This window comes from Lactuca saligna, chromosome 7, assembly GCF_052625555.1.
Source record: "Lactuca saligna cultivar CGN05327 chromosome 7, ASM5262555v1, whole genome shotgun sequence".
Taxonomy (NCBI): domain Eukaryota; kingdom Viridiplantae; phylum Streptophyta; class Magnoliopsida; order Asterales; family Asteraceae; genus Lactuca; species Lactuca saligna.
This window is the reverse complement of record NC_136423.1, coordinates 60,150,361-60,222,449: the sequence shown is the minus strand read 5'-3', so window position 1 is coordinate 60,222,449 and position 72,089 is coordinate 60,150,361. Positions and strand designations below refer to the sequence as shown.

General features: G+C 38.7%; 1 protein-coding gene and 1 pseudogene across 2 annotated transcripts; both read right to left on the bottom strand.

Annotated features, from left to right (window-relative positions):
* Window positions 1-25,157: 25,157 nt before the first annotated feature.
* LOC145004436 (diacylglycerol kinase 4-like) lies at window positions 25,158-31,061 on the bottom strand. 2 transcript variants are annotated; one of them, XM_078963351.1, is made up of 13 exons: window positions 31,021-31,061; window positions 30,319-30,697; window positions 29,557-29,679; window positions 28,585-28,722; window positions 28,405-28,490; window positions 28,016-28,103; window positions 27,841-27,916; window positions 27,671-27,753; window positions 27,504-27,574; window positions 27,306-27,383; window positions 27,121-27,208; window positions 26,861-26,977; window positions 25,158-25,535 (listed from the first exon to the last, which is right to left on the bottom strand). In XM_078963351.1, the coding sequence occupies exons 1-13, from the start codon at window positions 31,053-31,055 to the stop codon at window positions 25,377-25,379; spliced, it is 1,521 nt and encodes a 506-aa protein (XP_078819477.1). In that variant the 5' UTR covers window positions 31,056-31,061; the 3' UTR covers window positions 25,158-25,376. The 2 variants fall into 2 exon arrangements, with proteins under 2 accessions (XP_078819477.1, XP_078819478.1); XM_078963352.1 differs by having other exon boundaries at window positions 30,319-30,754; window positions 31,021-31,060.
* Window positions 31,062-37,683: 6,622 nt separating this feature from the next.
* LOC145007640 (5S ribosomal RNA) lies at window positions 37,684-37,802 on the bottom strand (annotated as a pseudogene).
* Window positions 37,803-72,089: the final 34,287 nt, after the last annotated feature.

Sequence of the window (72,089 nt, the reverse complement as noted above, 5' to 3'; positions counted from 1 at the left end):
ATTGGAGTTGCCTTCGTTCGCAACTCTACGTCAAACCATAAGCGACGACAACTCGGCCTTTACTGCCTCCATTGATGCTCGCCTCGCCAAGCTACAAGAAGATCTGGCAACCGAGCGTTCGTTAATGGACGATCTGGCAATCAAAACAACTGCACTTGAGGTCAAGACCACTCAACTCTCTCAATCCCAACAACAACTGGAAGATCTTCGATCTGAACGGGAGGTGGTCAAGACGTGTGTTTCGGATGTCCACGCTGTTATCTCCAACATTCTGGAAGCACACGATCCAATCTTAAACTTTTCGGTGAGGCGTTCCCTTGCTGAAAAGCTCTCTCCAGCCATCGATCTTCTTAACAAAGTCGAAGGCCTCCCAAGTTTTGTGTCCATTCCGAAACAAGGGGGAGATGAGAAGACCGAATCAAAACCACCTCCTTCCTCCAAAGCTACTCACACGACCGAACCATCTCCAACTGATCAAACTTTAGGTTCGGGTGTGAAGAACAAAGGCAAAAACATAGCTGAGGACGAAGATGAAGAAGGCGACAAGGAGACCATTGCTGACATTTTAAAACGAAAGAACAGTCGCAAGGTTGGTGAAGATGCCAGTCGTGTGGCGCGTGAGGCTGCCGAAGCCGAACGCAAACAAAAAGAAGCCCACGATCTCCTTGAGAGCCGAAAGACTCTCTTCCCTGCCTGGACCAGGGAACGCTTAATCAAAGAGGCCATTGAAACTCCCAGCATCTTATGGCTCGAGCCGGTTATATCGTTCGACTGCAGCAACACTGTCGATTCGCAGTTCGATATGCCGCTGACTCGAAAGGCGTTCATCTTCCACGTCTTCTCTAACATCTTTGAAGTCCCTCACCCGAACGCTGAGCTTGACAGGGAGCTCATTGACTTCTATCTGGCGGCTGCTCGTCCACAATTCCTTACATGGAGCGCCCAGAAGATTGTAAACGTTCGGGTGCTAAAACCTTATACTGAGGGATGTTTTATAAACGTTCGGTTCAAATTGATTCGGGGATCTGCAAAAACTGCTCATCTTATCTCCCTGGCAGATCTACCGAATCTAAATCCTCATGATTGGATCGTCCTGTATAATATCCTTTTGACTAATGAAGCTGAATATGGTCCCATTCTAGACCATGTCAAAAGGATGTTAATCTGCTACATCATGGAGGTTGCCCTAATGGATCAGGAGGTCGCCACAGTCTTCAAGAAGAAACCCAAAATTGCTCCTGTGGGATCGGCCAGTGATCTCAATCAAATGCTACTGGGCAGGATCGACCCAAGACGTAACACGGTTATGTTCACTCGAGCGGAAGGACAGAAATGTCTCTTCGCTTTAGCTGACAAGCATCTTTACACCACAACCTGTTTGGAGCATGTGCTGTTCATTGTCAAACGGTGTAAAGAGAACTCGGCCGATGATGTCAAGTATTTTGAAGATATGATTAACTGGTACATCCGGTTTAGACAGACCATTCTTTCAATCACCAAATGTCTGTTTAGTACCGTGAAGAAGGTACCGGTTTCAGCTGCTGGCCCAAGTAATTAGTGAAGGTCTCGCTCCAAATTGACGCAAAGGGGGAGATTGTTGGGCTTTGTAGATTGCGTCTTTTGGGCTCGACTGATTATTCTATTCTGTATTCCGGTTTGGGCCTGTCCAACCGTGAACCTTTTATGTTTTGTATATAAGTTTACGCTTGCATGCATATTAGGTTAAGGTTTCAGAGATCTGAGAATAGCGATACATCTAGACGACAACAGGTTTCTTTGATAGTTCTTGTAACCTTCCAATCCTCTACAGTTGATGTTCTTAATCGAGCTCTTCTGAGGATTTTGTTTAATCATTCGACACGTTTGATTCAATCTTGTCTCGTTCTTATTATTGTGTTTTATCGTCTTTGTTTACTTACTTGTTCAAGATCTAATCGATCTTCATAGATTAAAAGATTGTTAAATCTCATCACTATGTACCGGCCAGTCAGAACTAAATTGATGTCTTCAATTAAGTTCTTTGTCAAACAAATCGAAAATCGGGAAACAAACTGCTGGACAATAAGTACGACGTTGCTCCATGTATTTGTCCGGCTGATATCATGAGAACAGAGGATTATATGATCACTTATCTAAAATGGCGCTTCATAGTTCAACAGAGTTTTCGAGAGCTACGATTGCTGGTTGGTTCCTGAAGTAACATACGCAGATATAGTTATTAGACTTATCCAAGTGGGAGTCTATTGGATAAGGTATCTAAGTCCATAACTTATTTGGTACATACTTGACCCGACCCGGCATGGTCCATTTGGGTTGCATTTCATCCAAACGATTTATGGATAATTTTATGAGAATTGTATACTTACGATTTATTAATATATTATAAGTTATAATATATTAATATGAAGTCATCTTATTTAATTAGTTTTAGTCTTAAATTAATTATGAATTAATTTAGAGATTAAAAAGAAGACTGATTAAATTATGGGCTATTATATTTTATATAGTGTAGGCTAATACTCATTTGTTAATGGGCTAAGCTAATATGGAAATCCATGGATGATCCATGGAGCTTTTAACCAATGGATCCTTGGAAAAGAAAAGACATGGGTTATTAGGGTTTCACCCTAACCATGCTCACTATATAAAGAAGCATATGATGCAAGAAATATGGCCCTAGGTGTAGACTCTAGTTGTGTGAGACTTAGTGGTGGACGATTCCACAAGAAAGTATACTACTCTCTCAAAGTTTTCCAAACGTTTGTGGTGATTTGTGATTCCATTTGAGGCATTCACACTATTGGTGCTTGGCTCTCAAACTCCAAACAATCAAGCATCATCAAAAGGTATGTATTTCTACTAGTAGTTTTATGATTCATAATCCTTATGCTATGCTAGTTAGGAAGAAACCTTGGAAATTATTATTTGCATGTATTTTAGAAGAAAACATAGATCAAAGGTTTATTAGGGTTGCATGCACACTTAGGAAGTGTTAGATTACTCAAAACCCAACAGGAGGATGGAGTGAACATCAGCCACCGAACTCCGAACGACTTCCTTCTATGACTTTAGATCATTGAGCTCAGTAGTAGCAGTACGCAGCTTGAGGTTTTGCATTTTCAGCTGGGAGGTGCCCCTGTCAGGCTCATCCATGATGCTATTCTCTACAGCCAATTCGGCCTCAAGTTGAGTGAGACGATCATTGACATTAGCATGTAGAGAGGCATTTGTAGCTTCAATCTCTTGGCATGTAACTTCAAGTTTGGATATGTCAGACTGAAAGGACCGCTGAAGATTATCCACCGAAGCATTGACAGCTTGAGCATTCTTCTGAGCAGCAGCCTGTAAGGAATCTAAAAACAATTGAATTTTAGAAACTAGTTTATCGACTTTTGCGGTTGCTTCCTTGCACCCCTTAGTGGAAGCATCAACAACAAGTGAGGCTTGTTGACACTGTGAAGTAGAGGCTTCATGTAACGACGTAAATTTTAAAACAAAATTTTCATTTTTTACAAACATCAAAACATCGAGTAATAATTTAGATTCCAATGTAAACAATATTGTCACGACCGATTACATAACAAAGATCACAAAAATAGTTTTCCCCGAGTGTGTGTACGATCACGCCGGCGCCTTCCCACGGTCCTCGCTGGTACCTGAAACACATAACACAACAACTGTAAGCATAAATGCTTAGTGAGTTCCCCAAAATACTACCTACGCACATATGCCTTTCCAGGCCCTGACCTTCCGGTCCATGTGTCTCAGGGGACTTCCGTCCCGACTGGGTAAACCTTCCGGTACTACCCACGCCAACCTTGTGGTCTATTACAACACCTTCCGGCCCATAACATATTCACCTTCCGGCCCATAACGTAATGCCTTCCGGCCCATATCAAGCATATCAATAATGGAACATATAACGATTAACTTATCACACATAATGCATATATCTCATATCATATTCGACCTTCCGGTCACACAGTCAAACCCTTCCGGGTACAGTATAGTGAGAAGACTCACCTCGTATATCTCGATAACTTGCAAACCCTGTCACTCGTGCTCGAACCCCCGAGCTATAATACTCCTATAACATCATATATCTCTAATTAATACTTTTACCACTAAGGTTGACTATCCCTATCAAGTCAACACTGGTCAACTCTGGTCAACAGTCAATGGTCAATTTGACCGGACTCGGCGAGTGCACTAGAGCGACTCGGCGAGTCTAAGAGTTTTCACCAACTCGCAAGGATTTCCCTTTGACACGTCGAGTACTCCCCTGACTCGACGAGTTCCACCTGGTCATGAATCGCAGGGCCACCGCGACTCAACTCGCCGAGTCGCAAGGACAACTCGGTGAGTTCCAGCTCGACTCAGTCCACCTGTCAATCCCTCTCTAACTCCCAATGACTCACTGAGTCAACCATAACTCGGCAGGACCACTCACTAAGTGGTTAAGGACGATCTTCATGCTACTCGTCGAGTCTGTTCTTCAGACTCGGCGAGTCCATGCCATGCATCGACTCAAACTTGCTTCTGAGGTCAGATCCGCTCCATAAACTGATAGATCTGGCCCTCCTAAGCTCATTTATCATGTAAAGTCACAGTCTTGGCCGCCATGCAACACTTACAAGGTTCTTTTTGGAGAAATGACCACTAATATGGCAACCCTAGCCTCCAACCCAAAAGGAAGGACATAAAGCATAGCATTTGGGACTTTCTGGACTTGCTAAGGTCCAGATCTAGGTACCATATCTCCATGGGACCTCTCACACTTCAATTACAAAGCAAATAAGGCAAGAAGAAACCCTAGATTTAACCATATCAACATAAACACGGAAATAAGCTCTGAAAGATACCTCAAGAAGCTTCCCTTGGCGAAATGGAAGTAGATCCAAGCTCCCAACTCTTCTAGCTTGACTTTCCCCCTTCCTTTCTTGCAAAAACACACAAATTTGGTAAACAATAGCCTCTTATCTCACTCACAGGAACCCTTAGCTGCTTTGGTGCTCTCTAGGATCAAGGTGGCCACAATGAAGGGCCATAATGTCCTTTAAATAGAGCTTAGCACCGGAAAATTAGGGTTTCATCAAACAACGCGGACTCGCCGAGTCCAGGCACGAACCCGCATCCAGAACCGCGACCCTACTCGGCGAGTTCGAGCTCCAACTCGCCGAGTCCCCTAACAAAACACCAAAAAATATGCGAATAAAAGATACCTGAAAATTCGGGCTGTTACAATTCTCCCCCACTAGAACTAGACTTCGCCCTCGAAGTCTCGCTCTGCAAATAGCTCCGGATGCTGGTAACGCATCTCACGCTCCGGCTCCCAGGTCATCTCTGAACCCTTCCGATGTTGCCACTGAACCAACACCAGGGGTACCTCCTTGTTCCTCAAAACCTTGATCTTCCGATCTCTGATGGCTACTGGTCTCTCGGCATAGTTCAGGCTCGCATCTACCTGAATATCCTCTAATGGAACCACTGCCGATTCGTCGGCTATAAACTTCCTCAGCTGCGACACATGAAAAGTGTCATGAATCTGCCCCAACTCTGCTGGAAAATCCAAACGGTAGGCTACCCGGCCTACCCTCGCGATCACACGGAAAGGACCAATGTATCGGGGCCCCAACTTGCCCCTCTTCCTGAATCGAATCATTCCTTTCCAAGGAGAGACCTTCAGGAGTACAAGATCGCCGACCTGAAACTCAAACTCGGACCGGCCTCTGTCTGCATAACTCTTCTTTCGGCTCTGAGCGGTCAACAACCTCTGCCTGACCTGCTGAATCTGCTCGGTCGTCTGGAGTACGATCTTCGTGCTACCCATCACCCACTGCCCCACCTCACCCCAGCAGATGGGGGTGCGACACCTCCGCCTATACAACAGCTCAAAGGGTGGCATACCAATGCTCGAATGATGGCTATTGTTATATGAAAACTCTGCTAAAGGTAGATATGTGTCCCAACTCCCTCCGAAATCCAAAACGCATGCTCGGAGCATATCCTCAAGCGTCTGAATCGTCCGCTTACTCTGACCATCTGTCTGGGGATGATATGCGGTACTAAAATGCAGTCTAGTACCCAATTCCTCATGGAACTTCTTCCAGAACCTGGAAGTGAAACGCACATCACGATCAGAAACAATCGAGATCGGCACCCTATGCCGCGATACCACCTCCCTCACGTATAATTCCGCCAACTTCTCCGCAGAAGAGCTCTCGCTGATGGCCAGAAAATGAGCGCTCTTCGTCAATCTATCTATGATCACCCAAATCGCATCGACTCCCCTCGCAGTCCGTGGCAATTTGGTGATAAAATCCATGGCAATCTGTTCCCACTTCCATTCGGGAATATCTAGCGGCTGCAATTTACCGTGTGGTCGCTGGTGCTCGGCCTTGACCTACCGACAAGTCAAGCATCTCTCAACAAACCATGCAACATCCCTTTTCCTACAGGGCCACCAATACTCCTTCCTTAGGTCCAAATACATTTTCGTAGCCCTGGGATGAATCGAGAATTTCGATCGATGGGCTTCCTCCATCAAAATAGCACGCGCACCACCCACAAACGGTACCCAAATCCGACCCTGAAAAGTCATAAGCCCTCAGCCATTCGTGACGAATCCTGATACCTGACCTACAACCCACTCCCTCTTCTGGTTTTTTGGTTTCACAGCCTCAGCCTGAGCTCCTCGAATAGCATCCAAAATCGGGGTCATTACCATCAACCTCAAACAAATATCTCGGATCGAGGCGCTTTCCGTCCTACGGCTCAACGCGTCGGCTACCACATTAGCCTTGCCTGTGTGGTACAGGATCTTACAATCGTAATCCTTCACCACATCCAACCACCTCCTCTGTCGCATATTCAGATTTGGCTGATCCATCAAGTACTTCAGGCTCTTGTGGTCCGTGTAGATGGTACACCGAACCCCATAAAGATAATGCCGCCAGATCTTGAGGGCAAACACCACAGCCCCTAATTCCAGGTCGTGGGTGGGATATCTCGACTCATGAGGCTTCAACTGCCTCGAAGCATACGCTATCACATGACCCCTCTGCATAAGCACCGCCACCAATCCCGATATAGATGCATCACAGTACACCACAAAATCCTCCATCCCTTCCGGGAGTGCAAGCACCAGAGCCTCGCACAATTTCTGACGAAGCGTCTCGAATGATGACTGTTGCTCCGGTCCCCATGAAAACACAGAACCCTTCCGGGTCATCCTAGTAAGTGGCATAGCAATCTTGGAGAAATCCTTGATAAACCTGCGATAATATCCAACCAAACTTAGAAAACTCCTGATCTCAGTGGGCGATCTCGGCACCTCCCACCTCAATACCACCTCAATCTTGGCTGGGTCGACCAATATCCCTTTCTGGTTAACAAGATACCCAAGGAACTGGACCTCTCGTAACCAGAAATCACACTTGGAGAATTTGGCATACAGCCTCTCCGATCTCAATACCCCAAGGATCTCCCTCAAATGTTCCTCATGCTGATCCCTAGACCTTGAATACACCAAAATATCATCGATGAATACGATCACCGACCGATCCAGTATCGGCCGGCACACCCAGTTCAGAAGATCCATGAACACAGCCGGGGAATTGGTGAGCCCAAAAGGCATCACCACAAACTCATAATGTCCATAACGAGTTCTGAAAGCAGTCTTCTGGATATCTACCTCTCGAACCCTCATCTGATGATACCCCGACCTCAAGTCTATCTTGGAGAACCAAGATGCCCCCTGCAACTGATCGAACAGATCGTCGATCCTAGGTAACGGATACCAGTTCTTAACCGTCAACTTGTTCAACTCCCGATAATCGATACACATCCGGTGTGAACCATCCTTTTTCTTGACGAACAAAATCGGCGCTCCCCAAGGTGAGCTACTCGGTCGAATGAACCCCTTTCCCAACAGCTCCTGAAGCTACGAGGATAACTCCTGCATTTCCGGTGGAGCGAGACGATAAGGCGCCTTGGCGATGGGCGCCGCTCCCGGAATCAAATCGATACAAAACTCCACTTGCCTCTCCGGAGGCACGCCCGGTAACTCTTTGGGGAACACATCCGAAAACTCGCATACAATAGGAACGTCATCAATTGAATTGGGCCTCCCCGCGGCCACTCGAGTATCCATCACGTAGGCTATGAATCCATTGCAGCCCTGCTGCAAACTCTGCCTTGCCCTGGCAGCCGAACAAAACGTCGACCCACACCGGGTCCCTTCGCGATAAACCATAAGCACTCCCCCACTAGGGTCTCGAATCGGCGGACTTGGTCCGCTTGGCTGCCGGCTGAGACTGATCCGGCCGCCGATCCACCCGTTGAGACTCGGCCTCCTCCCTGGCCTGGGTCTCCAGCTCGATCTCACGCTTCCTGGCATTCGCCTGAAGCTCAGCAAAACTCTGATATGACGAGTTCGATACGAACTCCCGGATATCCCTCCTCAGCACTCCCAAATACCGACTCATCCAAGCCTGCTCCGTGGACACCTGCTCGGGGCAGAACATCACCCTCTCATGAAACTTCCGCGTGATCACCGTGACAGAATCATTACCCTACTTGAGGGTCAAGAACTCCTGAACCAACCGTTCCCTCTCCACCTTGGGAATGTACTCATCTCTGAACATAGCAGTAAACCTCTCCCAAGTCACAACTGAAACCTCTGCCAGAGTGAAGTTCGCCATCACGAACTTCCACCAATCCTTTGCTCCCAGGCGGAGCTGGTTCAAGGTGAATCGTACCCTCAGATGCTCCGGACATGAACAAGTGTAGAAGCATCCCTCGATATCAGCAACCCATCTCATCGCAGCAATCGGATCCTGCGTCCCATCAAACTCCGGTGGCTTCGTGTTGCTGAACTCCCGGAACAGCAACGAGTCACCTCCCTGTGGTCTGGCAGCGGCCACAGATGCGGTAGCTGCAGCGGCTGCAGCCTCAGTGAACGCGGCGTACCGCTCATCAAATGTCTCGATCAGCGTGGTCTTAATAGACCCAAACATCTCCGGAATCTCATCCCGGATGGCTGCAGCTACCTCCTCATGAATCATCTGACGAAGCTCTTCGTCAGTCACACTACTCGTACCAGGTCTGTGGCGTGGTCCAACCATGATGTCTCTGAAATACAACATAAAAATATCAGAGACTCCATCGAGCATAATCGCACTCGATAACGCAGTCCTACTCAGTCTCCGATACCCAGGGATTCTTACTTGGGTTGCCCTTTGACCCGGTGTCTTTAGTAGTACAGGCCCAATACTACCAACTACACCGCGTCAACATTCACCCCAAGTCCTCCTCCCCAAACCCCGGATCCTGAGTACTCTATTCTTGCCATGCACTAGCTACCCACTCGCTCTCAAAGCACCTCATAGAAGCAAGTTTCCCTAGACTAAGGCATCACAAATCAGGCCACTCTAGTCCTAATATGAATACCTAGTCTACTAGTATGCGTATCATATCATATCTGATACCAAAGCAGGTTTGAGTTCAGTTACGCCCGAAGGTGTACCCGAATCCCTCAAACCAAGGCTCTGATACCAACATCAAAACATCGAGTAATAATTTAGATTCCAATGTAAACAACATTGTCACGACCGATTACATAAAAAAGATCACAAAAATAGTTTTCCCCGAGTGTATGTACGATCACGCAGGCGCCTTCCCACGGTCCTCGCTAGTACCTGAAACACATAAGACAACAACTGTAAGCATAAATCCTTAGTGAGTTCCCCAAAATACAACCTACGCACATACGCCTTTCCAGGCCCTGACCTTCCGGTCCATGTGTCTCAGGGGACTTCCGTCCCGACTGGGTAAACCTTCCGGTACTACCCACGCCAACCTTGCGGTCCATATTACAACGCCTTCCAGCCCATAACATATTCGCCTTCTGGCCCATAACGTAATGCCTTCCGGCCCATATCAAGCATATCAATAATGGCACATATAACGATTAACTTATCACACATAATGCATATATCTCATATCATATTCGACCTTCCGGTCACACAGTCAAACCCTTCCGGGTACAGTATAGTGAGAAGACTCACCTCATATATCTCGATAACTCACGAACCCTGGATATCACTCGTGCTAGAACCCCCGAGCTATAATCCTCCTATAACATCATATATCTCTAATTAATACTTTTACCACTAAGTTTGACTATCCCTATCAAGTCAACACTGGTCAACTCTGGTCAATAGTCAATGGTCAATTTGACCGGACTCGGCGAGTGCACTAGAGCGACTCGGCGAGTCTAAGAGTTTTCACCAACTCGCAAGGATTTCCCCTTGACACGTCGAGTACTCCCCTGACTCGACGAGTTCCACCTGGTCATGAATCGCAGGGCCACCGCGACTCAACTCGCTGAGTCGCAAGGACAACTCGGCGAGTTCCAGCTCGACTCAGTCCACCTGTCAATCCCTCTCTAACTCCCCGTGACTCACTGAGTCAACCATAACTCGGTAGGACCACTCACTAAGTGGTTAAGGACGATCTTCATGCTACTCGCCGAGTCTGTTCTTCAGACTCGGCGAGTCCATGCCATGTATCGACTCAAACTTGCTTCTGAGGTTAGATCCGCTCCATAAACTCATAGATCTGGCCCTCCTAAGCTCATTTATCACATAAAGTCAGAGTCTTGGCCACCATGCAACACTTACAAGGTTCTTTTTGGAGAAATGACCACTAATATGGCAACCCTAGCCTCCAACCCAAAAGGAAGGACATAAAGCATAGCATTTGGGACTTTATGGATCTGCTAAGGTCCAGATCTAGGTACCATATCTCCATGAGACCTCTCACACTTCAATTACAAAGCAAATAAGGCAAGAAGAAACCCTAGATTTGACCATATCAACATAAACACGGAAATAAGCTCTGAAAGTTACCTCAAGAAGCTTCCCTTGGCGAAATGGAAGTAGATCCAAGCTCCCAACTCTTCTAGCTTGACTTTCCCCCTTTCTTTCTCGCAAAAACACACAAATTTGGTGAACAATAGCCTATTATCTCACTCACAGGAACCCTTAGTTGCTTTGGTGCTCTCAAGGATCAAGGTGGCCACAATGAAGGGCCATAAGGTCCTTTAAATAGAGCTTAGGACTGGAAAAATAGGGTTTCATCAAATAGCACGGACTCGCCGAGTCCATCCCTTGGACTCACCGAGTCCAAACGCGAACCCGCATCCAGAACCACGACCCTACTCGGCGAGTTCGAGCTCCAACTCGCCGAGTCCCCTCACAAAACACCAAAAAATATGCGAATAAAAGATACCTAAAAATCTGGGTTGTTACACTTCAATAGCTTTTGCTGCAGCAGAGAGTGAGGCACTATGTTCTTGGACAACAGAAGAGAACAAGGCCTTTAAAGATTTTTCAGAGTGAGCTCTAGAGGAAGAGGATGAGAGCAGTTGATCAAGCGTTTCATTTACTGCTTTGAGATGACGCTTTGTAACTGGCACATCATCATCATCATCACTATGTACATGGTAAGGACTGAAATATGTGGAATCAAATTCCAAGTCCTCACCGCCTAGAATAGGGGTGGTTTCTGTAGATGGAGTGGGAGATAAGGGTTTGGTTGTGGCTTGAGGTTCGGTAGTGACAGGTGGTTCGGTTGATATTGGTGGAGTAGTGGCGGTAGAATGAGCACCTGTTGTGGTAGTGGTGGTGTCTTTGAATATGGGAGTAGGGATGGGAATTGTAGTAAATGGTTGAATGGTTGGAATGGGAAAAATGAGAGGGATAGATACAGGGATGGTTACAGGTGGAGGTGAAGGAGGGTGAGAGCGAACTGGAATTTATGGGGTAGGGGAGCGAGGCGGAGTATCACCTCGGCCTGAAGCCTCATCATCAGAGCTTTCGCTCTCAGATTCTGAAGGGGAGGCAATCTTATGTTGGGGAGGAACATATTATGAATCTGTTTCTCTCGAAGATTGTAGTATGAGCCTCCTAGCAGGCTTCTTCAGCTTCTTCGGTTTAGGAGGTGAGGTAACAGCCCTATCAGACTTTCGCTTCTGAGGGGTTTTCCCTTTAGTGGGTTTGGAAACTTGAGCCTCTTTTTGGGTTTCCGGTTTCTTACCCCTTTTTGCAGGTTTGTCAGCCTCATCAATAGAGCGAACCATGGCTGGGGTAAGCTCCCTCGGACCTAAAGACGGACGCTTCCTTTATTGTTGGAGAACGTTACTCGAGGTAGAGATAGGAGCGAGCATGGCCTCTGGAATAGATCCAATAAATGAGTACTTGGTGGGATCGGTGACAATAATTTTTGTAGTATGAAAGGTAGCAATGGAGGAGAGAAGAGAATCTGCCATTATTGGAACGTGAAAGCGGTTCATTGCCCAGTTGGTGATGATTGTCCAAAATCTATCACACGAGATCTCAGAGTGCCTAGATGAAGAGACCAAGCTTTGTACCAACTGCTGCCAGATGATAGTACCAAAATCTAAGTTGATACCATGTTACAGCCCATATAGCATAGTGATTAAAGACTTTCTTGCACCATCTGAGCTAGCGCTTCACTCAGAGAGTCCTTTGAAAAGCAGCGTGAAAAGGCCATTCCATTGAGGAGGAAGGCAAGACTTCTTGAACTTTGTGATGGTGGTAAGTGTGTTGGTATATCCCATCTGATAAAACATAGAAAACAATTTACCAGTGGTGATGGATTCAGGATTTACCAGAGATTGATCTTGAGAAAGACCAATTAGGGCACAGAAGCGGTTCTTGGAGATAGAGGTCTTCTCATTGTGGATTTTGAAGTGAATGCTTTCATGAACCTTGTCGTAGTAGGCAGTAGAGTAGACAAGAGAACGGCACGATATTGGAACGACTTCTACCTTGGTGAGCGCTTCGAAGAGAGGTGAGTATTTGAGACACTCAATGACGTACAACATGTAAGGCTCATAAAGAAACGCAGTGAGATCGATGATTAGGTTTTGTTGGGGATTGATTGTGAGAAGTGGTTAACGAACGGAAGTATCATGAACTGACGAAGAATCTGCCATTGTAGTTGCTTGAAGAAGATGATGAACAGTAGGAGAGATCATCGTTGTTCATTTAGAGAATTTGGGAAGTGGTAAAGGTTAAAGAGTACCGTTCGAATCCCTTTTATACATACAAGTAGGAGAGAGAAAAATCCGGCTGAGATCATGAATTATTTCAAAAATAGCGCCTGACTTGACTGGTGAACAGTTGGCATACCGAGCATGACGCAGGAAAGAGAAAGGTTTTTTCCTTTTTGGCACGCCATTCCATAAATTGCGCTTTTTCAAATTACCAAACCGATTGGATAAAAAATGAGTCAGCTTCCACTTTATCCCAATCGTCGTTGCCTGTGATGCTTTATTGAACACCAGTAAAAGAACCAGAGTGTGGAAAATTAAAATTTTCGTGCATAGAGTGTGAAAGATGAAGAAATAAAGCAAACGTTTTGGGAGATTCTGTGATGCCTTAAATAGACATAAAAATAATGGATTCTGGGCATTAATCACTTCCTTCAAAGTCAAGAGATACATTGAAGTGATTGCTTGGTTTCCCATTAAATAATGATCAATAACTTGTTAAGAAGTATTGAAAAGCATCTTTTAAAGGTTATAAAGGGTGGCTTTCGCTTCAATTCATAATTTCGATACTCGACATGAGACCGAAACTGAATGAAGTACTTGTGAGATCATTGTGATCTGTTGAACAAGTAGGTAAGATATCTTTTATAGTGACAAAAGGAAGTTTAGAAATCTCAAAAAAAAAAAAAAAAGGTGGATCTTTAAAGGAAGAAAAGCCTTGGTTTCAGAGAAATTCATAAAAGATCACACAAAAATAAAAAGAGATTTCTTTAGGTAACAAGTAAGCTCTTGAATATGAGAATTCACCGTCAATTCATTTGAGGTGTTGAATTATGGGTTTCACTTAGTACATAGTGGCATGAGACTAAGATCATTAACATAGATATTGTATAACCATAAACCTCAGTGGTAAATGCTGAGAGTCTCAGGGGTTATATTGGTGACACGAAGTATAATGGAGAAAAATATTGGAGATGGTATAAGAAGCGAATATACCTCTGCTTTAAAGAAAAAGAGTGACCAAGCAGAAAACTCTGAACTCAATGTGAGTAGAGTAAGGTAGCTCATGATTACAGTGAATTTTATATATATCATGTTATTAAGGCTTCCCTCAAAATCTTTCGAGGCTTTAGTCAACATGCTTCTAGGGACACCTAACTAATGGGATAAAATAAAATAGATATACCTGCTTGAGTTTCACCATCGAGAATTACACTTATACAAAGAAAAGTATTAGATTAAAAATAAAAATAAAAATAAATAAAAAATATATATTTTTGTATTTTGTGAAAGGTATTTAATTGAACAAAAGAGAAAAATATTTTTGGTTTTATGAATAAAATAGAATTAAAAGGAGTGTACAGACGAATACAGCCAAAATGCCTTGGAAGCAAAAAGAAGCGAATAAGTTCAGAAGGACCGAACCTGAAATAGACCGAACGTTCTGTTCATTTCGGTTCTTGGTCAAGCCGAACCTGAAATAGACCGAACGTTCGGTTCTTGGTCAAGCCGAACCTGAAATAGACCGAACCCGAAATAGACCGAAAGTTCGGTTCATTTCGGTTCGCTCTATTTCGCTTCTAACCTTTATTGAAGTGAAGGCGATTTGGGCACTGATTTTGCTTCCATAATTCCTAGGCCTTGTAGAATCATGTTGAAGCTTGCTTCAGGTAAAGCCTTAGTGAATATATCAGCCAATTGATCAGTTGTTCTGACGAAATGGATTTCTACGTTGCCATCTTCGACGTGATCTTTGATAAAGGGAAACCTCAGTGCTATATGCTTGGTCTTCGAGTGTTGCATTGGGTTGTGACAAATCCTAATTGCACTTTTAGAGTCACAATATAGTGAGATCTTCTTCATATTTAGCTCGTAATCCCTAAGCTGACTTTGTATCCATACCACTTGAGATGTGTATGATGTTGCAGCAATGTATTCAGCTTCTGCAGTGGAGAGAGAAACACAGGTTTGTTTTTTCGATTGCCAACTAACCAATTTTCCATCTAGAAATTAACATCCTCAAGTGGTGCTCTTACGATCTAGACCACAGCCACCTAAGTCAGAATCTGAGAATGCTTGAACAAAGAATCCTGAGTTGGCTGGATACCACAAACTGAGAGAGGAGGTTCGCTTTAGATAGCGAAAGATGTTTTTCACGGCTTGTAGATGAGGTTCGTGTGGGTTGGCTTGAAATCTTGCATAATAACAGACTGAAAACATGATGTCAGGTCTACTAGTTGTAAGATACATCAAAGACCCAATCATTTGTCGATAGAGCGTCATATCTGTTGTTGGTTTCTCCAACGAGGGTGTAAGCTTACTCCCAAAGGCCATAGGCATCTTTACTTTAGAGTCTCCTATCATCCCAAATTTAGCTAATAGAGTCTTGGTGTATGCCTCCTAATTAATAAAGATGCCTTCGGGTCCCTATTTAATGTTCAATCCAAGAAAAAAGTTAATTGGACCCATTGAGCTCATCTCAAATTTAGTTTTCATCAACTTCCTGAATTCAACTATTAAGCTAGGATTCGTGGAGCCAAAGATGATGTCATCAACGTAAATTTGGACTATCATAAGTTGGTTACCTTCTCGCTTACGAAAGAAGGTTGGGTCAACCGAACCTTGTTTGAATTTAGACAATTTTAAGAAACGAGTGAGAGTTTCATACCATGCTCTGGGAGATTGTTTTAGGCCATATACAGCTTTTTCAAGGACATAACAATGATCTGGATACTTCTCGTTCACGAAGCATGGCGGTTGCTCAACATATACAGTTTCTTCAAGTTCACCGTTGAGGAAGGCACATTTGACATCCATCTGATAAACTTCAAAGTTCTTGTGAGCTGCATAAGCAAGAAAGATATGAACAGACTCTAATCTTGCAACTTGAGTGAAGGTCTCTTCATAATTGATTCCTTCTTCCTGACAGTATCCTTTGATCACTAGCCTTGCTTTGTTACGAATGACATTCCCCTCCTTGTCCATCTTGTTTCTGAATACTCATTTGGGACCAACAACTGAAGCATCCTTTGGAGTTGGAATAAGACGCCATACTTTGTTTCTTTCAAACTCATTTAATTCATCTTGCATGGCTTGAACCCAATTTGAATGATCAAGTGCTGAGTTAACAGTTTTCGGTTCAACTTTGGAAACAAAGGAGTTGAACATGCAAAACTCTACTTTAGAGAAGAATGCAACCTGTTTCGCTTTCATTTGAGAACGAGTTAATACTTTTTCTGAAGATTCCCCGCTAATTTGACTTTGTGGGTGATCTTTGGTCCATTTGATAAGTGGAGGGAAATTTGGATCATAAATGGGATCCAGATCAACATTTATTTCTTCTTCTAGCTCGGACAGAATGTCATCATCACCGATGTTGGTGTTCTCCCCCTCGAAGACTAATGCCTGTTCAGTATCTGGATTGGTGTTCCCATCTTTTAGTGGACTCTCAGAAGAGCTTGAAGAACGAGGCAATGATCTCTCCCCCTGGAACGATGAACCTTGATCATGAAAAAGAGATGGACCCTCCCTCTCAACACTAGGATGCTCACTTGCAGGTTCTCTTGCTTCTGGCCTTTCCGTTTCTTTAGATTGATCATCAACCATATTTTGAGCAATGTCGTCAATAATTTGTGTTAGATTATCAACTTTGTTGTCTTTTGCCATTGATTCAGAGTCATTTGCCTTTTGAGGCTCGTCAAACAGAATCAAGTATTACTCGAAAAGATTTGAAAGAGAGGCCGTAACTTGACCATTTTTTGGAAAGATCTCTTGCAACGCACCTTTTGTTGATTTTGTCTTCTTAACATAACTATCGTCAAAGGTGACATAGTATGTTTCTTCAATTTTCTTTGAGCATTTATTGAGAACTCGATACGCCTTGGAGTTCAGGGAGTAGCCTAAGAAAATTCCTTCATCAGCCTTAGCATCAAACTTGTTTCAATTCTCTCTAGAGTTGAACATGAAGCATCTTGAGCCGAACACATGAAAGAATTTCACATTCGGTTTATGATTGTTTAGGATCTCGTAGGGAGTGATAGAGAATCACTTGTTCAAATATGATATGTTTTGAGTATAACAAGCAATAGCAATTGCATCGGCCCAAAAATACAGCAGCCAGGAGGCGAAGCAAAGCATTGTACGAGCTGCTTCACATAGAGATCAGTTTCATCTTTCAACCATACCATTCTGTTGTGGAGTGTATGGAGCTGAAGTTGTGAGTCGTTCCCTTTTCAGCTAGAAAGTCTTCAAAGTCTTTGTTCTTGAATTCCAGACCATTGTCACTTCTGACGTTGCGAACAACTTTCCTTAGTTGAGTCTCAACCTGTTTTATGAAGAGCTTGAGCTTTGGAGTAGCTTTAGATTTTTGCTTTAGGAAGAAAACCCAAGTGAAACGAGAGAAATCGTCCACTATAACCAGACAATGCTTTCAATGGACGAGGGACCACACAAGTCAATATGTAACAACTCTAATGGTTCTATCACCTTATTATTAATAATAGAAGGATGACTTTGCCTACTCTGCTTTCCCATTTCACATGCTGCACAAAGATATTCTTTATCAAATTTTAGAACCGGAAGCCCTCGAACATGATCACCCAAAACCAACTTGTTGATGTCCTTGAAATTTAGATGAGAGAGTCTTCGATGCCATAACCAGCTTTCATCAGAGTGAGCTTTAGTGAGCAAGCAAACTGTTGGTTTGCCCCGAATGGGGTTTAGGTTCAAAGGGTACATTTCCCCCTTTCGCTTGGACTTCAGCAGAACATTATTAGATCTCTTCTCGACAATCTCTGAGCCTTCATCATCAAATGATACTTTCAATCCAGTGCCAACTACCAGCTGTAATACGTTGATAAGCTTGTGTTGGAGCCCTTCAACATAAGCCACTTTTCTTATAGAGAACTCGCCATTAGTGATCATTCCATAGCCTTTGATAGTACCAAATGAGTTGTTGTCGTATTTCACAATGCCACCATCCTTAAGAGACCGAAAATCCCTCAATTCTTCCTTCCTCCTTGTCATGTGACGAGAGCAGCCACTATCAATGTACCATTCTTCGTCAAACTGCTCGTCACTAATTACCTGCAAAAATTTTAAGCAAATTTAGGAACCCAAAGTTTCTTGGGTCCTCGTGATCCTTTTACAGAACAGGGTATAGTAAGAGAAATATCAACTAAGTAAGTACATTTAATTAAAGTTGTTTCATCTTTTCTTTTTATGGTGAAAACTTTAATCTTGGTTGGTTTAGATTCTCTAGGTTTGGAATTTTTGGTGTTGACGTCAGCATTCTTTTGGATCTCTTTTGGACGTTTGTTATCTTCTGGAAAGAGCTTTCCTTTTCCCTTTAAATCTTTTGACAAAGGAAAACTAGAATTGGAGGTGTTGGGTTTAGAAGTGTCATTGGATCTTCTGAGTGTCTGACTAAACTTGGAGGGATGAGGACCGAAACCGCTCTTTCGGTTGTTATTGGATGGGGGACCGAAACCACTCTTTCGGTTGCTGTTGGATGGAGGACCGAAACACTCCTTTCGGTTCCTGTTGATCATCGGACCGAAACTTTTCTTTCGGTTGCTGTTGGATGGAGGACCGAAACACTCCTTTCGGTTCCTGTTGATCATCGGACCGAAACTTTTCTTTCGGTTCCTGTCGTTTGAAGGACCGAAACCACCCTTTCGGTTCCTTTCGGTCGAAGGACCGAAACCACCCTTTCGGTTGAAATTGTCACGAGTACCGAAACTATTCTTTCGGTTCCTTTCGGGTGTGGGACCGAAATAACCCTTTCTGTTCCTTGATTCCTCTTGGGATTTGTGCTTCTTTTCAATCCTTACATAGTGTGGATTTTGCGATCTCCAAAACTGTTTCCTTTCTGAGAGATTCTTCTTGTATCTCAGATTTCGTTTGTGTTTATTGGATTCCTGTGGATGTTAGCCTTTTTCCTTGAAGCAGGAGCATAGTTACTCTTTGTTGAGGATGTTTCGCTAGTGGTTTGCACAGGTTCGCCCATTGAAGTTTTGGTTCCACTTGTGCTTGGCACATCATATCTTGTTGGCTAAGTTAGAGGTTCGATTATATATCTACCTTTCACTCTCCATGAGGTTTTCTGAGATAGGCCCTTGGTCTCTTCAGCGTTGTCGATTGGTGCTGACCAGAAATACTCGTCACATCTGCCAGCATTGTCTTCTTCCACCATAGCCGTCAATTCTGCAGTTTGTTGTGGAGTGACACCCAGAACTGTGTAGACTTGATTTGGAGTGGTTTGTACCTTTTGGTACACAACAGCTTTAGCTTTGAGAACTTTGGTTTTGTCAATAGACGAGTGAGCGAACTCAACAGAGTTTTCAGAAATTAGGTTTTTGCGTGACTTAGGTTCACTTTTGACAAATTCTGAACAGTCAACCACATCCTCTACATAGATTTCACTCAGATCATCATCCTCATTAAGTTCAGATGCATTTTCAACATCAGTTTTATTTTCTAAACTTAATTTGGCATTCAACGAGTCAAATTTCCGTACCGCTTCGGTTCTTAATTCCAGTCTATCATTTTCATCTAACAGATTTTTGAGCATGTCCTTGTGGTCCTTGGACTTTATGTAGGATTCAATTTTGTCCAAACCTATTTTATATGTTGGAGAAACCTCGTCAGAAGATACAACGCTTTCACAGTTGTACGCTTCAGTATCGATTTCATCCTCCTTTAACTCAAGGAAGGGTAAAATGATGTGATGTATCTTCTTCCCTATTTCACAATCAAGATGCAACTGAGTGATGTTAAAATAGAGTCTTTTAGCAATTAAACAAAACACATTTCGCTGTTTAAGAAGTTTAAGATTGTCTCTTTGTAAATAAATTGAATTATCCTTAGATCTAATTAACTCCTTCTCTTTCTGCTCGATCCACGTTCTCCTTTCCTCACTCTTTGATGAAATCTTGCTGATTTGATCAGTTAGGTTAGAATTTGTGACACGGGTTTGGGTGAGACTGCTACTTATACTTGAAAATTTAGATTTTAAGCTATTTAATTCCTTTTCATAGTTAGTAACAGGTATTTTTAGAGAGACAAGAATATTTGTACCTTCTTGATCAACTCATTACATTCGTTGATCTGCGCACTGACAGGTTTGGCAGCGAAACACCTATCCTCTCGCTCCTTCTCATCTTCTATTTCCCCGTCAGTTGTATATCCTCTCATTTGAGACACACCTTCGGTCACCACAAAGCACCTTCCTGTTACAGGTTATTCCTTTGCTAGTGTAGCCTTCCCATCAGAGGGCTTCCTGACTTCTTCATCCTCCGAATCTGTGGACCAAACTTCCACACCACCGAATTCATCACAGTTGTTTGTATCCTGCACAATTAAAGCATTCATTGTAGTATTGTTAGTGGCAGACTTTCTTTTCTTGATTTCCTCCAATCTTCTCAGGAGGCTCGCTTCCTCATCTTCTTCATTTTTTCTTTTCTTCTCTCTTTCTTAGCATATAATCTTTTGCAAAATGGTTCTTGCCTCCACAGTAATGGCAGTCAAATCTTGAGTCTCCTCCAACTTTCGCTTCTTTCTTTGACTCTTTAGATTTTGACACCATCTTCGGTTCCTCCTTGATCTTTTCGGCGTTGTAACTACCCTGCCAGTTTCGGTTCTTGTTGGCTGGGAATTTCTTCTTAATAAATTTTCTAGGGTTAGAGACCATCAAGGCATATTCTTCACCGGTTAGATCATAATTGGCAAGATCCAATTCCTCTTCTTCTTCAATCGAGCTTTTTTCCTTTAAAGATAAGAGCTAAAGAACCCAGAATGGAAACCACGTTCGTTTCCTTAGACAGTGCACTTTCATGAGATTTCAAAATACCTACTAGTTTCGCCAAAGAATATGACTTGAACTGTTCATGAGCTTTAACTGTTGATACAACAGCCATCCATTCGGATCTGAGACCGTTCATAAAAGTAACCTTTTGTTCGATAACCTTCCTTTCGAACCCATGCTTTATCATCTTACTTAAAAGATGATTGAAGCGATCAAAGGCTTGAAGAATTTTATCTTCAGGCTTCTGCTTAAAGTCTCCAAATTTAGACAGCAAGAGAGTTTGAATTGAATGTTCCAAATCTTCGTCTGTGGAATACAATTCTTTTAATCTATCCCAGATCTCTTTAGATGTGGCACAAGAACTTACCAAACGAAACGTATCTGACTGTAGCGCAAACCTAATCATCCTCAGGGCTTTGATGTTGCATTGAAACTTTTCCTTCTCGTCTTGAGGAATATCTTTGACATCGTTAACAAGCTGATTGTACTCCTTCTGAGTTTTAACAATCTTAGAAGTGCTTGAGTAAGCGAATGGGCCAACGGTGATCGCTTCCCAGATCAAGTATCCATTATCCTCTGATCCAATCATATAGTCTTCAAAGTGATGCGTCCAGACTTCATAGTCTTGTGTATACAAGATTGGTATCCTTGTTGTCGAACCAATGCTATAGGAGATGTTGATTGGATTGGCTTGTGAATCATCCATGGACATTGTAATGACTTTTGATCGATTACCTGTAAAAGATCAGACTTGTAATATATAGTTATGGTTAGATCAACAATTAATGAGATACATCAATGTGGAATGACTGCTCAATTAATATCAATCAATGCGGAATTAAAAACCCTAATTACTTCTTTAAAAGAAGAGATGTGTATGAATTACACAGTCTCCTGCTCTGATACCAATTGATGAGAATAAAACTCTAGATCGATTAGATCTTTCATATGTATGATTATAGAAATCGAACAAGTCAAAAACCGTATGAAAGTGAACACAAGATGGAATCAAATGTATGCTTATGATTCAAAATAAAGTCACGCCTCAGCAGAGCTCGACAAAGAACTTCCGCTGTTGAGGCGAGCTAGGGTTTACAAAACTTAGAGCAAATAAAATAATAAAAGCGATAACATCTAAGACTGCATGCATGCAACTTATATACTAAACCCTAGTACAAAACATGCACGGTTGGACAAGCCCAATACCGACAATCAAAACTGGGCTAAGGACCGAGCCAATGACGCAATCTATTAATCCCAACAGTATACCTGAAAATCCGGATGTTATAGAAATAACAATGTACTTTAAAAAAAATAATTTAAAGGAATGGTATATTTTCTATAATACTACTTTCTCAAGTTTGATTTTGTTTTTCTTTTTTGTTTTGGATTTTATATTAGTATTATATGTAGTTAAAACAGTTTTAACTTTTTGTTGTTGTTGTGTGTCTTTATGTGTTACTGTGTTGTGTGCTGATCCTGTTGATGTATGTGTTTGTTACTATGTGTTTGGATTTTAAATTTCTATTATCCAGTTAAAAATGATTAAATTTTAAAACTTTCTTCTGTATAAGTTTTATTTTTCCTTTTTAATAATTGCATTTCTTCAACTTCCTAACATTTTATTTATTCATTACAATACTAGGTTATAACCCGTGAGGACTACGTTTAAATATTTATAAAAAAAAAATAAAAAATAAAAAAATAAAAAAACTTTTAATTACTAATCAATTATTGTAAATAAATAATAATTAAGATATATATTTTTGTATTTATATAAAATTATAATTATTGTTTTGAATGAAAATATCAAATCGAAAGGATAATATTATGCTTAATTTAGATCAAGCTGATCTTCAGTCACTCAATTTAGTATATTAGTACAATTTATTTTTGATTTTTTTAAATTCATGAATATTCACTGCAAATGATATATATATATATATATATATATATATATATATATATATATATATATATATATATATATATATATATATATATATATATTGAGTATATTGTAATGTTGTTTACATTGTTTTATTTAAAAATTTGAAAATTACATGATAAGAATGAATAAGTGTTATGCAGGAATTTAGTATATTTGAAAGGATTCCATAATTACTCAATTTGAATTTGCTTTCGTTATAATTTGCACTAGGAATAATCTCGTAATAAGACAATTTTGTTTTGTTCGTTTTTTTCTAATAATTCATGGAGTTACTGTAATTTCTTTCATCAATATTTGTATGTGTGAATTGAATTGAAGGGTTGTTTATTGATCTACTTAAATGGTTATTTTTGTGTTGATTATGATTGTAGTGAATTTCTTGATTAATGTGTACCGGATTATGTTAATTTTTAAGGCATTATTATGTATTTCGGTCAAGGTTTAAAATGACATAATTGAGCCTCGTATTCTTCTTCGCCTCATTAGGCTGAAGGGTGTGGGTACGGTCCCAGACTGTACTTTGTGCCACGTAGATCAAGAACACCGCCCTCAGACTGCGGTCTAGTGCGATCTTGACCGCACTGCGGTTCTTAAGTGTCGTGCTTTCTGATTGGTTGAGAGGAAAAAGGGAGCATCGCTTTTTTTTACATATCTAACATCATATTTTTCACAATACAATCTCTTGTCTCTCTCAAAAAACATTTTTAAAAAAATCATGTGTGTGGTTTTTTAAGTTTCTAACATCATATTATGTTTTTTTATTAAAATAGAAGTTCCGAAAATAATATTTAAAAAAAGAATTTTTTGATTTTTCAATTTATTTTGCATTTTAAAATTATTTTTAGAATATGTACAGTATAATATTCTATTTAGAATATTTCACGTATTTTTCAAAAAAAATTGGATTTTTTTTATTTTTTATTTTTTTTTATTTAATTCAAGTTCCGCAAAATAATATTTAAAAAAAATTTTTAGATTTCTCCATTTATTTTGCATTTTAAAAATATTTTTTAGAATATGTCAGTGTAATATTCTATTTAGAATATTTCACGTATTTTTCAAAAAAAAAAAACAGGATTTTTTATATTTTTTTTAGTTAATTCAAGTTCCGAAAATAATATTTTAAAAAAAAAAAGAATTTTTGGATTTTTCCATTTATTTTGCATTTTAAAATTTTTTTAAAATTTAGTTTTACGGTCTTACAAAATTAGAATGGTTTCAAATGAACCTGAACCTATATATATATATACACACTAAACACATTAGTTGGATCTACAATACAATATAATTGAATCTACAAGGGCTCCAAACATATATTTTTAGAAATTTTGGTTCGACGCTCCCAATCTAAGTCAGAATGTGTAGGAATCCAGAAATTCAAGATTCAAACAACATCTGGTATTGGTAGACTCAATTGAATTTCTGCAATAACAGTTTCATCATCTGAAAGAAGAATTGCCATGTGTGATGCTAAGAAGAACAAAAGAAGACTAGGTGCGATTCGAAAAGAAAAAAAAAAATCAAAATAAATAGGCTAAAAAACAAAGCATATGCAACTCAACCGCTTCTATAATTGAATCTACAATAGTATTTAGCATTTAGCACCATGGACATTTTAATTGTGCATAAATATATAGAAAATGGTTCTCACAAAATGGGAATGTGTATTATATAATGTGAGCATACTTTATAATTTGAACTTTAACTTAACATAAATCAAATATTCATTGATATATACATTAGTCTTCTTACATTAAAAAATGAAAATCTTTTATGCTGCATGTCTCACTTAATGATTTCACTCACTGATTTCCACATGTCATATTTGGTTATTTTTAATTAAATTTTTTTCACATAACATTTTATAATTTTTTTTTGTTTTTTACTACTTTCTTTATTTAATGTTTATGAAATAAATGTCTTTCAATTTCAAAAACTCAATAACGGACTCACTTTTTTATAAATTCAATACTTAACTTATTTTCCTTATAGATTCAAAATTCTCAAATTCAAATAAGTCTTTAAAAAATTACGATTCATGACAATTTTTTTAAAATATATCAATAGTTTTTTTTATTTGTATATATTAAGACAATTTTTTTAAAATATATCAATAGTTTTTTTTATTTGTATATATTGAAATACTTATTCATAATGCTTAAATTTCATATTGAAATATAGAAGGTCTCACAACTTGTTTATAAATAAATAATATATTATAATAAAATAATTTAATAAAACAAATTCGGAATTCCATCTTCTTAAATTTCTAGTGTGGCCCACGTATATGACATGAAATAATGTTAGTGGGATATGAAAGGAAGTTCACATAAAAGCCAAAACTTTCAACATATCATCAACCAAACACAATGGTTATTACATCATTACACAATCACATATAAAGATTTCTTCTTCTACTTTACAACCTTCAACACTTGTTCTTCCTACAAGTTTTAATAAAACAACACCAATTTACCTGTTTGATGGTAAAAATGATTTACACGAGTTAATATAATAATAATTAAAGTTAAAAGTTAAAAAAATCATCCTCCATTGATCATAATTGATCGAAATGGAACCCTTTCAATGTCCACAAAAGTTGAAAACTCATTTTGCAAAGGTTGTTTCCATGGTTCTCCATCCATCTGCATAAAACCTCGTTTCCATGCTCCACCTCTTAACTCAAATCGAATTGCAGCAGCCTTAGAACGACAAAAAGTTTCACTCATTTGTCAAAAGAAATCCATTTTTTAATTTTTATTTCATTTGTGCACAAAAAATGAAGAAGAAAAAGTGAACCTTTTTCTTTCGGACAAAATACATAAAAACACAACTTTCATTATTTTATCGATTTGGTCGCTAACTATTTTCTGTAGTGATTAAACTATTACACAACTTTGGAAATCGTCCTTTGATAATTTCATCATTTATCAAATTAATCATTGATATTATTTATTATGATTATTATAATGATATTTTGATGGCTAAATCGGAAAAAATAATAGTTTAGCGGGTAAATCGTTAAATTGTGAAAGTACGTTATGTTTTTTTGTATTTAATCAGACAAGTACTCTTTTATGATTTATTATAGGATTAATTTCATAAAAGACCTTACATTTTATGTTTTTTCCGAATTAAACCTCAAATTTATATTTTTCTTCAAAAAGACCTTGTATAATATTTTATTTTTTCCGATTTGGCACTTTTAGTCATTTTTTCCAAAAACAATGGTAAAAGATGAGGTTTTTTCGACAAAAAATAAAAAAGTTGAAGGTTTATTTGGAAGTATTTAGAGGGTTGAAGGTTTTTTTCGGAAAAAAAATACGAAGTTGAGGGCTTTTTTGGAAAATAAAAAATAAAAAAATACAAGATTATTTTCGAGCAAAAATTAAATTTGAGGTTTAATCCGGAAAAAACACAAAATATAAGATCTTTTATGAGATTAACTCCTTATTATAATAGCAAATTTGGTGGCTAAATCAATAAAAACAATAGTTCGGTGGCTAAAAATCCTAAAATTATAGAAACATGTTTTGTTTTTTCTGTATTTTGTCCGTGTATCAAAATATAAAGAATAAATTACACGAATGGTCCCTACGGTTTAGAGTAATTTGTATGTTTGGTTCCTAACTTATTTTTTTAATTCGGAAGGTCCTTACTATTTGTTTTTGTTACACGTTTGGTCCCTATCTTACCTAAAAATTATATTTAGCCCTTAACTTTTTAATTTATTTAAATAAACACACCCCCAAACACACCCTCTCACCTTACCTTACTTACCCCATCAATTTCCCTATTTAAATAATAGTCTTTTTAAGTGGACAAACAGGAGGGACCAAGTGAGTTAAAAAAATAAGTTAGAAACCATTCGTGTAATTTATTAAATATCAAAACCAGGTAACTTGAAAATTCTTTTTTTAAGGTCTTATATATACAATAGTTAAAGTGATAAAACCAATAAAACGGTGAAAGTAAAAAGTAACTTTTTGTATTTTTTTTTTTCCATTTTTACCCTTTTGGCATATACCTGTGCGATGTGTTTAGCTGAAATAAGTTCGACCATTACAAACGACGCATGCCATCCTTGTTTAAACCCAAAAACTTCTAAAAGTCCATCATCTGCATTAGCCTCAACAAAACCTTTCTGAAACCAATTGAAAAACCAAAATTACTCATTTGTCCTTCACCACCATTACAATCATAATCAAAAATACCGATTAAGCTCCACAAACGTCTTCAATCGAAAGGATATTTAAGGTATTTCACAAATAATCAAACGTCGATTACCTTTTCCATATACTCGGGCTTCAATTTCCCCCATGGATTTCTTCCACTCGCATAGCTATGAAGATTCAAAGCGACAATAGATCTTACACTGGAATACAAAATTATCAATTATAAATTAACTTTCGAACCTAATCATAATTGTATTTAACTTTAGAAAAATAAAAATAATTAATTAAATCGCTTACGTTGATGGGATAGGAACAACTTCCCAATCGGAGCTGTTGAGTCTTTTCACATGTAGCCTCAATATATTCTTTAGTCCTCTGTTTTTTTTTCCAATAATAATAGATTTTAATTTAATTTAATTAATCGAAATTTTTTTATAAAAATAGTATTGAATTTGAATCATGAAGAAAACGTGAATAATGTGACAAAATTCTTACCTTAAACCTGGATCAGCCATACAAGGCGTAAAAAACCACCCTTGTTTGCAACTATATCCAGAGTAGATTAACTATAATAACAAAATAACAAAAATAATAAATAATAATTTTAATTATATATTGTGTAGGGGTATTTTTGTCAAAAAAAAACGAACTAAGGTTTTGACCTTGTTTGAAATAGGACCTTGTGCAAGGTAAGGTTTATCATTCCTTAAATGATGGAAACCATAAGCCACTTGTGCATCCATTCCTATATAAAGAAATTAATAATATAAATCGAATTAATATATGTCAATACACAAATTATAAAATAATAATAATAAATAAATAATTATACCTATGCTGAAATAATTATAGAACACTCCTTGGTAGCATGAAATTTTTTCAGGCAACTTTCCTTCAATTTCTAAACCCTGAAAAGAAGCCAAATTATAAAAAATGGTTTGACAAAATGGACTCTGAAAGGTGTTATAAAATAAAAAAGTAAATAAATTGAATTTATTATTACAAACCTGATCAAGAACAACCTCCTCTGTTTGTTTCAAAGAATGAGGGGTATCTAAATCTATTCCAGCAGGCATTGATATCAAAAGTTTCCAACTGCATATATTACATGATAATAGTAAATTACTAAATTCAAGTATAAAAAGCAAAAATATGCATACATAACAAATTTTTTCTTCTTGCCAAAAAGTCAATCTAAAAGGACTTTTGGAATTGTCAAACACTTTTTTTAAACACCCTCTTATTAATATTATAGCTTCCAACTTTCATTTCTTCCTATTATATTTATATGATTGTAAATCTGCCTATTTATAGCAATATTATCCAAATAAAAGTAGGATGCTATTTCTTGCATTGAACCCCATACGGAAATTTGTCATATTTAAAATCAACTCACCTATCCAAACGGCTAGTTGGAGAATGAGTGGCCTTATCAAGAGTCTTTTTTATAGCCGCCCTCCAACTAAAAGGAAACGAACCACCCTATAAATAATTCCAATCGCACCTTAAAAACCGCAAATAATATAAAAAAAAAAAAAAAAAATTTTAAAAAATATTAGGAGACGATTAGATTTACCCAACCAAAACTCCGTGACAAATCATTTCCGGTTCCAAGTGGTATAACTGCGGTCGGTGGAATCGGACTTCTTCCCTGCTTATGAAGCTCTCCGAGACATCCGAGAACCCACCCCACTGTCCCATCGCCACCCGCAACCTATCAAATCAATACTAATTGTTATCTAAGAAATACTCTGATATCTGTCTATAAAGTTGGTATCAGGGCACTGGTTTAACCTGTGTTTGGCGCGCCACTGCTAGCTTATTTTTTGAGCTTTTTTAAGTTGTCATGTTTGGCAAACCAAAATGTGGCTTATAAGCTAGCTTTTTAAAAAGCTACTTAGACTAGCTTTTTAGGAGCTTTTTTTTTATTTTCCAAATATACCCCTTAATTAATTATAGAAACACATTCTTTTAAATGTTCTTTTATGTCTTTTTATATTTTTCAGCTAGCTTTTCAGCCAGTTTTACCAAACAACATTTTTTATCAGCTAGCTTTTCAGCTAACAGGTAGCACGCCAAACATAGCCTAAGTGATGTGAAGTTGAGTTAGACAACCTAACTTAAGGGTTGTTTCTTTTTGAGTTAATGAGCTTAATGGGTTAAGCACTTAATATGTATAGCTTTATATGGTTGTTTTCTTTTTTTACTTGATCCAGATAGAATGTATGGCTTCATGTATTTACACACTAACACTTTACGGTTTACCTATTTGACTTCCTACTTTTTTTCCTCTCATGTTAAAACGATAAGTATTGTGAAATTTGTTATTTGGAATGTAAGGGTAAAACGGTCATGTAGTCTCGCTCTATAATCTATATATACAACATTTACTTTATTCATACATCATTACCCGTTCAACCACTTTACATCGTTGCCCATGTAATCATTATAAAAAGATTCAAGATTCCTTGAATTTGTCATGGTTGAAGGGTATTTTAGACATTTAACTAAAAATCAAACATACTTAGGAATAACATAAGAATCATACCACAATCCTTAACTTTTCACGAGTTTCTTTGGCACAATTGTCACCAAGACTAGCAAACTTCTCCAAGCAACCCAATCCATACTCAACAAACTCATGGGGCCTCACATTAGAAAGGTCAAATACCTAAACACAAAAATAAAAATAAAAAAGTATTAGAAAATTGTTCTTTTGGTACTAAATGAAAAGAAAAAAGATTAATAATTGTGCTAAAGATCACCAAAATGTTCAAATATATCTAGTTTCAAAGAACCAAAATCAGTGGGCCCCACCATGGTGTCTAACATAAGTGTCCGATTTTGACAGGTTTATAGATCTTGGGCACTTTTGGAAGATAGATTTTGAGAAAAAAAACTAAAAACTAAAAACACAAATTCGTTTTTATGAATAAATGAAACTTGTATGTGTAGATTGTTTTGTGTATTGTCAGATCCAGGAATTATAACTAAAAATTAAAAAGTTTCAAAATCAACATTAGCAAAATAATTTTCTTGAATTCGTATTGTTCTTATTTGCACTTTGTATTGACTTTCAATGAAGCAAAAGTTTTCATGAATCATGCGTTTCCTGATATGACAATAGACTGATTTTATAAAGCTTTTGTAATCACAAGATTTTAATCAAAATCAATTGAGTTTGACGCAATTTTCGCAACTAGATTCTCGGGGAAAATTAGATGATGAATCAAAATTCAAAATTATGCAATAATTGAACATTTATTTATGAATTTTTATATCGAAAAAAAAAAAAAAAAAAAAAAAAAACCTGTTCTTCGCCCATCAACTCCTGCAACCTTGCTTTAAGATGTGGACCATGGCGTCCACCGCTCTTGGAGTTAATAAAAACAACCAACGGACACTCAGCGGCGACGGGAGACGGTTTATCGCCACCACCACCACCACCGGCGGTTGCAGTAGTGGCATCGAAATGACGTTTTGCAGAATCAATATCTTTTGAGGCAATGGAATCCCTTATAGCAAGACGTAAATACTCAGGCATCGTGATCTTCTGCCGCAATTCCTCTTTAGGAATCCTTATTCCCGATAAAGACCACCGTTTAATGGAGTCTACCATCGACGACTTTACAGCCACTCTATTCACCATCTTTTCCGGCCCCGGCGAGTCCATCGTAGTCACTCTGTTTCTGGGTGAAGATGGGAAGAATCAGACTCGAATCTGTAACTTTTTTAGGCAAAAAAAACTGGAAAAAAAAATTGTTCAATGTTCAAAACTCAAAACGATGGTTACAAAGAAACTGTCGTCGGTTTTTCTAGAGTGAGAGAGTTTGTGCGTGTGGGTGGAAAATGGGGCCGGCGAAATAGTCGCTTTTCAACTTTCAAGTCCGGCAAGGGTGGAGTTTTGAAATTTTGTTCTTTTTACTTTTTGTATACAAGATTTAATATAATGTATTTTTTTGACTCGTTTTGACTATTATGCCCTTCAGATTTGAGAGAATTACGAAATTACCTGCTTTCGTATAGTGCTGTTTCGTTTTTAGCCATCCATACAGCGACACATACGTCTGTGCATACTTTTGACATTTATAGAACTATGTATTTACAGTTTATACCCTTTGAGTTGAGGGTATTTTCATGGGAACTCCTTGTTTAAAGTAAGTTTCATTTTCTGCCCCTCGTGTTTTGGTTAAACAGGTTTAGTTGGCTTATTCATTTTGAAACACAAACAAATTAATAGGTATTTGTAGTTGAGAGTAATTTAAGTATATTATTACAATTATTTTTACTTTACTTTATACACCCATGACAACCAACTAAATTCTTGTTTTATTCGGTGTAACATGTTTCAAGCCAATATTTTGATTTTATTATCTTACTATGTATTCAAATGTTTAGGACGAGCCGGAAAAAAAAATGTTATTAGTTTCTAACATGCAACGAATTAAATTATATAAATGTTATGTTTGGCGTACTAGCTGATAGCTGAAAAGCTAGTTGTTTAATAAAAAATTAGTTGATAGCTGAAAAGCTAACTAATAAAAAATGATGTTTGGTAAAAGTAGCTGAAATATATAAAATTACATAAAATGACATTTAAGAGCGTTTTTTTTATAATTAACTAAGAGGTATATTTGGAAAATTTTTAAAAAAACTCTTTAAAAGCTAGTCAAAGTAGTTTTTCAAAATGCTAACTTATAAACTAGCTTATAAGCTACTTTTTGTCTTGTCAAACACGACAATATAAAAAAACTCAAAAACCAAGCTAGCTGTGGCACGCCAAACACAGTCAAAGTAAAGTTTTTTTAAAACGAATATAAACTTCATAGCAATAAACATAGCTAAATCATAGTATTTTAATGTGTAATTACATATCATAACAACTAGTCGAATACCCATGAAGCACTCCTAACATTCTTGATAACAAATTGGTTGATCAATTATGCATAGTCTATACTCTCTAAGATTTCGTTCTCGATAGATATCATCATCAAACCGCTAAGTCTTTCTTAGGTCATTATGGAGCACAAGTAAGATTTCAAAAACTTTAATTTCGAGAAACTCCATTCTGCAAATGTCACCATTACTGAAATAGTCAACAATATTCTATATGCAATGATTGCATTCAGGAAATCAGCTCTAACTTGATCAACAATGTATAAGAAATAAATGACTCAGAAATCAGCTCTAAATAAAACCTCTCGCTACTTGAACTCTTATTAAACCTTTTTTCCTTTGAATCAAATGTATTTGCGGAAATATTAGATCAATACACATTTCAATAGCAATCTCCTTAGCTTCAGCAATCACTTTTTAATAACTACTTTCTTTATAATCCTTGAAGTAATCAATCAATATGTTTATTTTTGTAATAACATTATCAAGATGCATATCATTTTATTGTATCTTTTTACTCACAATATTCACCTGTTTTAATACTTGATACCAGATAATAGTTTATACCAAAAATTTAAAGTCACCAAATTTTTTTTTGCTAGTGAACTTACTTCACTTACAATTACAAAATCATTATCCTTTTTCTCCAACTTGAAGTAAAGCTTCTCGTACATCGACAAATTGCAGTTTAATAGCCTTTTACACTCTCAACCGGACTTTCCCAACGTGTTTCTAGTAATCTCTTTCTTTCTTAAATTGCTCGTATTGAACTTTATCAATTGTTTTGTTCAAGTTCAATCTTGTACGCATATCAAACCATTTATTCCTATTTATAAGATGATCCAAGGAAATTTCATATTCTTTAACTCTAGTGGTAACATGGTGTCAATCTGCATAACCTTTACCATCCAATTTACCTTTCGAAATCCCTTTTCTAAACACTTTACAACATAAACAAAATACCCTTTCTAGATCTTTCAAATATATTAGCCATTATCTATCACACTTCTCCAAATTTAATAAATTCATGCATATAAAGTTGCAGAAGATAGTCTACCAAATTTATCGTAGAGACCATACATAATACTAGTATCTCTTTTAGGACCTTTTTCAACAAAAAGTTTAATCTCCTCATAATTAAGTTTTTCCCTCTTTCTTGGATCACATATATGAACAAGCTCTTTAACAGCCTCTTGCTCTTATAGCTCTTTATTTTTGTTTCTACATTCTCTTGCTCTTCAACATGCTCTTCAACGCGCTCTTCAACATGCTCTTCAACAAGTTCTCTATAGATAAGATTATATAGAGCATCGACGTCGGCCTTTCTCTTTTCTTCATCTAGTTTTCTTTTCATTTTTTTACGTTTTTGACTACTAGATGGTTGTTTAGACTTCATCATTACAAATTCACTAGTTTCAACTTTCAACATTCAACATTTATTCAAATTTTAGAATTTCAGTACGAACTATAATCCGATAAAGTGATTTTGATAATCTCTACATTCAAGTATAAAGTATTCAAATTCAACATTTAATTTCTGATAATATAAATTAGTTAATTTCTGGATTCTAAATTCTAGAACAAAAAGTAAACTAGATACACGAATGTTTAATGAAAATGAATGTGTACTTGATTAGAAATCAATTAACAAAGAGTAATTTTAATCGCCAATCAACCCTCGGTGGTTGCACTTGCTGGATGATCAATGATCGGCAGTCGGTAATGACAATCTCTTATGTGTTGCTTTCTCAAGTTCTGTTGATCTGCTCGACCCGGACTTGGACTAAAATAAAAAAAATTGGCCACTTAATAAAATGGTCCATGTACGTATGCGCATATTACGCATGCTCTTCATCGGCCCCGATTACTTTATTCTATTGTTTTGGCTCAACATAGAAACATTCATCCAAAATTTATGATGTTTATTGAAATGATTTGCATTATTAACATAATGGTCGAATGGGTATTAAGAATGATTACAAGATACAAGATTGCAATGATAGTCTTGTAAGTAAGATTGATCTTGGAGAACGTCAAACTCCAAATTTTAAATTGGGTGTTGAATTGGTATATTGTCATTGTTTAGATGAGGTTTGAACGATGCGATTTTCTTGATATTATTTTGGACCAGTAATAGAAACTATTTAGAATCATCATTAAAAGTTAATGAAAGGACAATGTGATTAAAGGGATCAACAATAATTTATGTGGAATGATCTTGGAAAGGTAAAAAAAATCTCAGAAGACAGTATCACAAGTGATAATGTATCCTTAGAGATACACTTCAAAATGACAAGGGCTATCTAGTAAGATCCTTGCAGTGCCCTCTGGTTACCCAAAAAGTTCTTTTCAGCGATCGGCCCACCCAACAAAAGATCAGTCGATCCGCCTTGTTGCCCAGCAATCATGTTGGCCCGTAACAATATATTCCATCAAGGTGCTTCACTACCTAACACCCATGTTGGCTCGGAAGATAATGTCACACCCCAAAACCGGAACGACGGAAATGTTCTGGGGCGGAGGACGTCATGTAATGTATCATAACAATGCAAAGTAGTAAACAAGCAACAACATCATCCATTGCATTAATAGTATAATTTTAATTACAAGTGTTCTTTCATAGTATAAGACACATAATGAACAATCAAAATAAAATAGGAGTCTTGATTCCTTCGTCTTCACAAAACCTGGTTGTCGTACCTGTCTATTTGTGACCTGAGAATACAAGTATTTTGAAAGCGAGTATCAACAATAAAGCTAGTGAATTCATAAGTATTAATGTGTCTTAGATTTGTAAAACTAGAAAGTAAAGACTTGTGAACATTTGGAAAAAGTTTGTATAAGTATGAACTGTTTGAAAGTAGTTGAAAACGTTTGAATACCCTAGAAAATCCCTATGATTTCTATTAGTATAAAGAGTAGTCTTCTACTAAGACTAGACTGTTTTGAAAGTAACAAAGCTAGTTTTTCCCTTGTATGACTACTATTAACAATATATATAGTCTACCTCGTCGTTTATTAAAAATTTTCCTCTGTAGCTAACAGCAGGGCATAGGAATGATTAGTCCCGTAAAGGTACCCTAGTATAAGTATTAACCGTAGGCATCCATAGATGTTCATTACCTCCGTTGCTAACAGTTGGGTGCCGGAATGGTTAGTCCCGTCTAGTATCCTTTTGTACTAGGATAGACAAAACTAATCTACACGTATTATATGTAATAGTATCTCATAATATAGTATCTAGGTACAAGTATCCATGTAAGTGTATCCAAGTAAATGTATCTCTTCATTTAGCATTTAGTATAGACTCATGTATGAACTGACTCTGGTGTAATTCCTTGTAATAGGAATAGCAAGTAGTATCTCCTAACTATACCTATAATAGTTACTAGTAATGTACAAGTATCAACGAAGGTTTACCTTTGCTAGCCAAAGGTACTGAACTAACTGAGGGCACTTTTATGTCTACATATGTATACATGATATATAACTAATATTTAGACGACATTCGGATGGATAACCGATACCCCATAGCCACATCCCAACAAGGAAAAGGAAATAGAGGGAGTTAGCCTTCCTAAGTCCTTTAAACATTACTTATATAACTATACGTATATGGGCATGCATTTGATAATATAAAAGCATAAAAGGAGTTTTGTAAAACCTTTGAAAAGGATTAATATCCAAGAAAAGATCGACTTGATGTCAGTTTATAAAACGGTTTGAAAGTATTTTGTTTGAATAAACAGTTTAAGTATAAAGAAAACCTTTGTTTCAAATACATTTGTAACAAAGTTTGAACAGAAACATACAGTGTATAGAGTAGTTTGATAAAGAGTTTTAAACATATAAAAATGTTTAAGGAAAACATTTGAAGAAATATGTTTAGTAAAACAGCTAACGTATAGTAAATCCATTTGCATGTTAGTTATTAATCACATGTGATTGATATAATAACTAGCATGATTCAACTTGTATTCCCCCCCCCCCCAATAAATCATTTAAAAACATTTAGAAACATTTAAAAGGTTAATTCAAGGGGTATGAACTCACATGTACTTGGTGGTTTGGATGATCGGAAGATGTAGGATGCTAAGTGTCAAGTGAGGACTTGCACACACACAATGATCCTAGTTATCATATAATAAACATATATGTAATATAATTAGTCAATTAATAACTAATTAATCATGTTAAGACACCCTAGGTCATGGAAATACTTTGATTCAAGTGCTACAGGTACCAAAGGGTTGCACCTAAGGGTTGTATGACATGGCATTGGAGTTTATGGCCTATGAACCACCCCTTTTTGGAGTTTACGGCCCATGACCATTTCCCCATGAGTTTAGGGACGTAAAATCATGGTACTAAGTGCCAAATTGTGTTTTGAGGTCTTACAAGTCATGATTAGGCATCAAATGATCAAGTCCAAGCCTTAGGATAGCATTAAGGGCACAATAACACTACCTAGTAGAGTTCACAGCCTAAGGACCCTTTCGTTAGGTGATTACGGTCGTAAACTCCTATGGGGAGTTGTTTTGATTGTTGTTTAAAGTCTTAAACATTTATAGGAAGGATCAAGGTTGGCACCCAAGGCATAGGATGGAACTAATGTCAAATTTACCAACTTGAAAGGGGTTTACAGCCCAAGATCATCCTTGGCCGTAAACTCCTTTGTTCTATGGTTTCTTGATGATTTTCAAGTGTTATTAAGATCATACTAAGCATAAAAGAAGCTAGGGCAAGTGCACTTACAAGATAGAAGCTCGATTGGGTGTTTAACGTCCAAGAACACTAGTGTGTGTTCTTGGTGTTTTAAAGATCTAATAAAAATCAACAATTGAATGGATGAAATGATGTATAATGACTAGGAGATAGGTTATAACAACAAATGAAGTCATTTAATACTTACATTTTTGGAAAATCGGGTGAAGAACGGTATGCTACTTGAGAGAGAATGGATTTGGTTCTTGAGTTAGGAAAAAGGGAAATGATAGAATGGAGAGTAAACTCATGCTTAAGGCATGAGTTTTTGGCCCTAAGAGAGTTCACGACCCAAACTCTCTTTGTTTGGCCGTGAACACCAATTCAAGGTGTTGATCGTTCCATTACATTCCCGATTAACTAGAAATCACTTCCTTTTATCCGTCCGATTCATGAATAATTAATTAAAATACTCAAACGGACTTTAAACTGGCTAAAAATTAGCAAAAAGCATTTAACATTTAACTTTAAACGAACTTTCACTAATGGGAGGCGGCGTTGCTTCATCCGCTTGACCTCTCGATCGATGGGCACTGCAATTTTTCCATGAAGGCAAGGATCTCATTGATCTCGATCTCGTCGAGCGGGAATACGAGATTCCTGATAGAAAGGTACGTTTTCAAGTTCGAGATATGAAAGGTAAAATGTATGTTACTAAGTTCGCGGGGTAGGTTAAGTTGTGGATGCTTCCTTGCCTTTTCTTACTACGAGAACAGATAGGTATGTCATTTACAAGAACAATGACGAATCGATCCAAGTAAGAATGGTGCACCCTATTCAATATGTTTATGAATACCACGGGAGTATTAGTCCTATCCGAGGGGTATTACTACGGACTCGTAGTTTCCGCATCGAGTTTGGAAGATTTTCCTCGGGACATCCTCCTTTAGAACTCGTAACTGATGATGTTCGGCCCTCAGACCTATTTCTGAAAGGTAAATAGTTCCTTGTGGTGGGTCAACCAATTCATCTATGCGAGGCAGAAGGTAATGATTTCTACTGGAAGTCCTGTCGATGTCTGCACCACAAGAACTTCCGAGGGTGTCACCCATCCTAGTATTTCTCTCTCCCAAGCACGCTTAACTGCGGAGTTCTGATGGGATCCGGTGCATTAGTGCTGGTATGATCGCACCCGCTGAAGTCTGTCTTCTTAAAGAATAAGACCGGAGCTCTCAATGGTGAGGATCTTGGTCTTATCATTCTATTGCTGAGTAGTCGTTAAGCTATCTGAGCAGTTCTTGTATCTCCGTTGGTGTGAGACCGTAGGGCGATCGGGTTACAGGAGTCATATTGGGTTCTAAGTTTGTTCGCATGACGATGCGATCACTAATAGTCTTGGGCAGTTCTCCATCCTGAAGTTCATTTTAGAAGTCATACATGGTTCATCAATCGCAGTCTCGTGTATACAAGTCGTATATAATTAAGATTGAAAAGGTAGTCAAATAATTGATTCCTCTTTAAGCTCACATCCAAATAAGGAAAAGAAGTTAAAGTGGAATCATCAATTCTAAACCTGTAGAACCTTGATTATATACCACCCCTATGTATACATTCTTCAGCGATAGATCAACCGTATGGATCTTTGGATTGAACTTGACGTACTGTACGAGTGGTACTTTAGGAAGGTGTGCTGAGATTTCTTCGGAAAGGATTAGAAACATGAGGTACTCCATGAATGAGTACTTCGGTGTTTTGGAATGATAACTTTGCTAGAAAGACGATTTCGGAGAAAGAGATGTGCGCATGAGACTGGTATTGCAAGTATCGAATTGACTCAAGTTGTATGATAACGTCGGAATCATACGAAAACTAAAGACATTAGATTTGAACTTAAGGTCTTACAGACAAAACACAATAGTGCAACCTTTAACAGAGTTAATGTACTTTAGATTTACTACAAGACTATTGTTGCAAACAAGGTATACTACAAAAGACAAGTATATGTAGCACGAGGATCCCTTAACTGACGAGACCTCACAAAAGATAAGACTCTTAGTTGCACCAGTTCTAAACAGTTTATGAGTCTGTTACAACGAATGACATAGATACTCTAACATGGGTCCGGAGTAGTCTCTCCTGCGGCGGTGATCGTTAGCATCCTTCCGTCTGAGCCAACATTCGCTGCCTCTGGGTAGTTTCTTTTGTAGTGACCCACCTTGCCACAACCGTAGCAAGCCTAGCTCACACCGGCGTTGGGCACTTCGTTGACCAGTCTTGCTGGGCTCTTGTAGTAACGTGTGGTGTATCCCTTTCTATTGCAGTTTAAGCACTGCATCTCCCGACAAGGTCCATGGTGGTGATAGTTGCATTTGTTGCACTTTGGGAGATTTCCCGCATATGGCTTTGCTGGCAATGGGTTAGTAGAGGCTATTGTAGGTACTATAGCAGCATTGACTGTAACTTGTTGTTTCCTTGATGATCCTTCTGAGGACTTGTCTTTCCTCTTGTTTTTGTTGTTCTTTCCTTCTTGATGATCTTGTACATAAATTCTTGAGTTCCGATGGTTTCCATGGTTAATCAGAGATTGTGCTAGTTCTTTGGCACTATCGAAAGTATCGGGCCTTGATGCTAACACACTTGACTAAATTTAGGGAGACAGTCCCCAAATACACCTCTCTAATTTCTTGCTCTCAGGAGCAACCATATCCGGGCACAGGTTTGCCAGATCACAGAACCTACCCGTATAGGTTGATATATTGGTACCAACCATTTCCAGACTCCAAAGTTCCTGTTCGAGCTTTTGAATTTCTCATCAGCATGATCTTCAAGTTTTCCCAGCTTATCGAATTTGCCACTACTATAGTCAAGGACTTAACATGGCCATTCCACCAAGTTAACGCTCTGTCAGAAAAGGTACAAGTAGCAAACTTGACCTTGTTGCCCTCCGGGCAGACGCAGATCTCAAAGACTGCTCTGTCTTTTCAATCCACTGCCTTAGGACCATAACCCCACAAATTCCATTGAAGTTTCGGGGTTTAGCATTTGTAAAGTCCTTATATGTGCATTCCCTGGGATGCCCATGGCTCTCGCCATGGTGAGAAGGAAGTGCACCCATTCCCGATCCAACAGGGACAGGAGTATTGATGGCCGACATGACAACTGCTACTGCATCCGTGAAGGCTGCTTGGAACATGGCAGTGTCGAAAGGAGGAGGTGGTGGTATTGGTGTTTCGTTATTAAGGTTACGCCTTGGAATTCTGCGAGGCGGCATCTTTTGACTGTACGATTAAAAGATGACAATACGGTAAGAATACATGAATAATAAGAGTGACTCATGGACTAAGTCTCCATAGTCCAACAACACAATTTAATAACACATTTGAATGAGGATCTAGTATCGAAAGGTGAAAGTACTTGGACAATAACGTCCATACGATTTGGTACCTGTCAAAAATACTAGAATTATAGATGTAACATGTTCTGGAAAAGTGACCTAGGAGTAGGCCTTACATCAACCATTGATGGGAAAGCTTTGACAGGACAACAACTTAATCAAGTCCTAATAGATCCAAGATTTACAACGATAGGAAATTAGACCAGAGTTTTACATAAACTAGGTTATATCCGAAGGAGGAGTCGATGAGATTCTATCAGCAACGAGAACAATTAGAAAAGTCTTCAGTTGAGTGATCATTATAAGGGATTGGGTGGTCATTCTCTGGCTCCTCTCCGAGCCATCCAACATTGTCGTTGTTAGGGTAGTACGAGTTGTCGTGGAGATGGAATCCAACCATGATATCTATACGAGAAAAGGGATATAAGAATTAACTAAATAGACGAACTAACTAAGATAATTATAAGATAACCTTTATCAGTAGCTTCAATACTTGTTTAGTGCATACCAATTATATGTAGTTAGGATAGGATAGACCTTCGAATAAGTGACCCTAACCCTAAGCCCCCAACCCAACGAGAACTGGACATAAGGCAAAGATTCACAGATTCTAAGTCTATGACATCCTAGTACATATAACCTTAGTGTATCCACTAAACAACTATTGACATATTAATAAAGATCTATTTAGTTCTCAAATAAGTAATCATAGTAAGACCAAATACCCCTACGGTAGTTCTTTATGGTTGTGTTGGTAAGTTTTTAGACTTGTTGCCACATCACAACCATTCTTGGGCACATGCTAATCACTCCTTGGACCAGCATAGTTGATCAGGCTATGCTGCTCCCAAGACTGACCATACATCCCCAAGCTTACTTGTGATGTTCAACGATCGTAATACTTTTGTTCTTGTCATTGTGACACTGATACTAGTATGAATGCAGGCACGTATACTTACTTAAATTTTTTATTATTTAAAAGTATAAACTCTTGGTCAGAGTATTTTAATCTCATTGTATTTATAGTATGTATATCTTTTATGGGTTGATATACTATATTCACTATAAACAATGCTCTGATAACAATTTGTCACACCCCAAAACCAGAACGGCGAAAACGTTCTGGCGTGGACGACGTCATGTAATGTATCACAACAATGCAAAGTAGTAAACAAGCAACAACATCATCCATTGCATTAACAATATAATTTTAACTACAGGTGTTCTTTCATAGTAGAAGACAACAAAATGAACAATCAAAATAAAATAGGAGTCTTGATTCCTCCTTCTTCACAAAACCTGGTTGTCATACCTGTCTATTTGTGACCTGAGAATAAAAGTATTTTGAAAGCGAGTATTAGCAATAAAGCTGGTGAATTCATAAGTATTAATCTGTCTTAGATTTGTAAATCTGGAAGGTAAAGACTTGTGGACATTTGGAAAAAGTTTGTATAAGTATGAACTGTTTGAAAGTAGTTGAAAACGTTTGAATACCCTAGCAAATCCCTATGATTTCTATTAGTATAAAGAGTAGTCTTCTACAAAGACTAGAATGTTTTGAAAGTAACAAAGCTGGTTTTTCCCTTGTATGACTACTATTAACAATATATATAGTCTACCTCGTCGTTTATGTGAATGTATCACAAAATAAAAGTAATAGGGAAAATATAGCCATGTAAGTGTTATCCTTTTGTATTAGGATCAACCCGACATTGCGACTGTCGAAATAGTATTAACCTTGAACGTCCGGAGATGTTCATTTTCCTCTGTAACTAACAGCATGGCGTAGGAATGGTTAGTACCGTAAAGGTACCCTAGTATAAGTATTAACCGTAGGCATCCGTAGATGTTCATTACCTCTGTTACTATCACTTGGGGTGCCGGAATGGTTAGTCCCGTCTAGTATCCTTTTGTACTAGGATAGACAGAACTAATCTACACGTATAATATGTATTAGTATCTCATCATATAGTAATTAGGTACAAGTATCCATATAAGTGTATCCAAGTAAATGTATCTCTTCATTTATCATTTAGTATAGACTCATGTATGAACTGACTTTGGTGTAATTCCTTGTAATAGGAATAACAAGTAATATCTCCTAACTATACCTATAATAGTTACTAGTAATGTACAAGTATCAGCGAAGGTATACCTTCGCTAGCCAAAGGTAGTGAACTGACTGAGGGCACTTTTATGTCTACATATGTATACATGATATATAACTAATATTTAGACAACATTCGGACGGATAACCGATACCCCATATTCACATTCCAACGAGGAAAAGGAAATAGAGCGAGTTAGCCTTCCTAAGTCCTTTAAACATTACTTATATAACTATACGTATATGGGCATGCATTTGATAATATAAAAGCATAAAAGGATTTTTGTAAAACCTTTGAAAAAGATTAATATATAAGAAAAGATCGACTTGATGTCAGTTTATAAAACGGTTTGAAAGTGTTTTGTTTGAATAAATAGTTTAAGTATAAAGAAAACCTTTGTTTGAAATACATTTGTAACAGAGTTTGAACAGAAACATACAGTGTATAGAGTAGTTTGATAAAGAGTTTTAAACATATAAAAATGTTTAAGGAAAACATTTGAAGAAATCTTTTTAGTAAAACAACTAACGTGTAGTAAATCCATTTGCATGTTAGTTATTAATCACATGTGATTGATATACTAACTAGCATGATTTAACTTGTATTCCCACCCCCCACCCCATAAATCATTTAAAAACGTTTAGAAACATTTAAAAGGTTACTTCCAGGGGTATGAACTCACATGTAGTTGGTGGTTTGGATGATCGGAAGATGTAGGATGCTAAGTGTCAAGTGAGGACTTGCACACACACAATGATCCTAGTTATCATATAATAAACATATATGTAATATAATTAGTCAATTAATAACTAATTAATCATGTTAAGACACCCTAGGTCATGGAAATACTTTGATTCAAGTGCTACAGGTACCAAAGGGTTGCATCTAAGGGTTGTATGACATGGCATTGGAGTTTATGGCCTATGAACCACCCCTTTTTGGAGTTTATGGCCCATGACCATTTCCCCATGAGTTTAGGGACGTAAAATCATGGTACTAAGTGCCAAATTGTGTTTTGAGGTCTTACAAGTCATGATTAGGCATCAAATGATCAAGTCCAAGCCTTAGGATAGCATTAAGGGCACAATAACACTACCTAGTAGAGTTCACAGCCTAAGGACCCTTTCGTTATGTGATTACGGTCGTAAACTACTATGGGGAGTTGTTTTGATTGTTGTTTAAAGTCTTAAACATTTCTAGGAAGGATCAAGGTTGGCACCCAAGGCATAGGATGGAACTAATGTCAAATTTACCAACTTGAAAGGGGTTTACAACCCAAGATCATCCTTGGCCGTAAACTCCTTTGTTCTATGGTTTCTTGATGATTTTCAAGTGTTATTAAGATCATACGCACCATAAAAGAAGCTAGGGCAAGTGCACTTACAAGATAGGAGCTCGATTGGGTGTTTAACGTCCAAGAACACTAGTGTGTGTTGTTGCTGTTCTTGGTGTTTTGAAGATCTAATGAAAATCAACAATTGAATGGATGAAATGATGTATAATGACTAGGAGATAGGTTATAACAACAAATAAAGTCAAGTAATACTTACATTTTCTAAAAATCGGGTGAAGAACGGTATGCTAATTGAGAGAGAATGGCTTTGGTTCTTGAGTTAGGAAAAAGGGAAATGATAAAATGGAGAGTAACTCATGCTTAAGGCATGAGTTTTCGGCCCTTAGAGAGTTCACGGCCCAAACTCTCTTTGTTTGGCCGTGAACACCAATTCAAGGTGTTGATCGTTCCATTACATTCCCGATTAATTAGGAATCACTTCCTTTTATCCGTCTGATTCATGAATAATTAATTAAAAATACTCAAACGGACTTTAAACTGGCTAAAAATTAGCAAAAAAGCCTTTTACTTTTAATTGAAGTGTTTGACTGTATTGGATGGAAAATTTCGGGTTGTCACAGATAAGTTATGCTCTAATTCACCAAGGACTGGTCATACCTTGTACATGTGTAACCTCATGACAAGATTGGTCAAGTGACGATAGTATGAGGTAATGCCCGTGCCACTACCAACAGTCTTTCCGCACCAATCACAGTGCAAGAAAAACAAATAGATGCCAACTTCTATGTCTTTGCAACCTGACAGGTCTTTTTCACTGGTCCCTTGTATAGGTATCACCAACCCTTACTATAAAAAGGCTAACAAACCTTAGGTACGCGGATCATCTCCTTTACTCTCAAAACCCTAATACACTCCTTCTACTTGATACTAACTTTACCGTCGGAATGTCGTCCTAGGAAGAGAAGTGATTGAAGTAATTTCCTTTTTGTGTGTAATTGTAGATCCTTTTCTACGTAATTGTCACCACCTTACACTAGACGGATGACATATCACACCAGTAAAGAAGAAAAAAAAACTAATTGGTACCCAAATTAAATAACTTATATTCCTTCATGTTAGGTGGGTATCCAACAAAAATGAAAGCTTTAGCACGAGGACTTAAGTTTTTTCTCTTTACATTTAAACTGAACCAAATACTCAACATCTAAAAGCACCAAGTTGTTTATTTTAGAGATATGCACACTAACACGAAAAAAAATTAGTGACATAATTATTAATTACATGGGCCTATCGGGTTACACACCTGGATAAAATTGAAAAGTAAGAATAAATAAATAGAGAGACTGATTTGTTATTTACTAATAGGATTGTTGTCACTATAGCCCAATAACATTATGTATATTGATTTAAATGGTCCCTCGTGATTTTTTTTTTCTTTTGAAGGGTACAAATTCATGTTTTTAAGGTTTAAAAAGTCCTTTTGAAAATTTGAAGGGGTCATCCGGTGAACCCTTCCTAGTCAGTAGGTTTAATATGCAAAGTCAATTATTAAACTCCCAACTCAATTGCCACGTTACCGGACTTAACAATAACCCTTAATACAATAGCGATGGCCATGAAATCAACAAAGTCTGCTTATCGTTTATAGAAAACCAATAAGCACGTATGAATTGCATCACAAGAAATCAGACGTTCCTATCAAAAAAATAGCAGTAGTGTCTCTTCTGATTTCAATCAATTTTCTTTTGGTTCTTCACTCTATTCTTCATCTTCTTTGTTATCGAGAGAGTCGTTTGATCATGTACATTAAATCTTGATCATCGATGGTTCTTCACTCTGTTCCCCATCTTCCGATTTCAACCAAACCTAATCATGAACATCAAACTTCATCGACAATGGTGATTTTGATTACGATTCAGTTGTCGGACCGACTCCTAGATCAACACCTCACAAACGGGTTAGGGAATGCTCGTCAAAATTAACAACATTCTCTCCACCATCAGTACCACTGACGATTCCTGTGGTATCATCCTCGACCAGGCCTCTTGTCGGCTGCTCCAATGCCTACAATTTCTTCACCATTATGAAGTATGCATATCGGTACTTCGAATTTTGTTTAGTGGGTTGAACCGGACAAAGCAGCATACGTGTCCGATTCAACTCATTTTCATAAACTCCTGTATTATAAATGGCATGAAACAAAATAGCAAGTAGGATCAAATCTTATAATTTCATGAGTTTCAGAACTTTCTTACTCTCTAATTATATAAGGTTAAGAAGATTCAAGTTACAAGTAGCATCATTTCAAAGAATTTCTGTATCCTGATTTCAAAAGATATTACACTAAGATTCAAGCTACAACTAGCATCGATGCTTGAAAATTTCAGTAATGTGACAGTTCCCAGGGGCAATCCCACCAAGGGCGATGATGATTTGTTGCACTGTACTTTGTATATGGTTGTTTATTGTGTTGGCATTCGAGAGGTTGAGTTTTGTTGTGGGTATGGCATTAGCCAACACTTGTAGTCTGACAGTCAATTAGTAGCCTCCTCCAGATTCGGTAGAGTTCCCAGTGGTGGTAGTGGTGGTGGAGGTGATGTTTTCATTAGGGTTTTGTTATTGATGGTTGAACTTTATCATATCAGATAGTTGTACCGGAGGAGCAAAATAGTGAGGAAGCAGAGGTGCAGGCTGATGAACACACTAGATGAATCATCTCAGTTCTTTGATTTTGTTTCAGGTAACTAAGAATATTGATGTAGAAAGGGGATGTAGAAAGGGAAGATCTCAACAACAGCAATGTGGGATTAAGAATGAATTTAAATGAAGGTGAAGGAGATGGAGACAATGGTGGTGATGATGAACAAGACTAATTAAAAGAAGGGCCCACAAATTTATTAATAATTTATTTTATTAACAAGGCAGTGTAACCTTCAAAAACATGTAAGACATTGTGAATTGTATCCCATATGCTTTGGGTATAGGATCGATTGCATATGCTATAATATTTGTTGTTCTGATTTTCCAAGTGCCCAACGCATTAAGAGGGAAAAAGACTAGAACTTGATATGACTAAAGTTGTTAAACAACTATCGAGGACAATCTAAGGTTTACCGAAGATTAGTTGCTTGTGGACAGTTGCATGTATAGTGATGGATTGACCGTATTGATATGATTCTGAATAGATAGGATTCTATTTAGAATGGACAATCATATGCCAATTATGGAAATGTTTCCATAATGGGAGTTGGATATTAAGAATCTATATGTAAGTTAGAAACTTTTATGCAAGAAGGATGTTCAAGGAATGTACCTTGAATGTGAGACTTCGTCTGAATGGAATTGTTCTATAACAAATCTCCAGTCAAATGTTTGTAATATCATTGGCAAAGTCTCTGTGACTTTGGTGCTTTTACATTACAAAAGGATCATTGAATGTAAGTTTAGATCTAACATGGTTCTAGTAGTGGTAATAATTTTGTGTTCTTACACTAACAATAAGGATTAGGAAATTATGAAATGTGCATCATTAGAAATGTGTTCAATTAATCTGTTTCACAAAATAATGACCATAGATAAACATAATGTGCATGGTTGGAGCATGGGATGATTATTGTTTTAATTCAATTATCGAGTTGATTGATCGAAACAATATATAACGAGTAAGGTATAATTAATGTGGTGATTAAATAATCAGTGTTTTATTTATACTCAAAAGTTAGAGGCCATATTGGATTAGGTTATTCTTGTGTTTCGTTTCGCATGTTTTACTTTCCGAATAATAACATTATTCATACATCCACAGTCAATTATACTTTGGAAGTAAGTAATGAAGTAAGACTATCATGAATTCGACTGTAGATTGTTTAAGATTTTAGACATAGCAAATGTTTGTTGGAGTGTTCATGAATACTCATGAAATAAGATTTCAGTATTTGATTAAACCCACGCTCACTTGAATCACTTCATGGATTTTATCACTAGTGATTGTAAGACGATAATATCTTATATTCTTGAAATGGAGACATATGAGTTGTTGTTTACGAATCGGTTGCGCATTGATAATACGTAAAAACATCAGTAACTTGATGTTATAAAACGTATTGTTTTGTGTGATTTGATGAGTAAATAGTACAAGCATATGAGTCAAAGTTTGTTCGTTCCTTTTACCCAAAGTGGGATTAAAGCGATATTTATTGGCCTCTCGATGATTTAGTGATAACACCCTAAGCGCTTGGCCAAGCCTGGATTAAGTTGATGTGTTCAAGTGTAGTCCGAGTCAGTCGTCATAAATCAGAAATCGAGAAACAACACATGGACAGAGTAAATGATTATAATCGATGTCTCATGTCCATACGATATCTTGTATAATAGAGGAATGTTTGATCCCTTATCTAAAGGATGCGTTACTAATATGATCAGAGTTCAATAGCGGTATTTGAAAGCTACTGTCACACCCCAAAACCGAGAACGGTGGAAACATTCTGGGACGGAGGATGTCGTGTATAGTATCACAACACAGTAATAGTAAATAAGCAAACAAACATCATCCATTGCATTAAATATATATTTTTAATACAAGACACCAAAAATGAATAGACACCAAAAATATATAATTAAATATAGTACCAAAAATGAATGATAAAAGACGAGTCTTGTATGTGCTCCGTCTTCTCAAAAACCTGCCACCGGTACCTATCTACTGATGACCTGAGAATACAAGTTATTTTGAAAGGATAGATCAACATTTAAGCTGGTGAATTCATAAGTATTTTAATGTTTTTGATTTGCAAAACCATAAGGAAAGTCTTGTAAATGATTGATGATACAATTCGTATAAGTGTGAAAACCCTAGAAAATCCCGTATTTCCTACTAGTATAAAAAGTAGTCTTCCACCAAGACCCGACTGTTTTGTATGTTTGTTTCTTGTAAAAGTATGTAATTTTCGCATGTGTAACTATTATTATCAAAATATAATCTACTTCATCATTTATGTGAATGTGTCACAAATTAAAAGTAAAAGGGAAACATTATATAAAAATGTAGGTATTATCCTTTGGTACTAGGATAAACACTACAAAGTAACTTGTCGAATAGTATTAACTGTAGACATCCGTCGATGTGCATTTTCCCTCTGTAGCTAACAGCTGGGTGTAGAATGGTTAGTCCCGTACTTATACAATTGTATCTACTCATATAATATGTAATATTAACTCATCATATAGTATGTAATCATATCTCTTCCTATAGTAAGTAATAGTTTCTCTTCATATAGTATGTAATACAGTTGTATAGACTCATGAATGAACCGACTCTTGTATCTTCCATTTGTACTAGGAATAGTAGGTAGTATTTCCCCAAACTATACCTATTATACTTTGCTAGTAATGTAGTTTGAAGTGCCCATGTAAGTTTATACACCTTTGCTATACAAGGTGTTGGAGCTGAAAACACAGCCATCTTATTCAATTGCATATATATATATATATATATATATATATATATATATATATATATATATATATATATACGTAGTACATAAATTCATAGATATGGTTTCTATGAATATATAAGTGAAAAAAGAGGTTTTGTAATCCATTTAAAAGGGTTTGAAACAAGAAATAATCATGACTTGATGTCAGTTTGTAAAGTGATTCAAAAGTAGTTTGTTGGATAAAACGGTTTAAAAGTATAGTGAATCCATATATTTTGTAGTTATTAATCACATGTGATTGATATAACAACTATGATATTCAACTTGTATCCCCCCCCCCATAAAAGTATTGAAAATCATGTAAGAGCATTTAAAAGGTTGTTTAAGGGGTATGAAGTCACCTGTAGTGAGTGGTTTGGATGAACGGTCGGTATAGGATGCTAAGTGTCAAGTGAAGACTTGTACACACTCAATGATCCTATTTAAGATATAATAACACATATATGTATCCAATTAGTCTTTTAAACAACTAATTAACTAAGTTAAGACATCCTAGGACATGTAAAACACCTTTTATAAGTGCTATTAGTCCTAAGGACTGCATCTAAGCGTTGTAGGACATTGCTATTGAGTTTAGGGTTCAAGGGAAGCCCTTATTTGAGTTTACGGTTTTTGTGACCATAACTCATTGACTTTATTGTCATAAACTCATGAGTTTACAGCTATAACCTCATGCTTCGTTGACCATGTGTTGTTTTGAAGCTCTACAAGTCCTTAGAAGCATTTCTACTTGAAGTATAAGCATATGGAAGAGATTAGGGCACCATTTCACTCCTTTTAGGAGTTTACCGCCCATGGACCATTTGTCTTTGGGTTTACTTCCGTAAACCCATATGGTTTATGGTCTTTTGACGTTTTCATGTACTAAGCTCATCAAGGAAAGGATCTATGCTAGTTTCCAAGGCTTAGAAGGGACTAGGGCACATTTTGGCACCCATTTATAGGGTTTACAGTCCAAGAACATCTTGGGCCATGAACACATTTGATCCTTGGTTTCTTGGGTGTTTTTTTTTATGTTTAGAAATGTAACAAGCTCTATAATACTCTAGGATAGAAGTACTTACTATGTAGAAGCTTGAAAAGGTGCTAAAGGTCCAAGAACATTAGTGTGTGTTCTTGGTGTTTTGAAGATCTAAGTAAAACACAAAATTGAATGGATGAAATGATATATAAACACTAATTGTTATGTTATAACAACAAATCAAGTCAAGAAACACTTACATTTTCAGGAGATCGGGTGAAGAACAGGATGATAGTGGAGAGAGAGTGGGGAGTAAACTTGAGGGTGGAAGTTGGAAATGGAGAGTTTGCGGAGTAAACTCTCATTTAAGCCAATGAGTTTTCGGCCCTAAGGGAGTCCATGGCCCAAACCCATTTAGTTTGGCCGTGAACACCAATCCAGGGCATTAATTGTTCCATTGTTACCCCGATGTCCTAGAATAAAATTCCTTTTTATTCGTTCGTTTCAAGAATAATTATTAAAAATACTCAAACGGATTTTAAACCGGTAAGAATTTAGCAGAAAAGTGATTGACTTTTAATTGAAGTGATTAACTTTAGGGTTTATACAAATGAAAATTGCAGGTTGTCACATCATCTCCCCGTTAAAAGGAATTTCGTCCCGAAATTAAAGTTTAAGAAAGTAAAGTAGTTACATATAACTAAGCGAACAGATGAGGATATTTCAATTTTATTTGATCCTCGCGCTCCCATATGAATTCCAGTCCTCGCTTGGCGTTCCAGCGAACCTTCACAATCGGGATGCGACTTTTCTTCGTCTGCTTGACCTTACGGTCCATGATCTCTACGGTTTCTTTCACGAAGTTAAGGCTCTCGTTGATCTTGACATCATTGAGTAGGATTACAATAGTCTTGTCAGACAGACACTTTTTCAAGTTTGAGAAGTGGAATGTAGAATGTACGTTACAAAGTTCGTTGGGTAGATTGAGTTTGTAAGCTACAGGGCCGATTCTAGCGAGAATCTCGAAAGGCCCTATATATCTTGGATTTAGCTTTCCACGCTTACCAAAGTATGTCAAGACCTTCCAGGGTGAGAATTTCAAAAAGACTCGGTCTCCCACCTAGAATTCCAAAGGTTTCCTTCGTTTGTCTGCGTAGCTTTTCTGACGATCTCTAGAGGCTTTCAATCGTTCACGAATCTGAACGATCTTCTCTGTCGTTTCCCGTATGATTTCCTGACCTGTGAGAGTGCTGTCAGGAACTTGTCCTCCAGCTAACTAGGTGTCACCCACTTCAGCCCAGCATAGAGGGGATCTGCACTTTCGGCCATAGAGGGCTTCAAATGGAGTAGCCTTAATGGTTCTGTGATAATTGTTGTTGTAGGAAAATTCGACAAGGGGAAAATGAGTATCCCATACCGTCCCAAATTCGATCATACAGGCCCTCATCATATCTTCCAAGGTTTGGATAGTCCTCTCACTTTGCTAGTCGGTCTGTGGATGGTAGGCTGTGCTCATGTCCAGCCTCGTTCCTAGGGAACTTTATAGTGACTGCCAGAACCTCGAAGTGAATCTACTATCTCTATCTGAGATAATGGATATAGGAACACCATGCAGTCGTACGATTTCCCTAATGTATGTTCTCGTAAGCTTCTCCATTTTGTCAGTCTCATTGATTAGTAGGAAATGCTCGGATTTGGTCACTCTGTCGACGATGACCCAAATGGTGTCAAGTCCAACCATTGTTTTGGGGAACTTGGTTATAAATTCCATAGTAATCTGCTCCCATTTCCATTCAGGTATCTCTGGTTGTTGAAGTAAACCTAACGGTTTCTGGTATTCGACCTTAACCTTAGCACAAGTAAGGCATTTGCTCAAGAAGGTAGGAATTTCTGCTTTCATGTTAGGCCACCATTATAACCTTTTAAGATCCAGATGCATCTTATCTGAACCCGAGTGAATGGAATACCGAGTGTTGTGCGCCTCGGTCATGACCACGTCTCTGAACCCACCGTGTTTCGGGGTCCAGATTCGGTCCATGAAATATAACGCTCCACCACCCTTGCTTTATAGGTTCTTATCCATTCCTCTCAAGGATTCACTTGCCACATTTTCGGGTTTCAAAGCGTCGAGCTGAGCCTCTTTGTAACATCCCGGAATAGAAAGAGTAGAGTTGAAGGACTAAAAATGTAAATTTTGAAGGGCAACTCGGCGAGTCCATGGATGGACTCGGCGAGTAGGGTCGCGACTTGGTTGCGAGTCAAGTGTCCTACTCGGCGAGTCCAAAGATGGACTCGGCGAGTAGGTGCTGAGTGGAGAAAACCCTAAATCCGGGGAATGAGCCCTATTTAAAGAACATTATATCCTCTCTCCAGTCTCTTTGATTCCCCTTGAAGTCCAGAAGCCCTAGAAAGCGTGATTGAAGAAGATTGGAGTGCATTTGGAGCTTGGGGAGGTGTTTGTTGAAGAAATCTTGAAGGAGAAGAGGCTTGGATCAAAGGGCTTTGCTTAGATTCGAGTTTCATTGCATTTGGGGCATTCTTTTGAGGTAATATCTCGTTCTTGGGCTATCACTCATATGGATTCATCATTTTGGGGTTTGTGGGGAGTATATCTTGGTATGTTTAAGAGTTTGGAGGTTAGATATGAGGTTGCTACCTCAGATCTGGAATATTGAAGGCCTAGAGTGCATTAAAGTTCCTGTGTTTGAGTGCTTAGTGAAGCCATCATGTCCCAAACCCTAGTTCTAAAGTGAATAAGGCCTAGATCTCTTTGGATTCACGTAAAGTTTTCCACATTACGTGATGGATGGATTGTAGGAGGCTAGATCTATGTTTTGGATCAATTGCATGGCCTGGAATGCTTCTGTATGGATTCAGACCGGTGGTAATCGGCGAGTCACATGGGTGGACTCGAAGAGTTGCTTGAAGATGAGCTGGAACTCGACGAGTTGGATGAACAACTCGGCGAGTAGGTTGAAGATAACCTTAGACTCGGCGAGTCTGTTCTTGGACTCGACGAGTCTTGTCGAAGAGTCCCAATATTTTCTGGTTGAGTCGAGAATCGGTGAGTCAATGGATGACTCGGTGAGTTGGGTGCGAGTGGACTCAGAGTTGTTGGACTCAGCGAGTTAGGTCGCGGATTGAGGGAAGTTCTAAGCATAGGGACTCGGTGAGTCATCGGGTTAACTCGGCGAGTAGAGTCAGTCAGAGGTTGACTTTGACTTTGTCCAAGGTTGACCAGTTGTCGTCCAGGGGTATTTTGGTAATTAAGGGTATATATTGAATTGAGTGTTTTGGTGATCAGTGGAGGAGTTCGTGTTAGCGTTCGAAGCAGCGAGATCTTATCCTTTCAGTCGGCAGTTTCAAGGTGAGTTATCCTCACTATATCGACAGGGTCTACGGCACCAAGGCCGACCCTTTACTGGATGGAAATCCAGATAGTTGTCCATTATGATATGGGCCGGAAGGCATATGGTGTGGGCCGGAAGGCATTTTATGTTATGTGGACGGGAAGGTCATGGCCTGGAAAGGCATATGTGTGTAAGTAGTATTTTGACTGAGATGTAGGGTGATATATACTCGTGATCAGCTAGGTCGGTATCCTGGGTAGGGTAATGATATGTTATGTGATCTGCTTGATCGATTTGTTGACTGCGAACTGTTATATGATTGAATGTTATGTGCTCAGGGTTGGTCAGACTGGAATTTGACCCGATATGCATGGTTGTTCTATGTTCTGTTATGTTATGTATGCTTTTTATGTTATGGGCCGGAAGGCAACATGTTATGGGCCGGAAGGCAATACGTTATGGGCCGGAAGGCAATATGTTTTGGACCGGAAGGTCGTGGCCTGGAAGGGCGTATAAGTGGTTGGTGTTTTGGGGGTATCTCACTAAGCTTTCAGGCTTACAGTTGTGGTTTAATGTTTTTTTTTTTCAGGTTCTTCAAGAGACTGTGGCAAGGCAAAGGCGTGATCGTACCATTCCTCGCGTTTATGTTTTATTAAATGAACTTGGGAATAGTCTGATAAATAATGTATTGAAAACCCTTTTGTAAGAATATTATTAAAATGGATGGTTTTGAAAGTTTAAATTATGTTGAAATTTTTGGTCGTTACAAGTTGGTATCAGAGCCTTGGTTTGAGTGAATTGGAGTAACACTCGTGTGACTCCAATCTCAAATCGAGGAGGGTTTTAAAAAGAGAAAATAAAATGGTTTTCAAATTTAGTAAAAGGAGGACGTGGAGGTACGATCAGCCAGAGCCAGTAAGTAACCCCAAATTACCATTCATGACATTTGTTTTATTGAGCTTTGATAGAACAACATGCTAGTGTTAGGCTAGGGATCTTCAGGATTTCATGATGATGTTGCCTGTTTTATGATGCCTACTAGCCTAGGGTTTTCCTCTATTGAGATTTTCAGTGTTCCTCTAGGAGTGAGGATCGAGCGCTTGCTATGTATAGTTGTCACTAGAGTGTTGTGGTAGTACTTCATACAAATATGGGTAGGCGTGGAAGGTAGTATGGGCCCGTACTACTGAAAGCACAGGACCCATACGCGTATCGGGGAAACCATGAACTCTAGGGTTGGGTTGAGAGTTGGTTCCCGGATTGGTGGGAAGTGTCTGAGGTTTTGTGGGTTGTTTTCAATATGGAGATTTCGAGGCATGCTGGGAGTGGATCCGGGTCAGGATCGGGTGTAGGAGAAGGAGTTGCGGACGGATCAGTACCGCCCGAGGTTATCGGTCAGATGAGTATGCACGAGTTGGATGCGAGGATTCAGGAAATCCTGCATGAGGAGGTTGCTGCTTTGTTCTGGGCCGAGATGCTGGAACTGTTTGGGTCGATCAAGACCGCCATGGTGGAGTATTTTGATGAGTGTTATGCGGCTCTCACGGAGACGGCTGCCGCAGCGGCTACAACAGCTGTAGCAGCGGCAGGGGGAGGAGCTAGTAGAGGTTTTCAGTATCGGGACTTCGGTAATACGAAGCCTCCCACCTTTGATGGAGTTCAGGATCCGATCGTTGCTATGAGATGGTTAACAGACGTGGAGGGGTGTTTCTTCATGTGTTCATGCCCTGCTGATCAGAGGGTGAGGTGTGCTCTGAACCTGTTGAGGCGCGGGGCAAAGGATTGGTGGAGATTGACCACAGGGTCATACTCGGATGTGCAGAGGGCTGCGATTTCATGGGATCAGTTCAGAGAGATGTTCAGCACTTGTTATGTTCCGCAGGTCGAGAGGGAGAGGTTGGCTCAGGAGTTCCTTGAGCTGAAGCAGGATACGAAGTCGGTGACGGAAATCACCAAGATGTTTGCTGAGAGGGTGATGTTTTGCCCTAAGTTCGCTTCGGAGCAGGCTTAGATGTCCCGATATCTGAGTATGCTAAAGGGGGACATCAGTCAGTTTGTGTCCGCGCAGAGGTGCGAGACTTTGTTGGAGTTGCAGGAGGCCACCAGGCGACGTGAGTTAGAGATTGAGTTGCAGTTGCGTTAGCTGAGGCAAGCTCCAGTTCAGTCGCAGCCGACGACGAAACGGTCTAAGACCGTTGATTCCAGGATGGAAGATCAGGGCAGCCACGTTTGTGGAAAGTGTGGGAGGGGTCACGCCGGGCTTTGTCAGTCCGGTGGTGCATGCCACAAGTGCGGAAATGAGGGGCACTATGCGAGGGATTGTCGGCAGTTAGTGCCAGTTCAGATTTTGAGGATCTGTTATCATTGTCATCAGGTTGGGCACTTGAGGGTCAACTGCCCACAGCTTGTTGCAGGACCGGTGGAGGCTCCAGCACCGGCCATTTTAAGGATTGCAGGTAAAGGTCAGGGTGGAGCGGAGCCCGTAAGGGCTTAGGGTCGTGCTTTTCAGCTTGCAGCGGAGGAGGTTATAGCAGTGCTGGATGCAGCTACGGGTATGTTTCGTCCTTGTTGTCTTGTTTATTTATGATTATTGTGGAGTATCATTTATTTTCTAGTCTCGATGGATGGATATGGATTTGTGTTTTGGGTTTTCGTTTTGGTATCTGTTGTTCCTCGATGGTTTGGCATGGTTATGGATTGTGATTCGGGTTCTCGTTTTGGTATCCGTTGTTCCTCGAGGGTTTGGCATGGTTATGGATTGTGAATCGGGTTCTCGTTTTGATATCTGTTGTTCCTCGAGGGTTTGGCATGGTTATGGATTGTGATTCGGGTTCTCGTTTTGGTATCCGTTGTTCCCTGAAGGTTTGGTAAGGTTATAGTTTGGTGTTTCGTGCTATCGTTGGTTATCATTTGTGAGAGTTATTAATGTAGATGCAGCGCTGGGTTGATTGTCGGGTAGCATTTTCAGTCTGAGGAGTGGTTAGATAAGGAATGAGTACTTTTGGAACAGATTGATCAGTATGGAAATGTGTTTTGCGAAGGTTGCTAGTGTTAGTGGGAATCAGATGCGTGTAAGCGTTGGGTTTTGTGCAAGGTTACCTTGGGAGGCGAGTGTTAACGGCCGGTGGTTGATAGTCGGTGCCCTAAGTGGGGGAGAATTGGAAATTCTCTGGGTGATCGATAGACTTGAGAGGTTGTTTAGCTGCTTGGGTTTCGGCGGTATTCCTTTCAGCCGAGAGCAAGCTGGTATAGGTAAGTAGCAGGCGTACGGGGCGGATTACAGACCTATGGCATTGATTGTGTAGAACCTGGGAGCAGGTTGGGTTCGAGTATGTATGATAGAGATAGAGTTTGGAACCCGTGAGGGGCTACAACAGTATGCAGGGGAGGATTCCCCGGAGGGATAACTCGGATTGATGAGTGCTAGTTGAGCGGTCAGATAGACTGAAGGCCGAAAGGCGGTCCAGCCAGACGGAAAGCCCTGGAGGGCGGCCCAGATTGGCTGAAGGTTTTGAGAGTGGTCCAGCTTGACTGAAGACCTGGTGAGGTGGCCCAGTCATGCTGAAGACTCTGTCGATATTATCGGATCGGTGAGAGGTAATGAATTGAGTATGCTGTGATGTGTTAGCATCAGAAGGTCTGGCCCCAGGTATTGACCTTGATTAGTGGTGATGGTGCATGGACTCGAGAGTCCTTGCGAGCAGATTCAGGGCATATGTGTTGCATGGATAGCGGTTATGCTATAAAGAGGCGGTGTAGTTGGGTGAGCACCGTGGCTCTTGTCATGGTGACGAGGCGGTCAAGTGGTTCTCCTGGGTAAGGAAAGAGGGAGGAATGTAATTCCAAAGGGGAGTGCAAATTCGCGGATGTGAAAGCGGCAATGTAGAGTTATGATCGGAGTGGTTTGACGGTGGTCACTGAGCAACATGATTGCGGTGGTGGTATGGAATGACATCATGATGGGGTGTCTGCTGATGACGTGGAAGGGATTCTGCGGGTGTAGAGTCAAGAGGCTCGTAAGGGTTGTAGATATGGAGTTTTGGATTTCCAGCTTGATTTCGGTAAAGGATTTGTGTATCAGTGGTTCATCCTGAGGGATGTTTTGAGGGTCGTCAGAGTGATGGGTTTCCTAACCCGAGCGTGCTAGAGCTAGTTCAGCATGTGCATTCGATTGCAAGAAGAGAACTCATGGGAGTTGCTCTGAAGAGTGTGTCTTTTTGTCAGCATGGAATGGATAGAGTTGGACTCGGATCGGGGATCGGGTGGTGCATAGTTATTTATAGCTCATATGGGTCGAGTAATGGTTGTGATTTGGAGCTGTGATGCATCATGGGTGGTACTCAGTTGTTGTGTGTGGTTATCAGAGGGTAAAGTCGATGACCGGTTTGAGATGGTGGTTAGGACACCGCAAGGAAGGAGAAAGTGAGTTCGAGTTTCGATGGGTACGCCTTGAGGGACCTGGTCCGCTTAAGACCAGGTGGCATGTTGTGGGAGTATTTTAGAGATGAGTTGCCGTAGGCTTCGAGGACGAAGCCTAATTTAAGTGGGGAGAATTGTAACATCCCGGAATAGCAAGAGTAGAGTTGAAGGACTAAAAATGTAAATTTTGAAGGGCAACTCGGCGAGTCCATGGATGGACTCGGCGAGTAGGGTCGCGACTTGGTCGCGAGTCAAGTGGCCTACTCGGCGAGTCCAAAGATGGACTCAGCGAGTAGGTGCTGAGTGGATAAAACCCTAAATCCGGGGAATGAGCCCTATTTAAAGAACATTATATCCTCTCCCCAGCCTCTTTGATCCCCCTTGAAGTCCAGAAGCCCTAGAAAGCGTGATTGAAGAAGATTGGAGTGCATTTGGAGCTTGGGGAGGTGTTTGTTGAAGAAATCTTGAAGGAGAAGAGGCTTGGATCAAAGGGCTTTGCTTGGATTCGGGTTTCATTGCAGTTGGGGAATTCTTTTGACATAATATCTCGTTCTTGGGCTATCACTCATATGGATTCATCATTTTGGGGTTTGTGGGGAGTATATCTTGGTATGTTTTGGAGTTTGGAGGTTAGATCTGAGGATTCTACCTCAGATCTGGAATATTGAAGGTCTAGAGTGCATTAAAGTTCCTGTGTTTGAGTGATTAGTGAAGCCATCATGTCCCAAACCCTAGCTCTAAAGTGAATAAGGCCTAGATCTCTTTGGATTCACGTAAAGTTTGCCACTTTACGTGATGGATGGATTGTAGGAGGCTAGATCTATGTTTTGGATCAATTGCATGGCCTGGAATGCTTCTGTATGGATTCAGACCGGTGGTACTCGGCGAGTCACATGGGTGGACTCGACGAGTTGCTTGAAGATGAGCTGGAACTCGACGAGTTGGATGAACAACTCGGCGAGTAGGTTGAAGATAGCCTTAGACTCGACGAGTCTTATCGAAGAGTCCCAATATTTTCTAGTTGAGTCGAGAATCGGTGAGTCAAGGGATGACTCGGTGAGTTGGGTGCGAGTGGACTCAGAGTTGTTGGACTCGGCGAGTCTCAGGGTGACTCGGCGAGTTAGGTCGCAAATTGAGGGAAGTTCTGAGCATAGGGACTCGGCGAGTCATCGGATTGACTCGGTGAGTAGAGTCAGTCAGAGGTTGACTTTGACTTTGTCCAAGGTTGACCAGTTGTCGTCCAGGGGTATTTTGGTAATTAAGGGTATATATTGAATTGAGTGTTTTTGTGTTCAGTGGAGGAGTTCGTGTTGGAGTTCGGAGCAGCGGGATCTTATCCTTTCAGCCGACAGTTTCGAGGTGAGTTATCCTCACTATATCGATAGGGTCTACGGCACCAAGGCCGACCCTTTACCAGATGGAAATCCGGATAGTTTTCCATTATGATATGGGTCGGAAGGCATATGATGTGGGCCGGAAGGCACTATGATATGGGCCGGAAGGCATTTTATGTTATGTGGACCGGAAGGTCATCGCCTGGAAAGGCGTATGTGTGTAAGTTGTATTTTGACTGAGACGTAGGGTGATATATGCTCGTGATCGGCTAGGTTGGTATCCTGGTTAGGGTAATGATATGTTATGTGATCTGCTTGATTGATTTGTTGACTGCGAACTGTTATATGATTGAATGTTATGTGCTCAGGGTTGGTCAGACTGGAGTTTGACCCGATATGCATGGCTGTTCTATGTTCTGTTATGTTATGTATGCTTTTTATGTTATGGGCCGGAAGGCAACATGTTATGGGCCGGAAGGCAATATGTTATGGGCCGGAAGGTAATATGTTTTGGACCGGAAGGTCGTGGCCTGGAAGGTCGTATAAGTGGTTGGTATTTTAGGGGTATCTCACTAAGCTTTCGGGCTTACAGTTGTGGTTTAATGTTTTTTTTTTCAGGTTCTTCAGGAGACTGTGGCAACGCAAAGGCGTGATCGTACCGTTCCTCGCTTTTATGTTTTATGAAATGAACCTGGGAATAGTCTGATAAATAATGTATGGAAAACCCTTTTGTAAGAATATTATTAAAATGGATGGTTTTGAAAGTTTAAATTAGGTTGAAATTTTTGGTCGTTACACTCTTTAATTTGTGTGTACAAGTGTGAATGGATAGTCATGGTCAAGGATTTGACTCTACGACCAGATTATTCCTTCCGACTTTGGGCGTCAGCTACTACGTTGGCTTTGTCGGGATGATAACGAATTTCGCATTCGTAGTCGTTGAGTAGCTCGACCCACCGTCGTTGTCTCATGTTGAGCTCCTTCTAGTCGAAGATGTGTTGGAGGATTATATGGTCTGTGAAGATAGTACTTTTCGTATCGTATAGATAATGTCTCCAGATCTTCAGAGCAAACACAACTACTCCTAACTCAAGATCCTGTGTGGTGTAATTGACCTCGTGCATCTTCAGCTGTCTCAAGGCATAGGCAATGACCTTTCCTTGTTGCATCAGAACACATCCAAGCCCTTGGTTAGATGCATCACAATAGACCAGAAAGTCATTTATTCCTTCTGGGAGGGATAGTATTGGTGCGGTGCATAAGGCTCGTTTAAGCGTTTGGAATGCCTTCTCTTGTTTCTCTTCCCAGTCAAAGGCCACGCCTTTCTAGGTCAATGTGGTAAGTGGTTTCGCGATACTAGAGAAGTTCTGTATGAACCTACGGTAGTAGCCAGCGAGACCTAGAAATTGAAAATTTTACGTAGGTGTCTTCGATGCTGACCATTTCTCAATAGCTTTAATTTTGGAAGGGTCCACGTGTATTCCCTTTTCGCTAACGACGTGGCCCAAGAATTTGACTCTTCGAATCCAAAACCGCACTTAGAGAACTTTGCGTAGAGCTTCTCTGATCGTAATGTTTCTAAAACTTTCCTTAGGTGTTGGCTATGCTCCTCCTTACTCTGGGAGTAGATAAGTATGTCATCGATGAAGACGATAAAGAACTGATCCAAGTAAGGATGACACACCCTATTCATCAGGTCTATGAATACAGCTGGTGCGTTGGTTAATCCGAATGGCATCACCACAAACTCGTAGTGTCCATAGCGAGTTTGGAAGGCTATTTTAGGGACATCCTTTTCTAGTACTCAGAATTGGTGATACCCAGATCGTAGATATATCTTTGAGAGGTAATTTGTTCCTTGAAGTTGATCAAATAAGTCGTCAATTCAGGGTAAAGGATAACGATTTTTAACGGTAAGTTTGTTGAGTTCCCTGTAGTCGATACACATATGAAACGATCCATCTTTCTTTTTGACGAACAAGACCGGTGCTCCCCATGGTGAGAAGCTTGGCCTAATGAATCCCTTCTTGAGAAGTTCGTTAAGTTGACAGGAGAGTTCCTGCATCTCCGTTGGTGCCAGACGATAAGGAGATTTGGCTACTGGTGTATCCCCTGGCACTAAATCGATTCTGAACTCAACTTGGCATTGTAGTGGTAATCCTGGTAGTTCTTCTGGAAGGATGTCGGGAAAGTCTCGTACTTCTGGAATGTTCTGAATTTCCTTTACTTCTTGACTCGTATCTATGACGTGTGTAAGGAACGCATGATTTTCCTTTCGTAAGCACTTTCGAGCTTGAATACTCGAAATGATGCGAACGTTCATAATAGATTTGTCGCCATAGATAACCAAGGTTTTGTTGTTAGAGAGGTTAAGACGAACTGCTTTCTCAAATCACAAGATGTCGGCACGAAGATGACTTAACCAATCCATACCGATTATTACATCGAAACTTTTAATTGAGACCGGCATAAGGTCTATTTGGAAAGAATGACCATCTAAAGTTAGAGTACAACCTACATATATTCAGTTTGTACTTTCCGTTTTCCCATTTTCCATTTCTACAGTGAATGACTATTCTAATGTATGTGGTTTTTGTTTAAGCAAGTGAACAAATTTCTAACTTACGAAGCTTCTCTCCACTCCATTATCGAATAGTATGCATGCATATGAATTATTGAGGAGAAACGTACTGGTAACTATCGTAGGATCAGCTACGGCTTCCTCGTGACCCACAGCCATAACTCGTCCCACTCCGCCGGTATTTTCTGCCTTCGGGCAGTTCCTTTTGAAGTGACCCACCTCGCCACAACCTTAGCAAGTTTGGCCCACCCTAACATTCGGAACTTGAGTGTTTGGCTTTGCGGGAGCTTTGCAGAAACGGGCAGTATGCCCCTTTCTGTTGCAGTTGGAGCAATGCATTTCCCGGAAAGGTCCAATGTGGTGGAAGTTGCATTTGTTGCACTTCGGAAGGTTACCCACATAAAGCTTTGTTGGGTAGGGGTTAGTAGGAACAACAGTAGGTACAACAACATCATTTACTGTAACTAGCTGTTGTTTATCTGGGGATTCTTGTGAAGACCCCCCTTTCCTTTTGTTCCAGCCTTTCCTCCTGCTGGTGTTGCTTCCCTTTCGTTGATCAGGTGAAGTAGTTGTTGTGTTCTGGTAGTTCCCGTGGTCGATGATAGATTGTGCCAGTTCTTTGGCACTATCAAAATTCGCAGGCCTTGAAGCGAGCACACTTGCTTGTATTTGAGGCGACAGGCCCCAAATAAATCTCCCTATCTTCTTGCTCCCAGGAGCAACCATATGTGGGCAAAGAATTGCCAGATCACAGAATATAATGGCATAGGCTAATACATTAGAATCAACCATTTTAAGACCCCAGAGTTCCTGCTCGAGCTTTTGAACTTCCCCTCGAGGATAGTACTCTCTCATCAGCATGGCTTTTAGGTTCTCCCAGCTTATTGAGTTTGCCACTACTAGGGTCAGTGACTTAACGTGGCCAGTCCACTAAGTTAAGGCCATGTCAGAAAAGGTGCAAGTAGCAAACTTGACTTTATCGTTCTCCGGGCAGGCGCAGATTTCAAAGATTGCTTCGGTCTTTTCTATCCACTACCTCAAAACCATCATCCCTCCTAATCCATTGAAATTTCGGGGTTTAGCATTTTTAAAATCCTTGTAGTTGCACTCTCTGGGGTGCCCATGGCTCTCGCCATGGTTAGAAAGAGGTGTTCCAATTCCTGATACACTAGGGACAGGAGTTTTGATTTGTGACATGGCAGCCGCTACTGCCGCAGTGACAGCCACTTGGAACATAGCAGTGTCAAACTGAGGAGGTGGAGGCGGTGGTGATGGTATTGGTGCTTCCTAACCATTGTTACGCCTGATATTTCTACGAGGCGACATGTTTCAACTATAAGTTGAAAAGATAAAAACTATGTTAAGAATTCAATAGTATAGAAAATGAATGTGTCTCATGAACTAAATCGCCATAGTTTAACAACAGATGATAGTATGAGTTTCTGAATAGACTAGATAACATGCCAAAATTACTGGTATTAATAATGTAAATAAGTTCGGGAAAATGACCTAACTGAAGGTCTTACATCATACCATAGGGGAAAATATTGGCAGTTTAGAAGTCTAATAAGGTACCTGAAAGACAGGAATATTTTACACACAAATGCTTCATAGAGCACGGATAAGAAAGGCTATTCCTTAATCAAAAGAAAATATGTGCTAGACATCTTCTAACGGCGATGGGAATTCCTCGGGCGAACCCTAAGGCCTTCCATTTGACGAACCACTTCTTGAAGGTGTCGATCATGAGCCCTCTGGCGAACTCGAAGTTCTATGACTTCAGATCGGGAGGTAGCTAGTTGTTGCTGCAGAGTCTCATTGGTCCTCCTGATTCTATCCGTTGCTTCTTCGAGATGGCCAATGCGGACTGTGTTGACACCAGATTTGGCATCAATCTCCGCTACTTGGCCGATGGCTGCTTGACCTTGTTCAACATTCCGAGCAATCCTGCGGACCATGATTGGTAGGGCTCGGTCGGCCGAGCCACCCTCGCTTATGTTGTAAAAGCTTCGATCCCCATTGTAGGGTAAGGGTTGACCTTGTTCAACGCTCCAGGGATTCAATTTTGTTGCCCACAAGGGTGTGGGACCTTGAAACGTGGGTCGGGGGTTGTTATTCAGGGCTTGACCTACTTGAGGTAGGTTGTTGACTTCGGGCTTGGAGTTAGATCCATCCGAGAAGCCTTCTGTGAGGTGGTCATCCAAAGGGATTGGAAGCTCATCCTCGGGCTCTCCTTCAAGCCATCCATCATTGCCATGAGGTCAAAAGTACGGGTCACCATGATGATGGAATCCAGCCATGTTATCTACGCGAGAAGTAGGGGTAAGAGAGTTAGTTTAAGAGACGTACTAACTAGGATATTTATAGTAACACAAAATACTCCTATAGTATTTTAAGTTATAACTTGTTCTAAAGTTCTCATTGCAGTAGTGTTGGTAAGTTTTTAGGCTTGTTGCCACATATAACACTCGTGTTTCTAGCCTAGGCATTTATATTGAGGTGATAGTCGAGGTTAACCTTTGTAACTCATTTTGAAGAAATGAAAAAGGAATTAGTGAATTCTATGTGTTTTATGTGTTTTATGCTTAATTATTAGGGTTTAATTAATTAAGAAAAAATATGAGCGTCAAAAATAAATATTAAATATAGCCGATTTCTTTACATAAAGTTGTAGTGGTCGAAACAACGATTTCAGGGATATAAAGAATACCAAAATCCGAGTTATAACGAAGAATTTATGACCTGTTGAAGTTTCGCGACAAAACTGGCACGACGTTGAATGTTGTAAAAAGTGAGTTTTTGATAAATTACTTTTTAGCATTAGTGATCTAAACGAAAGTCGTAGTATTCGTTCAACTGAGAAGTTTGATAAAAAGAATGCCTAAATCTGACTTCGTATGAGGAAGTTATGATTTTCGAAGTTGCAGCTTAACAGTAGACAGCTAAAAACTTGAATTTTAGATCGAACGATTTTTAGCCGACACAACCTAAACAAGAATCGAAGGTCTCGTCATTAGTAGCACAACGGTAAAAAGTATGATGAAAACGGACGTCGGATGAAGAAGTTATGAATTTTTAACGGATTTTCCTGTCCCGGTCTGTTAAAAATAATAATATAAAATTTAAGATCAAAATTAGCCGATGAAGTCTAAACGAAAGTTGTAGAGCGTAATTTTACCTACGCATGCATATAAATAACGTCAAAAACGGAGCTTGTATGCGAAAGTTATGGATTTTAGAAGCTTTTGCACAAAAACCGAGAAATTCGCATGGATGGACTTTGGCCACGCCACCCTCGCCCATAACGCACCACATATTCGAGTTGCTGACCTTATCCGAAGTGGTCCAGTAGGAGTCCGACGCGTTTTGCCTTCCCTAGCGTGAACAATAGCAGCGTGGCGGATTATGATTCGACCGAAGGGAGGCCCAATCCGAAGCTCGCAGCTGGACTGAGCCTCGCACCTTCTAGCCTCCGAACCTCGCAGGTGGACCAGTAGACCTCGGTCCAATCACAGACCGCCAGCAGCCCCTTCGCATGTGCAGCCCACGTGCGAGCCACCCCCTGCGAACATCGGATCGTCACCACCTGGAAGCTTCTCAGCCGTCCGATCAGAAGCTCCTCCTTATAAATAGAGAGGTGCGAGACCTCCCGAGTATATTTTAGAATCTTGTCATTTTTAGTCCCTAAACCCATATTTCTTCCATCTTAACATCCCCCAATGCCCCGGTATCAATTATAAGCCGCGGAATACTCCACGAAGTGCCCGAGAAGCCCGAAAAATTTATCTTTTCGGTTTCGAAGCCCGACCTTCGCAGAGCCCGGTTTCTCAATAAAATCATGTGAGTGTATAGTCACTTTGAATTTACACATAGATATGAAGTATTTTATATAAATATGTGTTATGTGTGTGTGTGTATATATATATATATATACATACATACATACATACATACATACATACATATATATATATATATATATATATATATATATATATATATATTGATTGTTTATTTGAGACAATTGTTGAATTGATGTTTTATACAAGTTTTAAACTGTATATGCTTTTTATCTACAAAATATGTTGGGTAGAACATGGGTAGATAAAATAGTTGATGTGTGTTAAAATGGTGAGAGGCCTCAATATTGTTGTTGTTGTTGTAGTCATCTAGCGGAGTATAGATGATGACCACAGATCCTTCTAGACAGTCCAGTGGAACACTAGCAGGTTCGCAACTTGTAGGTGTTGATGAACTAAATGTTCATTGGTGTACTCCACCCCCCTCATGGTTACCTTTAGGACATGTATGGCTGAGGAAACCCCTTAGCAGTAGTGTCCATCCCGGTGATATTCTTTGGGATATGTTCCTGGTGATAGGTGTTTAGGGACGTAAAGTGAGGACAACGGGAATGGGTAATCAGGGTTATTGTTGATTGGTGAACTTAATAAGTATATTATTAATGTGGGTTGAAAACATTATATGCTCACCAGGCTCCCAAGCCTGACCCACTCAGTTTTTATGATTTCAGGTAGTGGACCCCGAGCATAGTCGGAGGACGAGGAGAGATTTTTTATTATAGGTCAGTAGTTGTAAATAACTGTTGAAAGGCTTATAATGTCTTGTTTATGATTTTGATATGTATTGGAACATGACATCCCAAGGTTTTGATATGAAATGAAACTATAGATTTCTTAAGGAAAGATTTTGATAAACTTTTATCATGTTTTGTTTTGGGGACCAATTCCGCAACATCTTTTAAAAAGATTTCTCTGATTTTATTATAAAAAACATAAATTAAATCGGTCTTTTCTAGCCGAGAAATTAGTGGATGTCACACCACATCACAACCATTCTTGGGAATATACTAATCACTCCTCGGACCAACATAGTTGATAAGGCTATGCCACTCCCAGGACCGACCATACATCCCCGAGCTTACTTGTGATATTCAACAATCATAATACTTTTGTATTTGTCATTGTGACATTGATTTTAGTATGAATGCAGGTATGTATACTTAGTTAAATATTTTATTATATAAAAGTATAAACTCTTGGTCAGAGTGTTTTAATCCCATTTTGTTTATAGTTAGTATATCTTTTGTGGGTTGATATACTCAATTCACTATAAACAATGCTCTGATACCAATCTATCACACCCCAAAACCGAGAATAGCATAAACGTTCTGGGGCGGAGGACGTCATGTATAGTATCACAACACAATAATAGTAAATAAGCAAACAAACATCATCCATTGCATTAAATATATAATTTTAATACATGTGTGTTCTGTGTAATGTAATAGACACCAAAAATGAATGATAAAAGACAAGTCTTGTATGTGCTCCGTCTTCTCAAAAACCTACCACCGGTACCTGTCTACTAATGACCTGAGAATACAAGTTATTTTGAAAGCATAGATCAACATTTAAGCTGGTGAATTCATAAGTATTTTAATGTCTTTGATTTGTAAACCATAAGAAAAGTCTTGTAAATGATTGATGATACAATTCGTATAAGTGTGAAAACTCTAGAAAATCTCATATTTCCTACTAGTATAAAAACTATTCTTCTACCAAGACCCGATTGTTTTGTATGTTTGTTTCTCGTAAAAGTATGAAATTTTCCCATGTGTAACTATTATTATCAAAATATAGTCTACTTCATCATTTTATGTGAATGTGTCACAAAGTAAAAGTAAAAGGGAAACACTATATAAACATGTAGGTATTATCCTTTGGTACTAGGATAAACACGACAGAGTAACTTGCCGAATAGTATTAACCGTAGACATCCGTCGATGTGCATTTTCCCTCTGTAGCTAACAGCTGGGTGTAGAATGGTTAGTCCCGTACTTATATAACAGTATCTACTCATATAATATGTAATATTAACTCATCATATAGTATGTAATCGTATCACTTCATATAGTAAGTAATAGTTTCTCTTCATACAGTATGTAATACAGTTGTATAGACTCATGAATGAACTGACTCTTGTATATTCCATTTGTACTAGGAATAGTAGGTAGTATTTTCCCAAACTATACCTATTATACTTTGCTAGTAATGTAGTTTGAAGTGTCCATGTAAGTTTATACACCTTTGCTATACAAGGTGTTGGAGCTGAACATCTTATTCAATTGCATATATATATATATATATATATATATATATATATATATATATATATATATATATATATATATATATATATATATATATATATATATATATATATATATACACTTACTACATAAATTTATAGATATGGTTTCTATGAATATATAAGTGAAAAAGAGGGTTTTTAATCCATTTAAAAGGGTTTGAAACAAGAAATAATCATGACTTGATATCATTTTGTAAAACGATTCAAAAGTAGTTTGTTGGATAAAACGGTTTGCAAGTATAGTAAATCCATCTGTTTTGTAGTTATTAATCACATGTGATTGATATAATAACTATGATATTCAACTTGTATCCCCCCCCCCCCCCCCATAAAAGTATTAAAAAGCATGTAAGAGCATTTAAAAGGTTGTTTAAGGGGTATGAACTCACCTGTAGTGAGTGGTTTGGATGAACGGTCGGTATAAGATGCTAAGTGTCAAGTGAAGACTTGTACACACTCAATAATCCTATTTAACATATAATAACACATATATGTATCCAATTATTCTTTTAAACAACTAATTAACTAAGTTAAGACATCCTAGGACATGTAAAACACCTTTTATAAGTGCTATTAGTCCTAAGGATTGCATATAAGTGTTGTAGGACATTTCTATTGAGTTTAGGGTTCAACGGAAGACCTTATTTGAGTTTACGTTTTTTTATGACCATAACTCATTGAGTTTACGGTCATAAACTCATGAGTTTATGGTCGTAATCTCATGCTTCATTGACCATGTGTTGATTTGAGGCTCTACAAGTCCTTAGAAGCATTTCTACTTGAAGTATAAGCCTATGGAAGAGATTAGGGCACCATTTCACCCCTTTTAGGAGGTTACCGCCCATGGACCATTTGTCTTTGGGTTTACTACCGTAAACTTATATGGTTTATGGTCTTTTGACGTTTTCAAGTGCTAAGCTCATCAAGGAATGGATCTATGCTAGTTTCCAAGGCTTAGAAGGGACTATGGCACATTTTGGCACCCATTTATAGGGTTTACAGTCCAAGAACATCTTGGGCCGTGAACACCTTTGATCCTTGGTTTCTTGGGTGTTTTCTTGATGTTTAGAAGTGTAATAAGCTCTATAATACTCTAGGATAGAAGTACTTACTATGTAGAAGCTTGAAAATGTGCTAAAGGTTCAAGAACAGTAGTGTGTGTTCTTGGTGTTTTGAAGATCTAAGTAAAACACAAAATTGAATGGATGAAATGATGTATAAACACTAGTTGTTATGTTATAACAACAAATCAAGTCGAGAAACACTTACATTTTTGGAAGATCGGGTGAAGAACGGGATGATAGTTGAGAGAGAGTGGGGAGTAAACTTGAGGGTGGAAGTTGGAAATGGAGAGTTTGGGGAGTAAAATCCCATTTAAGCCAATGATTTTTCAGCCCTAAGGGAGTTCACGGCCCAAACCCATTTAGTTTGGCCGTGAACACCAATCCAAGGCGTTGATTGTTCCATTGTTATCCCGATGTCCTAGAATTTAATTCCTTTTTATCCGTTTGTTTCAAGAATAATTATTAAAAATACTCAAACGGATTTTAAACCGGTAAGAATTTAACAAAAAATTAATTAACTTTTAATTGAAATGATTAACTTCAGGGTTTGTACAAATGAAAATTTCGGGTTGTCACAGCTACGATTGCTGATCAGATTCTAAAGTGATACTTGCAATAATGGTTATTAGACTTATCCAAGTGGGACATTGTTGGATTAGGTGTCTAAGCCCATAAATATATTTGGTATGTAATTGATTTGATTATGAGCATGGTCCTTTTGGGTTGCCTTCACTCATGCAACTTGATAAGATGACTAGAGGAGAGAGAAAGAGAGAGAGAGAGAGAGAGAGAGAGGGGGGGGGGGGGGAGGGATTTTGTTATATGAATAATAAATTGGTACTCAGAATGATTTTATTAATATATTACAAGACTAATATATTATTTGGAAATCATATTATTAATTAGTAATTAATTTGATATTGATTTTGGGATTAAAAGAACTAATTAATAATTGAGGGAGTATTGTGCAAATCATTGATAGTTGGATAATTGAGCTGATGGACTCCATAGAGTGGAGTGGATGAACTCCTATAGGGAGGCCCTATAGATTTTGTCCAAGGGCTATAAATAGGGGGTCCATGGGCTACTTGGTGCCTAAGTAAGGTATTAGGGTATACACCTAAAAAACCTACCAGCCACAGCTATATAAAGACCCTCATACATGATGAAATCGACCCTAAGCTTTATGAAACCCTAAGGTGGCTAATTTCTAGCATCTCTCCTCTCATCCTTTGCATTGAGTGTTTGTAACTCCATTAGAGGTTTAACACTTGTGGAACTAGGCTTTCAACAGTCAAGATCAAGATAGGATTGTTCTTGTTATTACAATATAATAAGTGAGGTAATCATGAAACCCTAATTTATATGTCAATTTTGAAAATTGTATGCTAGTCATAGGGTTATTGCTTTGGATTTTATATTTACATGTTCAATAGAGGAAAACTTAGGTCCAAAGCAATTAGGGTTGCATGTACACCCTAGGATTGTTGTAATGCTCAAAACCCATCAGACATGTTAGATGTACAAAACATAAAAATATACTAACCACTTGATATATATCGAGTGATGATTGGTCAATTAATGAAAAGAAAAAAGTTATAAGCTTTAACTGTGTTGACATTTAAGTTATGTATTGTAGAAAAGATTGACCTTCACTTGCTTACTTCTAAAAATAATGTATTGCTAGTTATGTTCAGTCCACTACTGCAACTTCTATACCCGGAAAAACTTGACCTTTATTTTGTCACTTCTAAAATATAAATTTATGTTATTTTATATGTTTAGAATTATGTTCAGTGCATAAATTACACATACATCTTTAATCTTATAAGACTTTGAAAAACTTCTACTAATTAGGAACAACATGAAATCTAACAACTTCAAACATACTCATAATAATAATCTAAAATTCAGAAAAAAAAAGTCTAATTCCATAAGTTGCAAATTTAGGGGGAATTCGAAAATTATAAAAAAATATTAACATACTACCATTACAACCCAAATAAGTACTTGAAACAATTAGTTCATATAAATAAATAGGAAATAACTCAATGTTTCATTGTCTTCATGCACTTTGTAGAGAACTCATCCATTTTCTTCAAATCTTCAATCAATTCTCTGAAAATAACTTGCTATTTTTTCAAGGAAAAAAATTCCTTTATGAGATTCTTGTGTTTATAAAAAAAAACCTTCATTAATTTTTTGTACAAATATTTGAGGGAAAAAGTAGGACAATTTTGTCTCTCATAAATCTCGAAGAAGTACTTCATGCTATTGTTTAAGTAAACCAAACCTCTTTCAACTTTAGGAGGATGTATATTGGCTTGTGTGAATTTGCTCAACTCAACATCGAAGGAGGAAAAGTATCTTACCAACTCCATAGAATATTACAATAATCTCTTGAAGAAATTTCAATGGATTTTTCGTTTGCCACAATTGATATAATACATAAGGGCTACAACATCACTATGATTCATCTATGAAAAATAAACGTTAGTGAGATTGTATTCCTGACCATTTGACCTAGTAACTTCAAAATAAAAATAAGGCTTATAGTCATGTAGATGAATTGTCAGAATCCTAACATTTGTAATTCTACAATCAGACCATACTCCATCATGAGGTTTAGTTAAGAGCTCATAAAACTTTTATGACTATGTTGACACCATATTGATTTGATAGGCAGTATGTTTAACACCCTATTTTCACTTTACAATGTAATTTAATATAATTTTTTTATAAAATTCAAAATGGAAATATATTACTCTTTAGGCAAAGTAATCATCGTGAAATTTGTAGTAGACGTCAATACAAAACCATAAATATAAAGAATGTAAAAAACGGAGTTCGTATGAAGAAGTTATGATTTTTCAAAGTTACAGTGCATTAGTATTTGTTTAAATTTATAAATAAAAAAAGGTTTTGATATAGTTGTTGAAGTCTAATAGAAAGTCGTAGTACTAATAATTAAGAAATCTGTGATACAAAGAACGTCGAAAACGGAGGTCGCATTAAAAAACTATGATTTATCAAAGAAAAAGAGAAAATAGTTGGAGAGGGACACGTGGCAACACCAAGGCCAAGAAGCACACCAACCACAAGGACACATGGCAGCACCAGATACCACCCAACCTACCAAAAAAGCACGACATGCCTATGGGAAGGGTGTGGTGGGCCTTACGAGGCAACCTATAAAACGAGGCAACCTATAAATAAGAGGCCTCGCCTCCTCATGTCTTACACCATTCTCTCGCAGGAATTAAACTCTCATCTTCGAGCATTTCGGTCCTTGTTATTCAACTTCTCATTC

Bases quoted from the DNA above. Each gene is read 5' to 3' on its own strand.
- LOC145004436 (XM_078963351.1), bottom strand. From the start codon at position 31,055: ATGGCTAAAAACGAAACAGCACTATACGAAAGCAG. The intron at 28,723-29,556 runs GTATGATTCTTA...TTGATTTGATAG, and splicing joins GTGAAAAGTTAAGGATTGTG to GTTGCGGGTGGCGATGGGAC. The intron at 26,978-27,120 runs GTAATCGACGTT...AATTGGTTTCAG, and splicing joins AGCCCGAGTATATGGAAAAG to AAAGGTTTTGTTGAGGCTAA.